The sequence below is a fragment of the Scyliorhinus torazame genome, chromosome 3 (assembly GCF_047496885.1).
Source record: "Scyliorhinus torazame isolate Kashiwa2021f chromosome 3, sScyTor2.1, whole genome shotgun sequence".
Classification (NCBI taxonomy): Eukaryota; Metazoa; Chordata; class Chondrichthyes; order Carcharhiniformes; family Scyliorhinidae; genus Scyliorhinus; species Scyliorhinus torazame.
The window spans coordinates 385,053,500-385,124,943 of NC_092709.1; the positions used below are offsets into that span (position 1 = coordinate 385,053,500).

The window sequence follows — 71,444 nt, forward strand, 5'->3', positions numbered from 1 at the left end:
CCGCCATTTCCTGTACCTTCTGGACTTCTTTATCTGCACTTTCCTGGGAGCTTGCTATCTCCACGTTGCTTTGCAAAGTCAGGCCAGTTACCCCCAGAAGTTTTCTTTGTGTGTTGGCATCACAGATACCACACGCAAATCTGTCTCGCAGCGATTCGCTAAGCGAGGCGCCAAGTTCGCAGGTTTCTGTTACTTTTCGGAGGCGAACCATGAAGTTGCCGGTCGGTTCTGACTGCGTCTGGGCGGCCATGTGAAATCGGACACCTTGGACAGTTAATGGCGGTTGCGGGTCTAGATGTGCCTTCACTAATGCCACACACGCGGCAAATGACCAGGTAACCGGCGGCTGTGGATGGGTGAGGCTCTTAATGAGGCTATATGTGGGCCATTCACAAGCCATAAGCAACACAATTGTCTGCCGCATGTCCCTGTCGATTCCATTTGCATTGCATTCTTTCAACACACTGTCCCCGGTCATCGACCTCTACCTGAAAAAGCTCGAGCTTATCAATGCGTGGCATGTCAGCAGATGGATGAGAGGCCTCTCTCGGCCGAGATGAAGTGGCTCTGATGCATTGTATCTGGCGGTGGCCACTTCATTCTCGTCACCAGTGTAGAATCTGCTAAAACAGCACACATGGATCCGCCAGATACAAAATAAAGATTCTATTTATTCACAATATTACATTCTCCACTCCCCGACCTCTTCCCAGGCCGGAGTTTTTAAACTGGAGAGCTGAGCTCTAAGTTAAGGGGGAAATCCTGTTCCTTTGTTACTGGGGGAATTCATTTTTAGAGGGGGGGTCACCGGGAATCTAATTGTCCTTATCTTGTGACCTCCCTGAGGGTTATAACACAAACCATTCATCACATCCTGCCAACAAGTGAAAAATCCTCCCTATCTGTTTTCTGTTAGCCAGCCAATCTTGTATCGATAAAAATATGTTATCCCTATACCATGAGCTTTTATTTAATGCAAAAACCTTTTATGTGGCACCTTATCAAATACCTTCTGGAAATCTAAATACAGTACATCCACCAGTTCCCCTCAACAATCTCTCCCTCAACGTCAGCAAAACTGACGGCACGGTAGCACAGTGGTTAGCATTAGTGCTTCACATGACCAGGGACCTGGGTTCGATTCCCGGCTTGGGGCTTCAAAGTAGGGTGCTCTTTCCAAGGGCCGGTGCAGACTCGATGGGCCGAATGGCCTCCTTCTGCGCTGTAAAGTAAGGAAATTCAGCATGTCCACATTAACTCTTACCAACTTTTACAGATGCACCATAGAAAGCATCCTATCGGGCTGCATTTGGGGGAGGGTCTGAACCAGGTGGTGAAAGATTGGGACCATGGGGTTGAAGGGTTACCAAAGGTTCAGGAGCAGCTCGCTCAGAGTATAACCTCACACAGCGTAATACACTCGGAACACAGACTCCTCGAGCAGCTGCTGAAAACACCCTCTCTGCCCAGATGAATCGGATGAGCAGGCAGGGCCAGTCTAGCGTCTACGGAGGGGAAAGGAAATACAAAACACACAAAATCTAAGATGACTGTGAGGGTGAAAGTTGGGGATGAGGCTGAGCGTTATCACAGATGAATGAAGAAGGTCAGAATGGGTGAAAGGCGTTGTGCACAAGGGAATCCTGCAAGGGAAAGATAAATCAGTCGGACATATTTCAAAACTTTGTACCAAAATGCAGGCAGTATTGGGAATTAGGTCAATGAGCGGTCAGGGTTACTGACACATGTTTACAGGAGTGCCAGGATTGAGAGAAGAATGTCCATAGGGATCACAGAGTCACAGAATACTCCAGTGCAGCAGAGACCCTTTGGCCAACTAAGTCTGTACCAACACACAAAGGTCCTGACCTGCCCACCTATTCCCAGGCTGTGCATTCCAGGCTGTCAGCACTCTCTGGGCAAAACGTTTTCCCTCAAATCCCCCCGAAAACTCCCACCCCTCACTTTGAACTTGTGTCCCCTCACAACTGACCCTTCAACTAAGAGGATCAGCTGCTCCCTGTCGACTCTATCCATGCCCTTCATAATCTTGTACACCTCAATCAGGTACTTAGTATTCAGAAAGGATAGACCGCATGCAGTTGCTTTATTGGTTGAAGATGACATCAAGGCTGTATTAAGAAATTATATTGGCACTAAATGTTGAATTAATCTGGGGGGGGGGGAATAAAAATAAGGGAACAAACTACTTGGTCGGAGTAATTTACAGCCCCCCAAGCAATACTTCCAAAGTGGGGCACAGTATAAAAGAAAGAAATAATGAGGGCACGTGAGAAGGGACAACAATAATAATGGGTGACTTTAACAAGCATTTGACTGGATTAATCAATTTGGCAAGGATAGCCTTGAGGGGGATTTGTATGAGGGGTTGTTTTGTGTTATGGAGCCAACCAGGAAGCAGGCTATTTTAGGTTTAGTATTTTGTAACGAAGAAGGGTTCATACACAGAACATACAGTGCAGGAGGAGGCCATTCGGCCCATCGGGCCAGCCCCGACTCACTTAAGCCCTCACCTCCACCCTATCCCCGTAATCCAATAACCCCTCCTAACCTTTTTTGGTCACGAAAGGCAATTTATCATGGCCAATCCACCTAACCTGCACGTCTTTGGACTCTGGGACGAAACCGGAGCACCCGGAGGAAACCCACGCAGACACGGGGAGAACGTGCAGACTCCGCGCAGACAGTGACCCAGCGGGGAATTGAACCTGGGACACTGGCGCTGTGAAGCCACAGTGCTATCCACTTGTGCTACCGTGCTGCCCACGGATAAAATAGTCTTGTTCTGAAGGATCCTCTTGGAAAGAGTGATCACAGCATTCTAGAATTTCAAATTCAGATTGAGCGAGAGAAGACAGTGTTTTTTTAAAATTCATTTCCGGGATGTCGCTGGTTCGGCCAGCATTTAATGCCCATCCCTAGTTGCCCTTCAGAAGGCGGTGGTGAGCTACCTTCTTGAACCGCTGCAGTCCCTGAGGTGTAATTACACCCACTGTGCTGTTAGGAGTTTCAGGACGTTGCCCCAACGACAGTGAAGGAACAGCGATATATTTCCAACTCTGGGTAATGAGTGACTTAGAGGGGAACCTCCAGGTGGTGGGGTTCCCAGGTATCTACTGCTCTTGTTATGGGTTTGGAAGGTGCTGCCAAAGGAACCTTGGTGAGTTACTGCAGTGCATCTTGTAGATGGTGCACATGGCTGCTACTGAGCGTCGGTGGTGGAGGGTTTGAATGCTTGTGGAAGGGGGAGCAATCAAGCGGGGCTGCTTTGTCCTGGATGGTGTTGAGCTTCTTGAGTGTTGTTGGAGCTGCACTCATCCAGGCAAGTGGAGAGTATTCTGTTACACTCCTGACTTGTGCCTTGTGGACGGGCTTTGGGGGGGGGTTCAGGAGGTGAGTTACTCGCTGCAGGATTCCTGGCCTTCGACCTGTCCTGGTAGCCACAGTATTAATGTGGCTAGTCCAGTTCAGTTTCTGATCAATGGCAACCCCCAGGATGTTGATTGTGATGGATTCAGCGATGGTAATGCCATTGAATGTCAAGGGGCGATGGTTAGATCCTCTTTTGTAGGATAGCGCTGAGGACTGCCAGAGGATACAGCAGGATTTAGATTGTTTGGAGACTTGGGCAGAGAGATGGCAGATGGAGTTTAATCCGGACAAATGTGAGGTAATGCATTTTGGAAGGTCTAATACAGGCAGGGAATATACAGTGAATGGTAGAACCCTCAAGAGCATTGAAAGTCAAAGAGATCTAGGAGTACAGGTCCACAGGTCACTGAAAGGGGCAACACAGGTGGAGAAGGTAGTCAAGAAGGCATACGGCATGCTTGCCTTCACTGGCCGGGGCATTGAGTATAAAATTTGGCAAGCCATGTTGCAGCTGTATAGAAACTTAGTTCGGCCACACTTGGAGTATAGTGTTCAATTCTGGTCGCCACACTACCAGAAGGATGTGGAGGCTTTAGAGAGGGTGCAGAAGAGATTTACCAGAATGTTGCCTGGTATGGAGGGCATTAGCTATGAGGAGCGGTGAATAAACTCGGTTTGTTCTCACTGGAATGAAGGAGGTTGAGGGGCGACCTGATAGAAGTCTACAAAATTATGAGGGGCATAGACAGAGTGGGTAGTCAGAGGCTTTTCCCCAGGGTAGAGGGGTCAATTACTAGGAGGCATAGGTTTAAGGTGAGAGGGGCAAGGTTTAGAGTAGATGTACGAGGCAAGTTTTTTACACAGAGGGTAGTGGGTGCCTGGAACTCGCTACCGGAGGAGGTGGTGGAAGCAGGGACGATAGTGACATTTAAGGGGCATCTTGACAAATACATGAATAGGATGGGAATAGAGGGATACGGACCCAGGAAGTGTAGAAGATTGTAGTTTAGTCGGGCAGCATGGTCGGCACGGGCTTGGAGGGCCGAAGGGCCTGTTCCTGTGCTGTACATTTCTTTGTTCTTTGTTCTTTGTTTGAGATGGTCATTGCCTGGCACTTGAGTGGCGTGAATGTAACTTGTCACTTGTCAGCCCAAGCCTGGATATTGTCCAGGTCTTGCTGCATTTGGACATGGACTGCTTCATTATCTGCGGAGTCGCGAATGGTGCTGAACATTGTGCGTCATCCACAAACACCCCCACTTCTGACCTTATGATGGAAGGGAGGTCATTGATGAAGCAGCTGAAGATGGCTGGGCCGAGGACACTACCCTGAGGAACTCCTGCAGTGATGTCCTGGAGCTGAGATAATTGACCTCCAACCACCACAACCATCTTCCTTTGTGCCGGGTATGACTCCAACCAGCGGAGAGTTTCCCCCCTGATTCCCATTGACTCCAGTTTAGCGAGGGCTCCTTGATGCCGCACTCGGTCAAATGCCGCCTTGGTGTCGAGGGCAGTCACTCTCACCTCACCTCTTGCATTCAGGGCTTTTGTCCATGTTTGAACCGAAGCTGTAATGAGGTCAGGAGCTGAGTGACCCTGGTGGAATCCAAACTGAGCGTCCGTGAGCAGGTTATTGCTGAGTCAGTGCTGCTTCATAGCACTGCTGATGACTCCTTCCATCGCTTTGCTGATGATGGAGAGCAGACTGATGGGACGATAAATGGCTGGGTTGAATTTATCCTGTTTCTTGTGTACAGGACACACGTGGACAATTTTCCTCATTGCCGGGTAGCTGCCAGTGTTGTAGCTGGGCAGGAACAGCTTGGCTAGGGGTGCGGCAAGTTCTGAAGCACAAGTCTTCAGTAGACGTCTGTCTTACTAACAGAGGTAAAAAAGCCAACATAAGTGTACTTTACCTGAATGCTCGTAGTATTCGGAAAAAGGTAAATGAGTTGATGGCGCAAATCATCGTGAATGACTATGATTTAGTGGCCATTACTGAAACATGGTTAAAGGAGGTCACGACTGGGAGTTAAATATCCGAGGGTATCAAACTATTCGGAAGGACAGAGTGGATGGTAAGGGGGGTGGTGTAGCTCTGTTATTTAAGGATGACATCCGGGCAACAGTAAGGGATGACATCAGTGCTATGGAGGATAAGGTTGAATCCATTTGGGTGGAAATCAGGAATAGTAAGGTGAAAAAGGTCACTGACGGAGTAATCTATAGGCCACCAAATAGTAACATTATGGTGGGGCAGGCAAAAAACAAAGAAATAACAGATGCATGTAGAAATGGTACAGCAGTTATCATGCAGTTAATCTACATGCTGATTGGTTTAACCAAGTCGGTCAAGGCAGCCTTGAGGAGGAGTTTATAGAATGTATCCGCAATAGTTTCCTAGAACAGTATGTAATGGAACCTACGAGGGAACAAGCGGTCCTAGATCTGGTCCTGTGTAATGAGACAGGATTGATTCAGGATCTCATAGTTAGGGATCCTCTCGGAAGGAGCGATCACAATATGGTGGAATTTAAAATACAGATGGAGGGTGTGAAGGTAAAATCAAGCACTAGTGTTTTGTGCTTAAACAAAGGAGATTACAATGGGATGAGAGAAGAACTAGCTAATGTAGACTGGGAGCAAAGACTTCGTAGTGAAACAGTTGAGGAACAGTGGAGAACCTTTCAAGTGATTTTTCACAGTGCTCAGCAAAGGTTTATACCAACAAAAAGGAAGGACGGTAAAAAGAGGGAAAATCGACCGTGCATATCTAAGGAAATAAGGGAGAGTATCAAATTGAAGGAAAAAACATACAAAGTAGCAAAGATCAGTGGGAGACTAGAGGACTGGGAAATCTTTAGGGGGCAACAGAAAGCTACTAAAAAAGCTATAAAGAAGAGTAAGATAGATTATGAGAGTAAACTTGCTCAGAATATAAAAACAGATAGTAAAAGTTTCTACAAATACATAAAACAAAAAAGAGTGGCCAAGGTAAATATTGGTCTTTAGAGGATGAGAAGGGAGATTTAATAATGGGAGATGAGGAAATGGCTGAGGAACTGAACAGGTTTTTTGGGTCGGTCTTCACAGTGGAAGACACAAATAACATGCCAGTGACTGATGGAAATGAGGCTATGATAGGTGAGGACCTTGAGAGGATTGTTATCACCAAGGAGGTAGTGATGGGCAAGCTAATGGGGCTAAAGGTAGACAAGTCTCCTGGACCTGATGGAATGCATCCCAGAGTGCGAAAAGAGATGGCTAGGGAAATTGCAAATGCACTAGTGATAATTTACCAAAATTCACTAGACTCTGGGGTGGTCCCGGAGATTGGAAATTAGCAAACGTGACACCACTGTTTAAAAAAGGAGGTAGGCAGAAAGCGGGTAATTATAGGCCAGTGAGCTTAACTTCGGTAGTAGGGAAGATGCTGGAATCTATCATCAAGGAAAAAATAGCGAGGCATCTGGATGGAAATTGTCCCATTGGGCAGACGCAGCATGGGTTCATAAAGGGCAGGTCGTGCCTAACTAATTTAGTGGAATTTTTTGAGGACATTAACAGTGCGGTAGATAACGGGGAGCCAATGGATGTGGTATATCTGGATTTCCAGAAAGCCTTTGACAAGGTGTCACACAAAAGGTTGTTGCATCAGATAAAGATGCATGGCATTAAGGGGAAAGTAGTAGCATGGATAGAGGATTGGTTAATTAATTGAAAGCAAAGAGTGGGGATTAATGGGTGTTTCTCTGGTTGGCAATCAGTAGCTAGTGGTGTCCCTCAGGGATCAGTGTTGGGCCCACAACTGTTCACAATTTACATAGATGATTTGGAGTTGGGGACCAAGGGCAATGTGTCCAAGTTTGCAGACGACACTAAGATAAGTGGAAAAGCAAAAAGTGCAGAGGATACTGGAAGTCTGCAGAGGGATTTGGATAGGCTTGTTGAATCCCAAATTTCTTTCCTCTGTCAGTCTGGCCTCAATAAATGTCGAGATGGATTTGCAAGTAAAAAGAAGTTATTTTATTCAGCTTGCAAGCTACCTAGTCCACAGTGATACAGATAACATGTTGCTGTCTGCAGCCCCGGGAACTAAGTGTAGGTCCCAGACAAAGAGATCAGTACTCATACGTTCAAATGGCATCAAGTTTCACATACTCGACACCCATAGGTCATCCTATGTCCCTCCTGACTTGTTTGATTTATTCTGATTGGCTCACTTCCAATTCCTTTCTCCGGCCCCTATCAATGCAGCATCACTCTCATAGACACACCTCTTCCTGCTTTTTCCATGCGGTCTAAAATCCTTTGTCTCTACCTGCCAGAATCAAAGTGGCTTATTTCTACATTACATTAACTAATATCTCTAAAGTAACTATTTTATATCACATTCGTCATTCCCTCCTTTTATCATTCCATGATAACCGAACTATCCAATCCATAGCTACGGTTCCTCATCTAAAAAGATCCGTCGCTGCATTTCCAATTCCTGTCTTAGCCCCCCTTCATCTGCTTCACCCTCATGGATTTTAACAGTTAAATATTTTGGGGCGGTGATTGGGGCGGTGATCTGATCCAGTGCACCCCGCATTCTACCCATCACACATTTAAGGATGGCCAGGCCCACAACGATGCAGCCGATAGCTACCACTAGATACATGGCCATATTTATCAACCAGTCCTTCCGTCCTCCAAATCCCCAGTTACCCCAAGAGCCAGGATCCTGCATCCCGTCCAAGTGATCCCGTATAAGATCCATAAATTTAGTGATGTTAGCGGTCAAGTCCTGAACTCCCATGATACACTTGCCCTGTACTATGGTGCATACCCCACCCTCACGGGCCAGAAGATAGTCAAGAGCATACCGGTTCTGCATTGCAAACAACCGTAGCTGAGACAATTCCTTGGTTATTGCCCCGAGGGCTCCCAAGGTTTACTAGCCGGGTTTTCCTCAGTTTGGCCTTTAACTAACTTAAGTGTATCTCCCGGTAACCTACGTTCTAGCTGTACTTCCCTTCATACACGCCCCATCCTCTCACTAGTCCCTTTCACTTCCTCATAGCCTCTTCCTACGCTCTTCTGACAGCCTGATTTTACCTTTATTGCACCACTCTTAACACATCCAAAATCGAATTTACATGTATTCCAAAAACAAGGCAATGTCCATATAAAGTTCCCTTCCCATCGCCGGGACCGGTGCAACTGCTTCATGACTCCTGCATTCTCCTTAACTTTGATGACCTTCCATGAGTCGATACCATGTCCTCGTATATGGGGGCAGCGAAGAACATCACCTTTGCAGAGGTGATGTAACCTTGTAGATTGGTTGGGGCTACACAGATACATAATATTCCCCTTTTCCATGTCCATCGGCAATAACACGCCAAGCGAAGTGAGGCCAAATATCACACAGACGGTGCGTAGCCACTCCATCATGCTCCACACCTGTAAGATAGCACTGGAGAAGGGAGGCAGGTTAGTATCCGACCTTTTACAGTAGTGGAGATGGACTCAATTTACAGTGATGTAGGTGGACCCAAGCACTTCGCCCCTCCACTCTAACTGCTGTGGGGGTGGTAAGGAGAACTTGGAAGGGCCCGTCCCATCGCGGCTCCGACCCCTTCCTAGTCCAATTTTTGACCATGACATAACTACCGTGCTGGACTGAAAGTGAGCTAGGTACTGGGGTCAATGGCTGGTGAGCCGCGCGGACCTGGCCATGGAGTTCCTTGAGCACTTGCGTGAGGGCTAGAACATAGGCGGTCATTTCTTCAGTCATCTGATGAAACTGAACCCGTCTGGGAACCTGCAGGCTCCAGGGAGTTCTAAGAGGCCTGCCATAAAGAATCTCGGCGGGAGAAAGCCAGGCCGGTCCCGCAGGTGTAACCCGCAGCTGGAAGAGGGCAACGGGGAGCAACTTAAGCCATGTCAGTCCCGTGTCTGCTCTTAATTTAGCCAATTTAGTTTTGAGGGTCTGATTGTGTCTCTCAACCACCCCGGCCGCCTGCGGTTTATAAGCACAGTGTAACTGCTGGCGTTTGCCCAACTGGGAGCAAAACTCCTTGTTAATCTGTCCACTAAAATGAGGCCCGTTATCAGAACTTAACTGAGCTGGTATACCGTACAGGGGAATGATTTCCCTCATCAAGACTTTAACCACAGTAGCAGCTTTATTATCGATAGTCGGATACGCCTCGACCCATCTGCTGAACACATCCACAATGACTAAAACATATTCATAACATTGACACCTTTCAACTCAATGTAATCCATTTGGAGCTTCTCAAAGGGACCACTGGGCAACGGGGTTTGCCCCATCCCACAAGGGATACCTTTTCCGGTGTTATATTGCTGACAAATCAAACACCGATTACTGATACTTTGGGCCAACCCCTGCATTTTAGGGTGCCCCCAAGTGTCCAGCAACAAATCACTAGTCCCCCGGGCCCCACAATGAGTTGCAAAGTGTACACATTCAGTGACCCATAAAGCCAGTACATCAGACATACAAGTCTGATGTGCAGGCGTGGTCCATAAAGAGGAAACAGAATCATATGTACAACCTAACCGTTTCCACATTTGTTTATCACTCTCAGGAGCGTCCTCCTGTAACCTTATGACGTCTTGGATGGTTGGCATTGACTTGTCAGAAGCAGACATATTTATAGCAGATCGTTTAGTCTGACTTAACATCTTAGGCACCATCACTTGCTGAATTTGTGCGGCTGTTCGCGCTGCACAATCTGCTCGTTCATTACCAACGTCAACTGGGGTTGTACCATTCGTGTGGGCAGCGCATTGAATAACGGAAATCTGCGCGGGCATAAGGAGGGCCTTCAGTAGGTCATTAACTAGAGCCCGGTGGGATATTTGACCACACATAATCATGTCAGGTTGTTCTGACGAAATGTCACTCAAATCGCCCCTTATTGTGGTAGTTTCCTGAATCAAGGCTAAACAGTCGTGGCCAGGTGCGTCTTCATGGACAGGGGGACCACTAAGAAAACAGGCTGGATTGATAGTGGTACAGTATTTAAATGTCAGACGTGGATTGTTCAAAGGGTATATCTCATACCTATTCTGACGAGCTGCGGTATGATGCTGAGTCTGCAGTTGCCTCAGTAGTGCGATGACCGAGTGGGAGCTATACACCGTAATCCTGTTGGAGGGTGAGAGCATGTAACGGCTATGCGATGGCATTGATTGAACGTAAATCCTGTACTAATCGGTACTGGTCTGGTTTGGCTGGTTTAGGCACAGCAAGTATGGGGGTGTTACATTCTGATTGGCAAGGGACCAAAATACCCTGTTTCAACAGCTCTTGAATTAATTTATCTATTGATGGAGCAGCTTGGGATTTCAGGGGGTATTGTCGAATGGAAGGTAGCTTTACATGATCCTTAATCATCACCTTAATAGGTGTAACATTTGTCTTTCCCACTTGTGATGGGTATTCCGCCCAGACCTGTGGATTGACATATTCCAACACATCATGTCCCCTGTGATGCTGCAGTCGAGTGTTAATCGTTTCAGGGACCTCAAAATATTTTATGGCAGTGCCGTCCGGCATAACTTGAAGTGCATACTCTGTTGGATCCGAATGATCCACTGCCCTCCTGACCATTCGCCCCATGTCCCTGGCATGGTACTGGCCATGGACGTGACGTGTAATATGAGGGCCTACAGAAGCTGACTGTGGCCATAAATGTGGTGATATTGTAACAAAATCGGCTGTACCTTCTTTTCCCGTGACTGTGGCTGGAACCTTGACTGGCCATTCGGTCTCAAGTAATGGCCGGTATTTGTCCTCCAACTCCCTGTTTTGTCCGGTTCTGTCATAGGCCAGGGTAACGTGATGCAGTGACTGTTCAACGTCTAACGTCCACCACTGGGGGTGATAGAAATATAGCACTGTTGTCTCATCCTCCATGATGTAACCGTTACCCCCTCATCTCCGCATTCCAGCTGTAGCTGGAAGATACACAGTAAATCTCGGGCCAACAAGTTACAGTCCAATCCCGTAGTCACTACAAACTGATGATCTGCAGACTTATTCTCGTAAGTGACTGTCACAGGTTCAGAAATAGGATACTCACACACCTGTCCTTGGAACCCTGACAATTGCTGCGTGTGGTCGGATAATGGTAATTTAAGTGCTGATTGCACAGAAGACATGGCTGCCCCGTTCTCTTCTTCCAGTCGACCAATGGCCCCTCAGAGGGGGCTGCGGTTGTAGAGCTGTTGATTCGTTTGGTGGGCCATAAAAAGGGGGTGAGGGTCCCTTTGGGTGGGTTTGGTATCCTCCTCTTCGCTGATCCACTCACCCAGAGTCACTATATTGGGGCTCCTGCTGGTAAACTACCATTTCTGCCGCTTGTTGGGGTCGCAGATCATCCTTTTTCATTACATACTCAGTCTTAACCTTTGTAACTGAGCCTCCTTCTTGGCCTACACCCTCCTTCCAGTAAAATCTGACTGCCCTTGCCATCTGGGAAGGGTCGTTCTCTGTCCAATTCATGTTATTACATTTCACAGCAGTAACCACAGAAGGTGGTAGGCAATGCATTAACATAGCACAGTATTGAGGGGAATTCTGACCATTTTGATACAGCAAATCGCCTGACTGCCCCACGGTAGATTTCATTAAAACGCTCCAGAAATTCCTCTGGCTCTTCAGTCTTCTTAGGTTTTCGGTCTAAGATAACAGAAAGATTTATGGGCCTTTGAAATGTGCTATTCAACGCATTCAAGATCTGTGTCCTTCTATCGTCGTCTAACGCATAGGCCTGCTGGAGTGCGGCATGACTAGCATAATTCAGGCGGTTAAGATAATTGCGGTACTCTGCTGGGGTTAAAATCTGCTGGACTAGGGCCCAGAGGTCCCTTGAATCAGCTTGATAAATTGAGATGGTAGTTCTCAAGGAATCCACGAAAGCAGCAGGAGATTTTTTTCTATCTGGGATTGTAGCCATAATAGCCATCATCTCACTGGGTGTCCATGGGAAGTAAACGTCTATCGTGGGGTTCGCTGCCGCAGTCACTGCGTCGGGGTTTCGCATCTTCCTAATCGGTAACTGTCTCCGAATATCACCAGGGGGCACTCTAGCTATTTCCCCTGGTTGTTCCAAGACTTCAACGTCTCTCCCTGTCACTAGGGGGAGTTCTTTCTCTTCAAAATAAGTTGTTTCAGCTTCCTTTGTTCCCGAATCTTGTGGTTTCTCCTTAGTTTGGGGAGACTTAGGTGATATGCTTAATTGTTTCTGGTGAGCGTCAAGCCCCTCTCTCGCTGTCCGAGATCTTGTCCTAGAGCTAACTGGGCTTGTGGGACAGAGTTCCTTTTGCTCTTCCGGTTGTGAAGTTGGTAAATCAGGACCCACACTATCACCCAAAAGGGCTTGAGTTTCTGGCATATTTGAAATCTGGTGAGCAATGACTGGGTATATATTATTGTACTCTGGTGGTTCTGGAATGAGCGCAGACCATGCTATGGGTGCAGACGGAACTTTTACTGACTTTTCCAAATTATTGAATTTTTCTTCTTCTGTCAATTCAAAGCCAGCCATTGAACTACGTAGCTCATCTCTTGTTTGACCCGTGTCTTTCCTGTCTCTACTTGCGCTTTTTTTTTAAACTTAAAAATGTTTGAAAATTCAAATTGAATTACTGCAACTTGCAAGCTTAGCTCTGATCTCAACTCAGAACTAAATTTACAATTTGCTTAACACAAACTTGTACAACATTTACAACTTAATTATTTCTTTATCTTAACAATTTTTCTTTTAACAAGTTTTTTTTCTTTTACATACACATAAGTATTAGCAAAATCAACTATCATTTCCAAATTTACACTTTTTAAAATGGTGTCCATGATCTTCTTTAAGTTTCTATTAATCTCCAGATAAAATGAGATAAACCTTATTTCAAGTAAGTAAAACTTAAGATTCTGGCAATTTCAATCAATTGCTTTCGAAAATAATAACTTTTATCAAAGAGGTGGAGAAACCCACTGGTTTCTTTTAATTAATTCAAAACGTAACTTTGCTGGTGTTCACTGACTCAAAGGAAAGGTATCCGATTACACTACAGACTGGTGCTGTTATCTCAAGGCCTGAGTGAGAAGCACTGTCTGTCTTTTACTTTGCCTGCTGCTATTAACCCTTTGAGAGACTTCTGCTTCAACCAATATGCAGCATTCCCCACAATCTCAACTAGTCCTCGGAACTGCGTTTTTCGCCAATACAGTCCAAGGAGACAATTTTAGCTTAATCAACTATATTTTTAACACACACACACATAGAGGTGAACCATTTTCAATTTCAAATGTTGCATCGACCTCCCATAACGTAACACAACCGAATTAACTCACAAATGAAGTTGAACCATTTATATTTTAAATGTCACATCAACAATACAGCCTACCCCAGCCGAATTAACGCACAAATGAAGTTGAACCATTTATATTTTAAATGTCACATCAACAATACAGCCTACCCCAGCCGAATTAACTCACAAATGAAGTTGAACCATTTATATTTTAAATGTCACATCAACCCAAAACCCTAACCCAAGCCGAAACAACAATATGAAATCCCATCAATTAAATTGCTAATCCCCAGACTGACCTGTAATTTCGTCGAGGCGGTCTTTCTGTGCCAACCGCGAGTGACCAGACTAATCAGACGATAAGAAGAGGGGAACAATCAATGCGCGGTCATTTTCCAGTTCTACATTGAGGGCCCTCGTTCCCCATCCTCCTGTTCATAATCAGTCTAATTCTGATTTCGCAGTTGGACCAGGATCGCCCTGAGAAATCCCAGTTTTCGGCACCAAATGTTGAATCCCAAATTTCTTTCCTCTGTCAGCCTGGCCTCAATAAAAGTCGAGATGGATTTGCAAGTAAAAAGAAGTTATTTTATTCAGCTTGCAAGCTACCTAGTCCACAGTGATACAGATAATATGTTGCTGTCTGCAGCCCCGGGAACTAAGTGTAGGTCCCAGACAAAGAGATCAGTACTCATACATTCAAATGGCATCACGTTTCACATACTCGACACCCATAGGTCATCCTATGTCCCTCCTGACTTGTTTGATCTATTCTGATTGGCTCACTTCCAATCCCTTTCTCCGGCCCCTATCAATGCAGCATCACTCTCATAGACACACCTCTTCCTGCTCTTTCCATGCGGTCTAAAATCCTTTGTCTCTACCTGCCAGAATCAAAGTGGCTTATTTCTACATTACATTAACTAATATCACTAAAGTAACTATTTTATATCACATTCGTCAGGCTAAGTGAATGGGCTAGGGTCTGGCAGATGGAATACAATGTTGACAAATGTGAGGTTATCCATTTTGGTAGGAATAACAGCAAAAGGGATTATTATTTAAATGATAAAATATTAAAACATGCTGCTGTGCAGAGAGACCTGGGTGTGCTAGTGCATGAGTCGCAAAAAGTTGGTTTACAGGTGCAACAGGTGATTAAGAAGGCAAATGGAATTTTGTCCTTCATTGCTAGAGGGATGGAGTTTAAGACTAGGGAGATTCTGCTGCAATTGTATAAGGTGTTAGTGAGGCCACACCTGGAGTATTGTGTTCAGTTTTGATCTCCTTACTTTAGAAAGGACGTACTGGCACTGGAGGGTGTGCAGAGGAGATTCACTAGGTTAATCCAGAGCTGAAGGGGTTGGATTACGAGGAGAGGTTGAGTAGACTGGGACTGTACTCGTTGGAGTTTAGAAGGACGAGGGGGGATCTTCTAGAAACATATAAGATTATGAAGGGAATAGATAGGATAGATGTGGGCAGGTTGTTTCCACTGGCGGGTGAAAGCAGAACTAGGGGGCATAGCCTCAAAATAAGGGGAAGTAGATTTAGGACTGAGTTTAGGAGGAACTTCTTCACCCAAAGGGTTGTGAATCTATGGAATTCCTTGCCCAGTGAAGCAGTAGAGGCTCCTTCATTAAATGTTTTTAAGATAAAGATAGATAGTTTTTTGAAAAATAAAGGGATTAAGGGTTATGGTGTTCGGGCCGGAAAGTGGAGCTGAGTCCACAAAAGATCAGCCATGATCTCATTGAATGGCGGGGCAGGCTCGAAGGGACAGATGGCCTCCTCCTGCTCCTAGTTATTATGTTCTTATACTAGAGTTTCAGAGTTGGGCAGAGGTAATTATACAGGCTTGAGGAAAGAGTTAGCCGGAGTAGACTACAACAATGGTGGATGTTCATGGAGATATTAAATACCTGTCAATTAAAGCATATTCCTGAGAGGGAGAGGAATTACAAAAGGGAGAAAAACGTTCCAGGGCTAAACAAGGAAGTCAAAGAGGACAGACAGGCAAATAGCAGACTGCAAAACTTGTGGTAAACTGGAGGATTGAGAGAACTTTAAGGTTCATCAAAATACTTTTAAATGTAAAGTCAAAAGAGTTAAGATGAGCTGTGAAAGGAAACTAGCAGAAAACATAAACATTGATAGCAAAAGCTTCTGTAAGTATATTGTTATGGGCGAGGCGTTTTCAGAACCCCAGAATGTATCATGGAGTTCAACCAACCTCTCCCTTTAATGTATTTGTTGCTTTTCCGAGCACACGGCTTTTCCCTAGGTGTGGGATTACAATTATGGACACGTGGGTTTTTAAACACAAAACACTGCTTATTCCATGAACTCAACTTAACCTCTTAAATAAACATTGGATCTCTGAACACCCCTTACTTCAAAGATAACTCTGAAAATATTGCAACAGTAAATAATTCCGTAAAATGTTCCTTCAAACTCTGGCAGCACGGTAGCATTGTGGATAGCACAATTGCTTCAGAGCTCCAGGGTCCCAGGTTCGATTCCGGCTTGGGTCATTGTCTGTGCGGAGTCTGCGCGTCCTCCCCGTGTCTGCGTGGGTTTCCTCCAGGTGCTCCGGTTTCCTCCCACAGTCCAAAGATGTGCGGGTGAGGTGAATTGGCTAATGATAAATTGCCCTTAGTGTCCAAATTGCCCTTGGTGTTGGGTGGAGGTGTTGAGTTTGGGTAGGGTGCTCTTTCCAAGAGCCGGTGCAGACTCGATGGGCCGAATGGCCTCCTTCTGCACTGTAAATTCGATGTAAACTTCCAAAAGACTTAACACCTTTAAACAAAATCACATCAGGATAAAGGCTTTACTTTAAATCACCCAAATGATCCAGAGATGGTCTTTCATGGCAGACAAACACAGACACTCACAAGCTCTTTTCAAAACTGCAAAACACAGACACACACCAGCTCTTTTCAAAACTGAAACTAAAAACCTGCAAAACTAAACTGCAAAATGGCTGATCAGAGCTGAGCTCCACCCACTCTATGACATCACTGTTTTCTTAAAGGTACATTGCTTAAACATCCAGTTCTTAAAGGTACTCTCACATGACAATATAAAGAGGAAAGAATAGCGAAAGTAAATGTTGGCCCTTTAGAGGACGATACTGGTGAGGTAATAATGGGGAGCACAGAGCTGGCGGAGGCACTGGATCAATATTTTGCCTCTGTCTTCACAATAGAGAATAATTTAAAACATTCAAAAATTACAGTTAATGCAGAGGAACTTGGTGCAATAACCATCACTGGGGAGAAGGTATTGAGTAAACTAATGGGATTAAAGGCGGATATGTCTCCAGGACCTGATGGCCTGCACTGTCGGGTATTAAAGGAGGCGGCTGCAGAGATAGTGGATGTATTGTTTATGATATTTCAAAATTCCCTGGCTTCTGGAAAGGTCCTGGTGGATTGGAAACACGCTAATGTGATGCCGCTCTTTAAAAAGGGAGAGGGGCAAAAAGTAGGTAACGATAGACTGGTCAGCTTGACCCCTGTGGTGGGGAAGTTGCTGGAATCAATAATTAAGGAGGAGATGACTGAACATTTGGAAAGACAATGCTCAATCCACCATTGTCAGCGTGGTTTTAAGAAAGGCAAGTCATGCTTGTCAAACTTGCTTGAGTTCTTTGAGGATGTAACCAGCAAGGTGAATAATGGGGAACCTGTGGATGTGGTATATCTAGACTTCCAGAAGGCATTTGACATGGTGCTGCACAAAAGACTAATCCAGAAGGTGTGATCACAGGGGATTGGGGGTAGAGTACTAGATTGGATTAAGGATTGGCTGACTGACAGAAAGCAGAGGGTCGGGATAAATGGGTCCTTCTCTGGCAGGCGAAATGTAACTTATGGAGTTCTGCAGGGTTCAGTCCTCGGACCCCAACTGTTTACAATCTATATAAATGATCTGCAAGCAGGGACAGAGTGTAACATAGCAACATTTGCGGATGACACTAAAATAGATGGGAAAGCAGGCCGAGAGAGGAGATAAAGAGTTTACAGATGGATACAGTTAGGCTAGACAATGGGCCAAAATTTGGCAGATAAAGTTTAATGTGGGCAATGAGAGTGGATCCATTTTGGCTGAAAAAATTCAAAGGCAAATTATTATCTCAATGGAAAGCAGATTCAAGATGTGTCTGGGCAGAGGGATCTGGGTGTCTTTGTTCATGACTCAGAGGACGTTGGTATGCAGGTACAGCACGTAATAAAAAAGGCAAATGGAAAGTTGGCATTTGTTGCAAAAGGACTGGAGTATAAAAGTAGAGAAGTGTTGTTGCAAATGTATAGAGTGTTGGTGAGACCACATCTGGAGTAGTGTGCCCAGTTTTGGTCTCCTTATTTGAGGAAAGAAGTAGTAGAAGAAATAGGAGGCAGTTCAGAGGAGGTTCATCAGATTGATTCCGGGGATGAAAGGGTTGTCGTTGAGGAGAGAGTAAACAGTCTGGGTCTATACTCGCTGGAGTTTAGAAGGATGAGAGGGTGTATAAGATACTATAATTGAACGATAAAGTAAACGTAGACTAAATGTTCCCCCTTCTGGGGCATTCGAGAACGAGAGGTCACAGGTATAGAGTTGAGAGGAGGAACTACTTCTCAATGGTTTCAAGTAGAGATGGATGTCTTTCTGATTTAAAAAAATGGTTGAAGAGATATGGGGACATGTAGCGAGGTGGATTTGGGACCAGGAAGAGATCAGCCAGGATCTGACTGGATGGTGGAGCATGATCGAGGGACTGTATTGCCTCCTTCTGCTGCTAATTCCTAGGTTCCTCGGAAATGCCAATAAATTGCTCTGTATCTTTCACGCAGGTTCTCACTTTCACCAGAAAAAGCTACTTGAAGAACTGAAGGATTACAAGTTTGTATTCCCACACGTCCTATCTGGGAAAACGAAACGGAGTATAGCTATACTGCCTCAGGTAATTAATCTCACAGGGGTATACAGAGTGAGTGCATCAACTCAACCAAACCTGCTGCTTCCCCAAAGAATATATTCTGGGCACGAAAATATCTCAGGAAAGAGGGTCAAATACAGAATAGAAGGGATATTTGTGAGCGAACGAGGTGACCTAAGATTGTCCTCAATGAATATGTTCACCAGATTTCACAAAATACGGGAATTAAACATACAGGGATGAATGTTTTGGGGGTGGGTGCATATTCCACAAGCATCACCCCTCCCCGCCCCTATCCACAGTACAACAGTCATTCTTAAGCCTGTTAATTTGAAAAGCGCCTCCCGGCACTGGGAATGCACCCGGGGAGGCCTTAACAAGGGGAAAGGAAATCCCGTCCTGGACAGCTGTCGGCCAATCACCTCCTTACTCCCCAAGGTCTGTCCACCATCTACAAGGCACAAGTCAGGAGTGTGATGGAATACTCTCCACTTGCCTGGAGCTCCAACAACACTCAAGATGCTCAACACCATCCAGGACGAAGTAGCCCATTTGATTGGTTCCCCATCCACAAACAATCAATCACCGACGAACAGTAACAGCCGTGTGTGCCATCTACAAGATGCACTGCAGTAACTTGCCAAGGTTCCTTCGACAGCACCTTCCAAACCCACAACCATCGCCATCTAGAAGGACAACCCTGACTTGTAATTAGATCGCCGTTCCTCCACTGTCACTGGACTCCCTTCTGAGGAACACAGTGGGTGGATCTACTAGTCAGTACATCAACACCCTGGGCAAGTGCACAGTCAATTCCAGTCCCACAGACCCCTGAGTCCCAACATAAGTGAATTAACCAATAATTTGTATATTTTCCTGAGATCTTTGCAAATTGACTTCTCCAATGGCTTACATATAATAGATATGTAAGTAAAGCGTTTAAAAAAAAATGTTTATTCATAATAAGAGACTGGTCGGCACAATGGTTAGCACTGCCGCCTCACGGCGCCGAGTACGCGGGTTCAATCCCAGCCCCAGCTCACTGTCTGTGTGGAGTTTGCACATTCTCCCCATGTCTGCGTGGGCCTCACCCCCACAACCTAAAGAGGTGCCTGGTAGGTGAATTGGCCACCTTAAATTGCCCCTTAACTGGAAAAAAAAGAATGAGGTACTCTAAATTTAAAAAAATATATATTTATAATAAGAGAAGAGATAAACATGTAGTGGAAATAATAGAACAATGGTCTACCAATCAAATTATTTTTCAAACCCCGTCCCACCCTCCACCCAGACAGACACAAGACAGACACGTGATTGGGGGGGTGGGGTAGGTAAAGTTCAGAATAACAGTGATTAAAAGAGTGGGAGATTAATCTTTGCTGCTGAGGTGCTTGTCTTTGTAGTGAGTGATCATCTAAGGACACAAAGTGTTTAAAGCATTGATTGGTTTGGATCTTCTAATATCTTTCTCCAACTAGACGTCTCAGGCCAAAGCCTTCCAGTGACTTGGTCTGCTCCCTGTAAGAACACTATTCACAACGCCCGATGCTGCTCTTGGTCATGTATTGTTTGTTTAGCCTTGTTCCGTGCTGTAACCAATCACTGTTTGGCGATGTACTATTTGTCAATGGGCTCTGTCGATTATTCGTTTGTCGACTATGTACGTACTGGGCAGCACGGTGACGCAGTGGTAGCACTGCAATCTCACGGCGCTGAGGTCCCAGGCTCGATCCCGGCTCTGGGTCACTGTCCGTGTGGAGTTTGCACATTCTCCCCGTGTCTGCGTGGGTTTCGCCCCCACAACCCAAAAGATGTGCAGAGTAGGTTGATTGGTTAAACTGCCCCTTAATTGGAAAAAATGAATTGGGTACTCTAAATTTATAAAAACAAATTCTACCTTATGTCCACCAGATAGACCATCAGCTTCACTGAGTCAAACTGAGGTTCTCACCATGAGAATTTACGAGAGGGTTTTCTGTCCACTCTGTCTCTGGAACACTTGTCTGCTTTTTCCGCAGATCAAGATTAAATGTAGTGAAGGGAAAGTAAAAGGCCCTTTCTTCCAGATCTTTGGAGGTCTCGGGAGAAAGCTACCAGCACTGTGCCTCCCCCAGCCTCCCAAACAGAGTTAAGGTTTTCACAAGCCTGGCTGGACGCTGTCTCAAGCCTGTTGGTCAGAGGTTAAACCTCACAAGCTTGGCTGGGTGGAATACTGACAGCGTTGAATTAAACCTTCCTAGGCCTGGCTGGAGAGTGTGTTCAAATCGCCAGCCTTAGTTGGCAAAGAGAGGGCTGGATTCTCCCAAAATGGGACAATGTCCCCACGCCGGGGTAAAAATGCTGGCGTTTTACTCTGGAGATTCTTGGAAAAAAGATCAGTTGATTCAGTGACCTGCAGGGAGGCAGCAGGGACCCAGATTAATTCACCAGCTCTAGCTGCGGATACGGGCCCCCGCATGTCCGGTTTAGAGTTCACGCGTGCGCACAGCGGCGAGCGCCATGGCAGACTTGGACCGTGGAGCCACACATAAAAACTAGACTCCCCCTGATTGGCCGCGTGCCCAATGATCTGACCATATGGATCTGTCACCCGGCCGCCTCTCAGGCACCCCCTCCCCCCCCCCCCCCCCCCGGAGTCCGACCCCCCCTGTCCCCACCAGGATGGCCATGGACTGAGTCCGCAGCCGCCACGCCAGCACCCCGACCGGCAATAGGTGGTTAGCTCCACGCCGTCGGGAACTCGGCCAGTCGGGAGCGGAGGATCGCTGGCCGGGCCTCTGGCAATGGTCGCCCAGCCGTGCGGCGTACTCCGCGATCACGCCGACTCTCAGGTCCCGGAGAATCGCCGGACCGACGCCGGGCCAGATTTTGGCGTGAAAATGGCTTCTCCGGCCCCCGCCCCGAACGCGATCGCGGAGCAGGGCAGCGGACAATCCAGCCCTGAGTGTTTATATCAGCTCCTGCTGGTTCTGACCTTTCCAAAGGATTGAGATTAAAATGGAGGCTGCCTTCTGTTCCAGAATCTCCTGAAGGGCTCTGCCCATCAAGATCAAGAATGGACTAACTCCGGTTAACACTGCTGCCTTAGGGCGCTGGGGACTCGGGTCGATCCCGGCTCTGGGTCACTGTCCATTGTGGAGTTTGCATATTCTCTCCATGTCTGCGTGGGTTTCGCCCCCACAACCCAAAGATGCGCAGGGTAGGAGGATTGGCCACGCTAAATTCCCCCTTGATTGCACAAATTTTATAAAAAGAATGGAATAACTCCCAGATTCGAGTCAAGTCCATCAAGATTACATCACGTGACTATGCCACACGGTACACTACATAGAGGGGTGTGGCTGGGCCAGTTCAAATAGCAGCTTGCGGGGGTGGGGTGGGGGTTCCGCTCAAAACCAAAAGTCTGTAGTCTAAACTTAAAATCGGCAATGTTCCTTACATCAGGGACTCCAGTGGTTCAAGAAGGCAGCTCACCACCACCCTCTGAAGGCATGGGAACAAAGCGCTGGCCTACCCAGCAACGCCCACATCCTGTAAATTGTGACGCCACTGTTGCAAAACCATTGCCTGTTCCGTGTTTCCCTCTTAATGTCTGCCCTCTCTTCTGGTTTGCTGCTGCAACATTGCTGCACCATTTGGTAGTTCTGTTTAAATTACAGACTTGGGACAAACTGAAACGCCTCTGGTTGGATGGACTGTTCAGGTCTCCCCCTTTAGGTTATGTGGCAGAGCTCATTACGCCAGTTTGAGAGGCTTGGCAAGCAGCCAATTGGTGAATGTAGATTTCTCAGCCATCTCCTATTGTCATCTGCCAGTGGTGGAACTATTCAGAACTTCAGAGAAAGCCGGATCATCTGGAGAGCTCCATTTTGGCCTCAGTTCGAACAAGGAGCCAGCGAGAAAGCAGTGAGGTTCCTCTCTCTCTCAGGTGTTTTTAAGAGGCATTCCAGCTAGATCTGTGGAGGCTCTCCTGTTTAAAAGACAGACAGTAGTCAGAACTGGGAAATCAGCTTCTGGAGTAGGAAAACAAGCAGTCATACCAGAAATCCCGTAATAGCCTCCCCGGACATGCGCCGGAATGTGGCAACTAGGGGCTTTTCACAGTAACTTCATTTGAAGCCTACTTGTGACAATAAGCAATTTTCATTTCATTTTCATTTTCAAGATCAGAATTGCATCAACTGAAAACCTGAGTAAAGCTCCACCTGGTGGTGGGAGATTAGAATTGCATCGACCTGGATTTCTGATGTCAACCTCCATCCAGTGGTGGAAGGACGGAACTGCGGCCATTTGAATCTCTTGAATAAATCTATTTCCCAAAGGCCACAATCGCAGCAGTGAAGATTAATCTCAAACATTTCCTTGTAATCCCTGTTTTTTAAAATCCTTTCTTACCCTTACCGTGTGTCTGTCTTGTGTGTGTCTGGGTGGAGGGTGGGACGGAGTTATGGGAATAGGCAGACTGGCAGACTATTGTTCTGTTATTTCTTCATATATTCATATTTTTCTCTTATTATTAAGAAACAATTTGTTTATGTTTGCCATGTACATTTGGTGGCTGTAACTCATTGGGGCAGTTGAGGGTTAAAGATCTCAGGAAAACACACATGTTAGGACATCGGGGTATGTGGGGCTCATCCAGGGTGTTATAACAAATAGAATAAAAAAACATAGTGCATCTGTAGGCTTGCTAGCTAGTTCCCTCACATGTAAATCTATTTTTCTTTTGAAATCATTCATCCTAAAATGAGGTTTAGGTCATTACCATTCACTTTGTTGAAAAGTTATTCCTCAGATTCCTCCTGCATCATTTGCCCAAACGTTTAAAGCCATGGCCCTCGTCCTTGTATCATTAGCAAATGTGAACAACTTTGCTGTATGTAACCTCTGTAATTTCCTCCACCTCGTTAATTTCTCTAGTGATAAGTGATTGTTTTTGTCGATACCTCCCTCCCATTTGCCTCTTGATTTTCTTGGAATGTTCCTTTGGGTCTGTTTTAACATTCAGTTGGGGAGCAACTCGGCAGCAGGTTCATCCAAGTGGAAAAAACATCCTTCCCAGCAAGCCTGCTTCTGTTGGAAGATTTCATACCACCGCCTACTTCATCTTGTGCTATTAGCCCCGACTGAAGAGGGAATCTTACAATTGCGGTCTTCCACCAGCTCACCTTGAAATACCGACACAAAATAATTCTCACTGCAGCGACTCTGGAGTCTGGAACTCTTGTTGACTCACATTCATTTCTTCCTGCCTCTTGTACTGGAAAACCCCCTCCTCACCCCACCCGCGACTGTGCTTCCATGCAGAGTGGGACTTAGGAAAACACCCCTTCCTCAGGCTTTGACTGTGGAAAGTGCTGTGCATGATTAGTAAAATTGGATCATAGAAGAAATGTGGAATTCGGAAAATACACACTGTATGTTATTATAAAATAACTCAAAGACAGGTGGTAAGAGGAAATCAGTAGTGTTTGACTGTCTCACTCCTGTCTGTAACATGAGCCTAGTATCCAGGTAACGTTCCCCATCCCTGTTACATCAATGTCCAAAACTCAGGCTCCAATTCATCAACTCGGAGCTCACATTGATCCACCTGCCGACACTTATTGCGGATATGGCTGCTGTGAATCACACAGTTGGAAACAAATTCAGCGCTAACTCTCAAAAAGGAATTCAATAAATAACTAAGAGAGATTTATTTTTGCTTTCTATTCATTTATGCAATGTGGATGTTACAGATAAGACCAGCATTTATTGCCCAAGCCTACTTGCCCCTGAGACGGTGAGCGAGGTCAGCCAATGAATAGAATAGTTCAGAGTCCCGGCTTGGGTCACTGCCTGTGCGGAGTCTGCACGTTCTCACCGTGTCTGCGTGGGTTTCCTCCGGGTGCTCCGGTTTCCTCCCACAGTCCAAAGGTGCACAGGGGTAGGTGGATTGGCTATACTAAATTGCCCTTAGTGTCCAAAAAAGGTAAGGTAGGGTTATGGGGATAGGGTGGAAGTGTGGGGATAGGGTGAAGGTGTGGGCTTAGGTAGGGTGTTCTTTCCACAGGTCGGTGCAGACTCAATGGGCTGAATGGCCTCCTTCTGCACTGTCAATTCTGTGACTCTGTGACTGTGGGTCTGGAGTCACATAAAGCCGGACTGCGTAACGATGGCAGGTTGGGTGGGAGCAACTTGAACGTCGTTGGAAAGAGCGTCAACAGACTGCAAGGGCCGAATAGTAGCCTTCTGGTCATTCCAGGAGGTAACTGGTCCTTCTGTAAAACTCTGCAGAGGTCCTAAAGGTGGAGGGAGCCATGTATTCATGCAGATATTGGCTGGGGTACTCCATTCCGAGTTTGCCCCGTTACTGTGGCTGCTCCCAGCGAGAACAGAGAATTGGCGTCACAGCCAGCACTCCATTCACTGCAGCGGCAACGGAGAATCCTGCAGGAGTGGTGGACGGAGAATCCCGCCCAATATTAACTCTTCAAATAAATTACAACCTTGTGAGAAATATGGGAGCTTCAGTGAGTACGTCATGGTTTAATAACAGATAATTGTTTGTTCTGAACACAGAGGGTCTATCCAAACCACATCAGCATCTCAATGGAGCTGGAGGGAGAGGACATAACACTGGAACTCAGCAGAAACACGTGAGTGAACCTCACTTTGTAGAAGGGCCAATAAGGTTCTTTCAGTAATCCACTGGGCTTGTGTTAGTGCTGTTATGAGAGAGGTGTTGTCAGAACCCCAAAATGTATCATGGAGTTCCACCAACCTCCCCCTTTAATGGATTGCTAGCTTTTGAAGCACACGGCTTGTTCCCCAGGTGTGATATTTCAATGATGGACATGTGGGTTTTTAAACAAAACAATGTTTATTCCATGAACTCAAATTAACCTTTTAAATAAACCTTGGATCTCTTAACACCCCTTACTTCAAAGATAACCCTGAAAATAATACAACACTAAATAATCCCTCAAAATGTTCCTTCAAACATTCAAAACATTTCCCCTTTAACAACAGACATGAGGTTACATTCAATGTACTTATAGTCTTTGGATTTGCAGACATCAACAGACCAGTTCTGTGTTTTCCTTCCTGCAACTCTTTTCAAAACACACAAACACTCCGAGCTTTCTCCTCAAACTGGCTTTCTCCTTTCATGCAGCTCTCAGCAAAACCAGCCAGGCACTTTTCAGCTGCTCTCCTCAAACCAGCCAGGCACTTTTCAGCTGCTCTCAGAAAACCAGCCAGGCACTTTTCAGCTGCTCTCAGCAAACCAGCCAGGCACTTTCTAGCTGCTCTCAGCAAACCAGCCAGGCACTTTTCAGCTGCTCTCAGAAAACCAGCCAGGCACTTTTCAGCTGCTCTCAGCAAACCAGCCAGGCACTTTCTAGCTGCTCTCCTCAAACCAGCCAGGCACTTTTCAGCTGCTCTCAGCAAACCAGCCAGGCACTTTTCAGCTGCTCTCAGCAAACTGGCCAGGCACTTTTCAGCTGCTCTCAGCAAACCAGCCAGGCACTTTTCAGCTGCTCTCAGCAAACTGGCCAGGCACTTTTCAGCTGCTCTCAGCAAACCAGCCAGGCACTTTTCAGCTGCTCTCAGCAAACCAGCCAGGCACTTTTCAGCTGCTCTCAGCAAACCGGCCAGGCACTTTTCAGCTGCTCTCAGCAAACCAGCCAGGCACTTTTCAGCTGCTCTCCTCAAACCAGCCAGGCACTTTCCAGCTGCTCTCCTCAAACCAGCCAGGCACTTTCCAGCTGCTCTCCTCAAACCAGCCAGGCACTTTTCAGCTGCTCTCAGCAAACCAGCCAGGCACTTTTCAGCTGCTCTCAGCAAACTGGCCAGGCACTTTTCAGCTGCTCTCAGCAAACCAGCCAGGCACTTTTCAGCTGCTCTCCTCAAACCAGCCAGGCACTTTCCAGCTGCTCCTAGCAAACCAGCCAGGCACTTTTCAGCTGCTCTCAGCAAACCAGCCAGGCACTTTTCAGCTGCTCTCAGCAAACTGGCCAGGCACTTTTCAGCTGCTCTCAGCAAACCAGCCAGGCACTTTTCAGCTGCTCTCAGCAAACTGGCCAGGCACTTTTCAGCTGCTCTCAGCAAACCAGCCAGGCACTTTTCAGCTGCTCTCAGCAAACCAGCCAGGCACTTTTCAGCTGCTCTCAGCAAACCGGCCAGGCACTTTTCAGCTGCTCTCAGCAAACCAGCCAGGCACTTTTCAGCTGCTCTCCTCAAACCAGCCAGGCACTTTCCAGCTGCTCTCCTCAAACCAGCCAGGCACTTTCCAGCTGCTCTCCTCAAACCAGCCAGGCACTTTTCAGCTGCTCTCAGCAAACCAGCCAGGCACTTTTCAGCTGCTCTCAGCAAACTGGCCAGGCACTTTTCAGCTGCTCTCAGCAAACCAGCCAGGCACTTTTCAGCTGCTCTCAGCAAACCAGCCAGGCACTTTTCAGCTGCTCTCAGCAAACCAGCCAGGCACTTTTCAGCTGCTCTCAGCAAACCAGCCAGGCACTTTTCAGCTGCTCTCAGCAAACCAGCCAGGCACTTTTCAGCTGCTCTCAGCAAACCAGCCAGGCACTTTTCAGCTGCTCTCAGCAAACCAGCCAGGCACTTTTCAGCTGCTCTCAGCAAACCAGCCAGGCACTTTTCAGCTGCTCTCAGCAAACCAGCCAGGCACTTTTCAGCTGCTCTCAGCAAACCAGCCAGGCACTTTTCAGCTGCTCTCAGCAAACCAGCCAGGCACTTTTCAGCTGATCTCAGCAAAACCAGCCAGGCACCTTTCAGCTGCTCTCCTCAAACCAGCCAGGCACTTTTCAGCTGCTCTCAGCAAACCAGCCAGGCACTTTTCAGCTGCTATCAGCACCGGCCAGGCACTTTCCAGCTGTTCTCAGCAAACCAGCCAGGCACTTTTCAGCTGCTCTCAGCAAACTGGCCAGGCACTTTTCAGCTGCTCTCAGCAAACCAGGCAGGCACTTTCCAGCTGCTCTCAGCAAACCAGCCAGGCACTTTTCAGCTGATCTCAGCAAAACCAGCCAGGCACCTTTCAGCTGCTCTCCTCAAACCAGCCAGGCACTTTTCAGCTGCTCTCAGCAAACCAGCCAGGCACTTTTCAGCTGCTATCAGCAAACCAGCCAGGCACTTTTCAGCTGCTCTCAGCAAACCAGCCAGGCACTTTTCAGCTGCTCTCCTCAAACCAGCCAGGCACTTTTCAGCTGCTCTCAGCAAACCAGCCAGGCACTTTTCAGCTGCTCTCAGCAAACCAGCCAGGCACTTTTCAGCTGCTCTCAGCAAACCAGCCAGGCACTTTCCAGCTGCTCTCCTCAAACCAGCCAGGCACTTTCCAGCTGCTCTCCTCAAACCAGCCAGGCACTTTTCAGCTGCTCTCAGCAAACCAGCCAGGCACTTTTCAGCTGCTCTCAGCAAACCAGCCAGGCACTTTTCAGCTGCTCTCAGCAAACCAGCCAGGCACTTTTCAGCTGCTCCCAGCAAACCAGCCAGGCACTTTTCAACTGCTCTCAGCAAACTGGCCAGACACTTTTCAGCTGCTCTCAGCAAACCGGACAGGCACTTTTCAGCTGCTCTCAGCAAAACCAGCCAGGCACTTTCCAGCTGCTCTCAGCAAACCAGCCAGGCACTTTCCAGCTGCTCTCAGCAAACCAGCCAGGCACTTTTCAGCTGCTCTCAGCAAACCGGCCAGGCACTTTTCAGCTGCTCTCAGCAAAACCAGCCAGGCACTTTTCAACTGCTCTCAGCAAACTGGCCAGGCACTTTTCAGCAACTCTCAGCAAACCGGCCAGGCACTTTTCAGCTGCTCTCAGCAAACCGGCCAGGCACTTTTCAGCTGCTCTCAGCAAACCAGTCAGGCACTTTTCAGCTGCTCTCCTCAAACCAGCCAGGCACTTTTCAGCAACTCTCAGCAAACCGGCCAGGCACTTTTCAGCTGCTCTCAGCAAACCGGCCAGGCACTTTTCAGCTGCTCTCAGCAAACCGGCCAGGCACTTTTCAGCTGCTCTCAGCAAACCAGCCAGGCACTTTTCAGCTGCTCTCAGCAAACCAGCCAGGCACTTTTCAGCTGCTCTCAGCAAACCAGCCAGGCACTTTCCAGCTGCTCTCAGCAAACCGGCCAGGCACTTTTCAGCTGCTCTCCTCAAACCAGCCAGGCACTTTTCAGCTGCTCTCCTCAAACCAGCCAGGCACTTTCCAGCTGCTCCTAGCAAACCAGCCAGGCACTTTTCAGCTGCTCTCAGCAAACCAGCCAGGCACTTTTCAGCTGCTCTCAGCAAACTGGACAGGCACTTTTCGGCTGCTCTCCTCAAACCAGCCAGGCACTTTTCAGCTGCTCTCAGCAAACTGGCCAGGCACTTTTCAGCAGCTCTCAGCAAACCAGCCAGGCACTTTTCAGCTGCTCTCCTCAAACCAGCCAGGCACTTTTCAGCAACTCTCAGCAAACCGGCCAGGCACTTTTCAGCTGCTCTCAGCAAACCGGCCAGGCACTTTTCAGCTGCTCTCAGCAAACCAGCCAGGCACTTTTCAGCTGCTCTCAGCAAACCAGCCAGGCACTTTTCAGCTGCTCTCAGCAAACCAGCCAGGCACTTTCCAGCTGCTCTCAGCAAACCGGCCAGGCACTTTTCAGCTGCTCTCCTCAAACCAGCCAGGCACTTTTCAGCTGCTCTCCTCAAACCAGCCAGGCACTTTCCAGCTGCTCCTAGCAAACCAGCCAGGCACTTTTCAGCTGCTCTCAGCAAACCAGCCAGGAACTTTTCAGCAGCTCTCAGCAAACCAGCCAGGCACTTTCCAGCTGCTCTCAGCAAACCGGCCAGGCACTTTTCAGCTGCTCTCAGCAAACTGGCCAGGCACTTTTCAGCAGCTCTCAGCAAACCAGCCAGGCACTTTTCAGCTGCTCTCCTCAAACCAGCCAGGCACTTTTCAGCAACTCTCAGCAAACCGGCCAGGCACTTTTCAGCTGCTCTCAGCAAACCGGCCAGGCACTTTTCAGCTGCTCTCAGCAAACCAGCCAGGCACTTTTCAGCTGCTCTCAGCAAACCAGCCAGGCACTTTTCAGCTGCTCTCAGCAAACCAGCCAGGCACTTTCCAGCTGCTCTCAGCAAACCGGCCAGGCACTTTTCAGCTGCTCTCCTCAAACCAGCCAGGCACTTTTCAGCTGCTCTCCTCAAACCAGCCAGGCACTTTCCAGCTGCTCCTAGCAAACCAGCCAGGCACTTTTCAGCTGCTCTCAGCAAACCAGCCAGGCACTTTTCAGCAGCTCTCAGCAAACCAGCCAGGCACTTTCCAGCTGCTCTCAGCAAACCGGCCAGGCACTTTTCAGCTGCTCTCCTCAAACCAGCCAGGCACTTTTCAGCTGCTCTCCTCAAACCAGCCAGGCACTTTCCAGCTGCTCCTAGCAAACCAGCCAGGCACTTTTCAGCTGCTCTCAGCAAACCAGCCAGGCACTTTTCAGCTGCTCTCCTCAAACCGGCCAGGCACTTTTCAGCAGCTCTCAGCAAACCAGCCAGGCACTTTTCAGCTGCTCTCAGCAAACCAGCCAGGCACTTTTCAGCTGCTCTCAGCAAACTGGCCAGGCACTTTTCAGCTGCTCTCCTCAAACCAGCCAGGCACTTTTCAGCTGCTCTCAGCAAACTGGCCAGGCACTTTTCAGCTGCTCTCAGCAAACCAGCCAGGCACTTTTCAGCTGCTCTCAGCAAACCAGCCAGGCACTTTTCAGCTGCTCTCAGCAAACCAGCCAGGCACTTTTCAGCTGCTCTCCTCAAACCAGCCAGGCACTTTCCAGCTGCTCTCTTCAAACCAGCCAGGCACTTTTCAGCTGCTCTCAGCAAACTGGCCAGGCACTTTTCAGCTGCTCTCAGCAAACCAGCCAGGCACTTTTCAGCTGCTCTCAGCAAACCAGCCAGGCACTTTTCAGCTGCTCTCAGCAAACCAGCCAGGCACTTTTCAGCTGCTCTCAGCAAACCAGTCAGGCACTTTTCAGCTGCTCTCCTCAAACCAGCCAGGCACTTTTCAGCAACTCTCAGCAAACCGGCCAGGCACTTTTCAGCTGCTCTCAGCAAACCGGCCAGGCACTTTTCAGCTGCTCTCAGCAAACCGGCCAGGCACTTTTCAGCTGCTCTCAGCAAACCAGCCAGGCACTTTTCAGCTGCTCTCAGCAAACCAGCCAGGCACTTTTCAGCTGCTCTCAGCAAACCAGCCAGGCACTTTCCAGCTGCTCTCAGCAAACCGGCCAGGCACTTTTCAGCTGCTCTCCTCAAACCAGCCAGGCACTTTTCAGCTGCTCTCCTCAAACCAGCCAGGCACTTTCCAGCTGCTCCTAGCAAACCAGCCAGGCACTTTTCAGCTGCTCTCAGCAAACCAGCCAGGCACTTTTCAGCTGCTCTCAGCAAACTGGACAGGCACTTTTCGGCTGCTCTCCTCAAACCAGCCAGGCACTTTTCAGCTGCTCTCAGCAAACTGGCCAGGCACTTTTCAGCAGCTCTCAGCAAACCAGCCAGGCACTTTTCAGCTGCTCTCCTCAAACCAGCCAGGCACTTTTCAGCAACTCTCAGCAAACCGGCCAGGCACTTTTCAGCTGCTCTCAGCAAACCGGCCAGGCACTTTTCAGCTGCTCTCAGCAAACCAGCCAGGCACTTTTCAGCTGCTCTCAGCAAACCAGCCAGGCACTTTTCAGCTGCTCTCAGCAAACCAGCCAGGCACTTTCCAGCTGCTCTCAGCAAACCGGCCAGGCACTTTTCAGCTGCTCTCCTCAAACCAGCCAGGCACTTTTCAGCTGCTCTCCTCAAACCAGCCAGGCACTTTCCAGCTGCTCCTAGCAAACCAGCCAGGCACTTTTCAGCTGCTCTCAGCAAACCAGCCAGGCACTTTTCAGCAGCTCTCAGCAAACCAGCCAGGCACTTTCCAGCTGCTCTCAGCAAACCGGCCAGGCACTTTTCAGCTGCTCTCCTCAAACCAGCCAGGCACTTTTCAGCTGCTCTCCTCAAACCAGCCAGGCACTTTCCAGCTGCTCCTAGCAAACCAGCCAGGCACTTTTCAGCTGCTCTCAGCAAACCAGCCAGGCACTTTTCAGCTGCTCTCCTCAAACCGGCCAGGCACTTTTCAGCAGCTCTCAGCAAACCAGCCAGGCACTTTTCAGCTGCTCTCAGCAAACCAGCCAGGCACTTTTCAGCTGCTCTCAGCAAACTGGCCAGGCACTTTTCAGCTGCTCTCCTCAAACCAGCCAGGCACTTTTCAGCTGCTCTCAGCAAACTGGCCAGGCACTTTTCAGCTGCTCTCAGCAAACCAGCCAGGCACTTTTCAGCTGCTCTCAGCAAACCAGCCAGGCACTTTTCAGCTGCTCTCAGCAAACCAGCCAGGCACTTTTCAGCTGCTCTCCTCAAACCAGCCAGGCACTTTCCAGCTGCTCTCTTCAAACCAGCCAGGCACTTTTCAGCTGCTCTCAGCAAACTGGCCAGGCACTTTTCAGCTGCTCTCAGCAAACCAGCCAGGCACTTTTCAGCTGCTCTCAGCAAACCAGCCAGGCACTTTTCAGCTGCTCTCAGCAAACCAGCCAGGCACTTTTCAGCTACTCTCAGCAAACCAGCCAGGCACTTTTCAGCTGCTCTCAGCAAACTGGCCAGGCACTTTTCAGCTGCTCTCCTCAAACCAGCCAGGCACTTTTCAGCTGCTCTCAGCAAACTGGCCAGGCACTTTTCAGCTGCTCTCAGCAAACCAGCCAGGCACTTTTCAGCTGCTCTCCTCAAACCAGCCAGGCACTTTCCAGCTGCTCCTAGCAAACCAGCCAGGCACTTTTCAGCTGCTCTCAGCAAACCAGCCAGGCACTTTTCAGCAGCTCTCAGCAAACCAGCCAGGCACTTTCCAGCTGCTCTCAGCAAACCGGCCAGGCACTTTTCAGCTGCTCTCCTCAAACCAGCCAGGCACTTTTCAGCTGCTCTCAGAAAACCAGCCAGGCACTTTTCAGCTGCTCTCAGCAAACCAGCCAGGCACTTTCTAGCTGCTCTCCTCAAACCAGCCAGGCACTTTTCAGCTGCTCTCAGCAAACCAGCCAGGCACTTTTCAGCTGCTCTCAGCAAACTGGCCAGGCACTTTTCAGCTGCTCTCAGCAAACCAGCCAGGCACTTTTCAGCTGCTCTCAGCAAACTGGCCAGGCACTTTTCAGCTGCTCTCAGCAAACCAGCCAGGCACTTTTCAGCTGCTCTCAGCAAACCAGCCATGCACTTTTCAGCTGCTCTCAGCAAACCGGCCAGGCACTTTTCAGCTGCTCTCAGCAAACCAGCCAGGCACTTTTCAGCTGCTCTCCTCAAACCAGCCAGGCACTTTCCAGCTGCTCTCCTCAAACTAGCCAGGCACTTTCCAGCTGCTCTCCTCAAACCAGCCAGGCACTTTTCAGCTGCTCTCAGCAAACCAGCCAGGCACTTTTCAGCTGCTCTCAGCAAACTGGCCAGGCACTTTTCAGCTGCTCTCAGCAAACCAGCCAGGCACTTTTCAGCTGCTCTCAGCAAACCAGCCAGGCACTTTTCAGCTGCTCTCAGCAAACCAGCCAGGCACTTTTCAGCTGCTCTCAGCAAACCAGCCAGGCACTTTTCAGCTGCTCTCAGCAAACCAGCCAGGCACTTTTCAGCTGCTCTCAGCAAACCAGCCAGGCACTTTTCAGCTGCTCTCAGCAAACCAGCCAGGCACTTTTCAGCTGCTCTCAGCAAACCAGCCAGGCACTTTTCAGCTGCTCTCAGCAAACCAGCCAGGCACTTTTCAGCTGCTCTCAGCAAACCAGCCAGGCACTTTTCAGCTGCTCTCAGCAAACCAGCCAGGCACTTTTCAGCTGATCTCAGCAAAACCAGCCAGGCACCTTTCAGCTGCTCTCCTCAAACCAGCCAGGCACTTTTCAGCTGCTCTCAGCAAACCAGCCAGGCACTTTTCAGCTGCTATCAGCACCGGCCAGGCACTTTCCAGCTGTTCTCAGCAAACCAGCCAGGCACTTTTCAGCTGCTCTCAGCAAACTGGCCAGGCACTTTTCAGCTGCTCTCAGCAAACCAGGCAGGCACTTTCCAGCTGCTCTCAGCAAACCAGCCAGGCACTTTTCAGCTGATCTCAGCAAAACCAGCCAGGCACCTTTCAGCTGCTCTCCTCAAACCAGCCAGGCACTTTTCAGCTGCTCTCAGCAAACCAGCCAGGCACTTTTCAGCTGCTATCAGCAAACCAGCCAGGCACTTTTCAGCTGCTCTCAGCAAACCAGCCAGGCACTTTTCAGCTGCTCTCCTCAAACCAGCCAGGCACTTTTCAGCTGCTCTCAGCAAACCAGCCAGGCACTTTTCAGCTGCTCTCAGCAAACCAGCCAGGCACTTTTCAGCTGCTCTCAGCAAACCAGCCAGGCACTTTCCAGCTGCTCTCCTCAAACCAGCCAGGCACTTTCCAGCTGCTCTCCTCAAACCAGCCAGGCACTTTTCAGCTGCTCTCAGCAAACCAGCCAGGCACTTTTCAGCTGCTCTCAGCAAACCAGCCAGGCACTTTTCAGCTGCTCTCAGCAAACCAGCCAGGCACTTTTCAGCTGCTCCCAGCAAACCAGCCAGGCACTTTTCAACTGCTCTCAGCAAACTGGCCAGACACTTTTCAGCTGCTCTCAGCAAACCGGACAGGCACTTTTCAGCTGCTCTCAGCAAAACCAGCCAGGCACTTTCCAGCTGCTCTCAGCAAACCAGCCAGGCACTTTCCAGCTGCTCTCAGCAAACCAGCCAGGCACTTTTCAGCTGCTCTCAGCAAACCGGCCAGGCACTTTTCAGCTGCTCTCAGCAAAACCAGCCAGGCACTTTTCAACTGCTCTCAGCAAACTGGCCAGACACTTTTCAGCTGCTCTCAGCAAACTGGCCAGACACTTTTCAGCTGCTCTCAGCAAACCGGACAGGCACTTTTCAGCTGCTCTCAGCAAAACCAGCCAGGCACTTTTCAGCTGCTCTCAGCAAACCAGCCAGGCACTTTTCAGCTGCTATCAGCACCAGCCAGGCACTTTTCAACTGCTCTCAGCAAACTGGCCAGGCACTTTTCAGCTGCTCTCAGCAAACCAGCCAGGCACTTTTCAGCTGCTCTCAGCAAACCAGCCAGGCACTTTTCAGCTGCTCTCAGCAAACTGGCCAGGCACTTTTCAGCTGCTCTCAGCAAACCGGCCAGGCACTTTTCAGCTGCTCTCAGCAAACCGGCCAGGCACTTTTCAGCTGCTCTCCTCAAACCGGCCAGGCATCTTTCAGCTGCTCACAGCAAACCAGCCAGGCACCTTTCAGCTGCTCTCCTCAAACCAGCCAGGCACTTTTCAGCTGCTCTCAGCAAACCAGCCAGGCACTTTTCAGCTGCTCTCAGCAAACCAGCCAGGCACTTTTCAGCTGCTCTCAGCAAACCAGCCAGGCACTTTTCAGCTGCTCTCAGCAAACCAGCCAGGCACTTTTCAGCTGCTCTCCTCAAACCAGCCAGGCACTTTTCAGCTGCTCTCAGCAAACCAGCCAGGCACTTTTCAGCTGCTCTCAGCAAACCAGCCAGGCACTTTTCAGCTGCTCTCCTCAAACCAGCCAGGCACTTTTCAGCTGCTCTCCTCAAACCAGCCAGGCACTTTTCAGCTGCTCTCAGCAAACCAGCCAGGGACTTTCCAGCTGCTCTCAGCAAACCAGCCAGGCACCTTTCAGCTGCTCTCGGCAAACCAGCCAGGCACTTTTCAGCTGCTCTCCTCAAACCAGCCAGGCACTTTTCAGCTGCTCTCAGCAAACCAGCCAGGGACTTTCCAGCTGCTCTCAGCAAACCAGCCAGGCACCTTTCAGCTGCTCTCGGCAAACCAGCCAGGCACTTTTCAGCTGCTCTCCTCAAACCAGCCAGGCACTTTTCAGCTGCTCTCAGCAAACCAGCCAGGCACTTTTCAGCTGCTCTCAGCAAACCAGCCAGGCACTTTTCAGCTGCTCTCCTCAAACCAGCCAGGCACTTTTCAGCTGCTCTCAGCAAACCAGCCAGGCACTTTTCAGCTGCTCTCAGCAAACCAGCCAGGCACTTTTCAGCTGCTCTCAGCAAACCAGCCAGGCACTTTTCAGCTGCTCTCCTCAAACCAGCCAGGCACTTTTCAGCTGCTCTCAGCAAACCGGCCAGGCACTTTTCAGCTGCTCTCAGCAAACCAGCCAGGCACTTTTCAGCTGCTCTCAGCAAACCAGCCAGGCACTTTCCAGCTGCTCTCAGCAAACCGGCCAGGCACTTTTCAGCTGCTCTCAGCAAACCAGCCAGGCACTTTTCAGCTGCTCTCCTCAAACCAGCCAGGCACTTTCCAGCTGCTCCTAGCAAACCAGCCAGGCACTTTTCAGCTGCTCTCCTCAAACCGGCCAGGCACTTTTCAGCTGCTCTCAGCAAACCAGCCAGGCACTTTTCAGCTGCTCTCAGCAAACTGGCCAGGCACTTTTCAGCTGCTCTCAGCAAACTGGCCAGGCACTTTTCAGCTGCTCTCAGCAAACCAGCCAGGCACTTTTCAGCTGCTCACAGCAAACCAGCCAGGCACCTTTCAGCTGCTCTCCTCAAACCAGCCAGGCACTTTTCAGCAGCTCTCAGCAAACCGGCCAGGCACTTTTCAGCAGCTCTCAGCAAAACCAGCCAGGCACTTTTCAGCTGCTCTCAGCAAACCGGCCAGGCACTTTTCAGCTGCTCTCAGCAAACCGGCCAGGCACTTTTCAGCTGCTCTCAGCAAACTGGCCAGTCACTTTTCAGCTGCTCTCAGCAAACCAGCCAGGCACTTTCCAGCTGCTCTCCTCAAACCAGCCAGGCACTTTTCAGCTGCTCTCCTCAAACCAGCCAGGCACTTTTCAGCTGCTCTCAGCAAACCAGCCAGGCACCTTTCAGCTGCTATCCTCAAACCAGCCAGGCACTTTTCAGCGGCTCTCAGCAAACTGGCCAGTCACTTTTCAGCTGCTCTCAGCAAACCAGCCAGGCACTTTCCAGCTGCTCTCCTCAAACCAGCCAGGCACTTTTCAGCTGCTCTCCTCAAACCAGCCAGGCACTTTTCAGCTGCTCTCAGCAAACCAGCCAGGCACCTTTCAGCTGCTCTCCTCAAACCAGCCAGGCACTTTTCAGCAGCTCTCAGCAAACTGGCCAGGCACTTTTCAGCTGCTCTCAGCAAACCAGCCAGGCACTTTCCAGCTGCTCTCCTCAAACTAGCCAGGCACTTTCCAGCTGCTCTCAGCAAACCAGCCAGGCACTTTTCAGCTGCTCTCAGCAAACCAGCCAGGCACTTTTCAGCTGCTCTCAGCAAACTGGACAGGCACTTTTCGGCTGCTCTCCTCAAACCAGACAGGCACTTTCCAGCTGCTCTCAGCAAACCGGCCAGGCACTTTTCAGCTGCTCTCAGCAAACTGGCCAGGCACTTTTCAGCAGCTCTCAGCAAACCAGCCAGGCACTTTTCAGCTGCTCTCCTCAAACCAGCCAGGCACTTTTCAGCTGCTCTCCTCAAACCGGCCAGGCACTTTTCAGCTGCTCTCAGCAAACCAGCCAGGCACTTTTCAGCTGCTCTCAGCAAACCAGCCAGGCACTTTTCAGCTGCTCTCAGCAAACCGGCCAGGCACTTTTCAGCAACTCTCAGCAAACCGGCCAGGCACTTTTCAGCTGCTCTCAGCAAACCGGCCAGGCACTTTTCAGCTGCTCTCAGCAAACCAGTCAGGCACTTTTCAGCTGCTCTCCTCAAACCAGCCAGGCACTTTTCAGCAGCTCTCAGCAAACCGGCCAGGCACTTTTCAGCTGCTCTCAGCAAACCGGCCAGGCACTTTTCAGCTGCTCTCAGCAAACCGGCCAGGCACTTTTCAGCTGCTCTCAGCAAACCAGCCAGGCACTTTTCAGCTGCTCTCAGCAAACCAGCCAGGCACTTTCCAGCTGCTCTCAGCAAACCGGCCAGGCACTTTTCAGCTGCTCTCCTCAAACCAGCCAGGCACTTTTCAGCTGCTCTCCTCAAACCAGCCAGGCACTTTCCAGCTGCTCCTAGCAAACCAGCCAGGCACTTTTCAGCTGCTCTCAGCAAACCAGCCAGGCACTTTTCAGCTGCTCTCAGCAAACTGGACAGGCACTTTTCGGCTGCTCTCCTCAAACCAGCCAGGCACTTTTCAGCTGCTCTCAGCAAACTGGCCAGGCACTTTTCAGCAGCTCTCAGCAAACCAGCCAGGCACTTTTCAGCTGCTCTCCTCAAACCAGCCAGGCACTTTTCAGCAACTCTCAGCAAACCGGCCAGGCACTTTTCAGCTGCTCTCAGCAAACCGGCCAGGCACTTTTCAGCTGCTCTCAGCAAACCAGCCAGGCACTTTTCAGCTGCTCTCAGCAAACCAGCCAGGCACTTTTCAGCTGCTCTCAGCAAACCAGCCAGGCACTTTCCAGCTGCTCTCAGCAAACCGGCCAGGCACTTTTCAGCTGCTCTCCTCAAACCAGCCAGGCACTTTTCAGCTGCTCTCCTCAAACCAGCCAGGCACTTTCCAGCTGCTCCTAGCAAACCAGCCAGGCACTTTTCAGCTGCTCTCAGCAAACCAGCCAGGCACTTTTCAGCAGCTCTCAGCAAACCAGCCAGGCACTTTCCAGCTGCTCTCAGCAAACCGGCCAGGCACTTTTCAGCTGCTCTCCTCAAACCAGCCAGGCACTTTTCAGCTGCTCTCCTCAAACCAGCCAGGCACTTTCCAGCTGCTCCTAGCAAACCAGCCAGGCACTTTTCAGCTGCTCTCAGCAAACCAGCCAGGCACTTTTCAGCTGCTCTCCTCAAACCGGCCAGGCACTTTTCAGCAGCTCTCAGCAAACCAGCCAGGCACTTTTCAGCTGCTCTCAGCAAACCAGCCAGGCACTTTTCAGCTGCTCTCAGCAAACTGGCCAGGCACTTTTCAGCTGCTCTCCTCAAACCAGCCAGGCACTTTTCAGCTGCTCTCAGCAAACTGGCCAGGCACTTTTCAGCTGCTCTCAGCAAACCAGCCAGGCACTTTTCAGCTGCTCTCAGCAAACCAGCCAGGCACTTTTCAGCTGCTCTCAGCAAACCAGCCAGGCATTTTTCAGCTGCTCTCCTCAAACCAGCCAGGCACTTTCCAGCTGCTCTCTTCAAACCAGCCAGGCACTTTTCAGCTGCTCTCAGCAAACTGGCCAGGCACTTTTCAGCTGCTCTCAGCAAACCAGCCAGGCACTTTTCAGCTGCTCTCAGCAAACCAGCCAGGCACTTTTCAGCTGCTCTCAGCAAACCAGCCAGGCACTTTTCATCTACTCTCAGCAAACCAGCCAGGCACTTTTCAGCTGCTCTCAGCAAACTGGCCAGGCACTTTTCAGCTGCTCTCCTCAAACCAGCCAGGCACTTTTCAGCTGCTCTCAGCAAACTGGCCAGGCACTTTTCAGCTGCTCTCAGCAAACCAGCCAGGCACTTTTCAGCTGCTCTCAGCAAACCAGCCAGGCACTTTTCAGCTGCTCTCAGCAAACCGGCCAGGCACTTTTCAGCTGCTCTCAGCAAACTGGCCAGTCACTTTTCAGCTGCTCTCAGCAAACCAGCCAGGCACTTTTCAGCTGCTCACAGCAAACCAGCCAGGCACCTTTCAGCTGCTCTCCTCAAACCAGCCAGGCACTTTTCAGCAGCTCTCAGCAAACCGGCCAGGCACTTTTCAGCTGCTCTCAGCAAACCGGCCAGGCAATTTTCAGCTGCTCTCAGCAAACTGGCCAGGCACTTTTCAGCTGCTCTCCTCAAACCAGCCAGGCACTTTTCAGCTGCTCTCAGCAAACTGGCCAGGCACTTTCCAGCTGCTCTCCTCAAACCAGCCAGGCACTTTCCAGCTGCTCTCAGCAAACCAGCCAGGCACTTTTCAGCTGCTCTCAGCAAACCAGCCAGGCACTTTTCAGCTGCTCTCAGCAAACTGGCCAGGCACTTTCCAGCTGCTCTCCTCAAACCAGCCAGGCACTTTTCAGCTGCTCTCAGCAAACCGGCCAGGCACTTTTCAGCTGCTCTCAGCAAACCGGCCAGGCACTTTTCAGCTGCTCTCAGCAAACTGGCCAGGCACTTTTCAGCTGCTCTCAGCAAACTGGCCAGTCACTTTTCAGCTGCTCTCAGCAAACCAGCCAGGCACTTTTCAGCTGCTCACAGCAAACCAGCCAGGCACCTTTCAGCTGCTCTCCTCAAACCAGCCAGGCACTTTTCAGCAGCTCTCAGCAAACTGGCCAGGCACTTTCCAGCTGCTCTCCTCAAACCAGCCAGGCACTTTCCAGCTGCTCTCAGCAAACCAGCCAGGCACTTTTCAGCTGCTCTCAGCAAACCAGCCAGGCACTTTTCAGCTGCTCTCAGCAAACTGGCCAGGCACTTTTCAGCTGCTCTCAGCAAACCAGCCAGGCACTTTTCAGCTGCCCTCAGCAAACCAGCCAGGCACTTTTCAGTTGATCTCAGCAAAACCAGCCAGGCACCTTTCAGCTGCTCTCAGCAAACCGGCCAGGCACTTTCCAGCTGTTCTCAGCAAACCAGCCAGGCACTTTTCAGCTGCTCTCAGCAAACTGGCCAGGCACTTTTCAGCTGCCCTCAGCAAACCAGCCAGGCACGTTTCAGCTGATCTCAGCAAAACCAGCCAGGCACCTTTCAGCTGCTCTCCTCAAACCAGCCAGGCACTCTCAGCAAACCAGCCGGGCACTTTCCAGCTGCTCTCAGCAAACCAGCCAGGCACTTTTCAGCTGCTCTCAGCAAACCAGCCAGGCACTTTCCAGCTGCTCTCCACAAACCAGCCAGGCACTTTTCAGCTGCTATCAGCACCAGCCAGGCACTTTTCAACTGCTCTCAGCAAACTGGCCAGACACTTTTCAGCTGCTCTCAGCAAACCAGACAGGCACTTTTCAGCTGCTCTCAGCAAAACCAGCCAGGCACTTTTCAGCTGCTCTCAGCAAACCAGCCAGGCACTTTTCAGCTGCTCTCAGCAAACCGGCCAGGCACTTTTCAGCTGCTCTCAGCAAAACCAGCCAGGCACTTTTCAGCTGCTCTCCTCAAACCAGCCAGGCACTTTTCAGCTGCTAACAACACCAGCCAGGCACTTTTCAACTGCTCTCAGCAAACTGGCCAGGCACTTTTCAGCTGCTCTCAGCAAACCAGCCAGGCACTTTTCAGCTGCTCTCAGCAAACCAGCCAGGCACTTTTCAGCTGCTCTCAGCAAACCAGCCAGGCACTTTTCAGCTGCTCTCAGCAAACCGGCCAGGCACTTTTCAGCTGCTCTCAGCAAACTGGCCAGGCACTTTTCAGCTGCTCTCAGTAAACCAGCCAGGCACTTTTCAGCTGCTCTCAGCAAACCGGCCAGGCACTTTTCAGCTGCTCTCAGCAAACCAGCCAGGCACTTTTCAGCTGCTCTCAGCAAACCAGCCAGGCACTTTTCAGCTGCTCTCAGCAAACCGGCCAGGCACTTTTCAGCTGCTCTCCTCAAACCGGCCAGGCACTTTTCAGCTGCTCTCCTCAAACCAGCCAGGTACTTTTCAGCTGCTCTCAGCAAACCAGCCAGGCACTTTTCAGCTGCTCTCAGCAAACCAGCCAGGCACTTTTCAGCTGCTCTCAGCAAACCAGCCAGGCACTTTTCAGCTGCTCTCAGCAAACCGGCCAGGCACTTTTCAGCTGCTCTCAGAAAACCAGCCAGGCACTTTTCAGCTGCTCTCAGCAAACCAGCCAGGCACTTTTCAGCTGCTCTCAGCAAACCGGACAGGCACTTTTCAGCTGCTCTCAGCAAACCAGCCAGGCACTTTTCAGCTGCTCTCAGCAAACCAGCCAGGCACTTTTCAGCTGCTCTCAGCAAACCGGCCAGGCACTTTTCAGCTGCTCTCAGCAAACCAGCCAGGCACTTTTCAGCTGCTCTCCTCAAACCAGCCAGGCACTTTTCAGCTGCTCTCCTCAAACCAGCCAGGCACTTTTCAGCTGCTCTCCTCAAACCAGCCAGGCACATTTCAGCTGCTCTCAGCAAACCAGCCAGGCACTTTTCAGCTGCTCTCCTCAAACCAGCCAGGCACTTTTCAGCTGCTCTCCTCAAACCAGCCAGGCACTTTTCAGCTGCTCTCAGCAAACCAGCCAGGCACTTTTCAGCTGCTCTCCGCAAACCGGCCAGGCACTTTTCAGCTACTCTCAGCAAACCAGCCAGGCACTTTTCAGCTGCTCTTTGCAAACCAGCCAGGCACTTTTCAGCTGCTCTCAGCAAACCGGCCAGGCACTTTTCAGCTGCTCTCCTCAAACCAGCCAGGCACTTTTCAGCTGCTCTCCTCAAACCGGCCAGGCACTTTTCAGCAGCTCTCAGCAAACCAGCCAGGCACTTTTCAGCTGCTCTCCTCAAACCGGCCAGGCACTTTCCAGCTGCTCTCAGCAAAACCAGCCAGGCACTTTTCAGCTGCTCTCAGCAAACCGGCCAGGCACTTTTCAGCTGCTCTCAGCAAACTGGCCAGGCACTTTTCAGCTGCTCTCAGCAAACTGGCCAGTCACTTTTCAGCTGCTCTCAGCAAACCAGCCAGGCACTTTTCAGCTGCTCTCCTCAAACCAGCCAGGCACTTTTCAGCTGCTCTCAGCAAACCAGCCAGGCACTTTTCAGCTGCTCTCAGCAAACCAGCCAGGCACTTTTCAGCTGCTCTCCTCAAACCAGCCAGGCACTTTCCAGCTGCTCTCCTCAAACCAGCCAGGCACTTTTCAGCTGCTCTCCTCAAACCAGCCAGGCACTTTCCAGCTGCTCTCCTCAAACCAGCCAGGCACTTTTCAGCTGCTCTCAGCAAACCGGCCAGGCACTTTCCAGCTGCTCTCAGCAAACCAGCCAGGCACTTTTCAGCTGCTCTCCTCAAACCAGCCAGGCACTTTTCAGCTGCTCTCAGCAAACCAGCCAGGCACTTTCCAGCTGCTCTCAGCAAACCAGCCAGGCACTTTTCAGCTGCTCTCAGCAAACCAGCCAGGCACTTTTCAGCTGCTCTCCTCAAACCAGCCAGGCACTTTCCAGCTGCTCTCCTCAAACCAGCCAGGCACTTTTCAGCTGCTCTCAGCAAACCAGCCAGGCACTTTTCAGCTGCTCTCCGCAAACCGGCCAGGCACTTTTCAGCTGCTCTCAGCAAACCAGCCAGGCACTTTTCAGCTGCTCTCTGCAAACCAGCCAGGCACTTTTCAGCTGCTCTCAGCAAACCGGCCAGGCACTTTTCAGCTGCTCTCCTCAAACCAGCCAGGCACTTTTCAGCTGCTCTCAGCAAACCAGCCAGGCACTTTTCAGCTGCTCTCAGCAAACCAGCCAGGCACTTTCCAGCTGCTCTCAGCAAACCAGCCAGGCACTTTTCAGCTGCTCTCAGCAAACCGGCCAGGCACTTTCCAGCTGCTCTCAGCAAACCAGCCAGGCACTTTCCAGCTGCTCTCAGCAAACCAGCCAGGCACTTTCCAGCTGCTCTCAGCAAACCAGCCAGGCACTTTCCAGCTGCTCTCCTCAAACCAGCCAGGCACTTTTCAGCTGCTCTCAGCAAACCAGCCGGGCACTTTTCAGCTGATCTCCTCAAACCAGCCAGGCACTTTCCAGCTGCTCCTAGCAAACCAGCCAGGCACTTTTCAGCTGCTCTCAGCAAACCAGCCAGGCACTTTTCAGCTGCTCTCCTCAAACCAGCCAGGCACTTTCCAGCTGCTCTCAGCAAACCAGCCAGGCACTTTTCAGCTGCTCTCAGCAAACCAGCCAGGCACTTTCCAGCTGCTCTCAGCAAACCAGCCAGGCACTTTCCAGCTGCTCTCAGCAAACCAGCCAGGCACTTTCCAGCTGCTCTCAGCAAACCAGCCAGGCACTTTTCAGCTGCTCTCAGCAAACCAGCCAGGCACTTTCCAGCTGCTCTCCTCAAACCAGCCAGGCACTTTTCAGCTGCTCTCAGCAAACCAGCCAGGCACTTTTCAGCTGCTCTCAGCAAACCAGCCAGGCACTTTCCAGCTGCTCTCCTCAAACCGGCCAGGCACTTTTCAGCTGCTCTCAGCAAACCAGCCAGGCACTTTCCAGCTGCTCCTAGCAAACCAGCCAGGCACTTTTCAGCTGCTCTCAGCAAACCAGCCAGGCACTTTCCAGCTGCTCTCCTCAAACCAGCCAGGCACTTTCCAGCTGCTCTCCTCAAACCAGCCAGGCACTTTTCAGCTGCTCTCAGCAAACCAGCCAGGCACTTTTCAGCTGCTCTCAGCAAACCAGCCAGGCACTTTTCAGCTGCTCTCAGCAAACCAGCCAGGCACTTTTCAGCTGCTCTCCTCAAACCAGCCAGGCACTTTTCAGCTGCTCTCAGCAAAACCAGCCAGGCACTTTTCAGCTGCTCTCCTCAAACCGGCCAGGCACTTTTCAGCTGCTCTCCTCAAACCAGCCAGGCACTTTTCAGCTGCTCTCAGCAAACTGGCCAGGCACTTTTCAGCTGCTCTCCTCAAACCAGCCAGGCACTTTTCAGCTGCTCTCAGCGAACTGGCCAGGCACTTTTCAGCTGCTCTCAGCAAACCGGCCAGGCACTTTTCAGCTGCTCTCAGCAAACTGGCCAGGCACTATTCAGCTGCTCTCAGCAAAACCAGCCAGGCACTATTCAGCTGCTCTCAGCAAAACCAGCCATGCATTTTTCAGCTGCTCTCAGCAAACCGGCCAGGCACTTTTCAGCTGCTCTCAGCAAACTGGCCAGGCACTTTTCAGCTGCTCTCAGCAAACTAGCCAGGCACTTTTCAGCTGCTCTCCTCAAACCGGCCAGGCACTTTTCAGCTGCTCTCAGTTAACCGGCCAGGCACTATTCAGCTGCTCTCAGCAAACCGGACAGGCACTTTTCAGCTGCTCTCCGCAAACCGGCCACGCACTATTCAGCTGCTCTCAGCAAAACCAGCCAGGCACTTTTCAGCTGCTCTCAGCAAAACTCACAGACACACCCAAGCTGCTCTCTCAAACTGAAACCAAAGCAGAAGTGAGCTCAACTCAGCTCCCCCCACCCTGTGACATCGCTTCTGTAATATGATCAGCTCCATTTCTTAAAGGTACATTTCTTCAACATCCAATTCTTAAAGGCACTCTCGCATGACAGTGCTCACTCTGTCTTGAATGTGCACATTGGTGAGCAGTTTCTATTTAATATTAAACAGGAGTATTGTGTCCAAAATGTTCATTATAGAAAATTGTATCGGCAATTTTACTCAGTTTGAAAATGACGGAGTAGCTGATCTGCAGCTGATTTAGAATCTTTCCCGCCATGGACAGTTTCTCCCTATTTACTCTGTCGAGACCCCTCGTGTAGCAATGACTTCTTCATTCTCACCACTCTCTGGGCAGAGTAATTTATCCTGAACTATGTTTGGCATTACTTGGAACCACCTTGTATGTCCCGAACTCCCCAGTTTCCTGATGGGCTTGTTGCATACTGGCTAAGAAATTCCTCCTGAATAAACGTGCAGAGTTCTGCATCCTCTGTACCTTTACACTGAATTTATCACAATTAATATTGGAGTGGAGGAAATTCCCAAGAATTATTGTCCTACATTTTTCAGCAATTTGTCCTGATCTCTCCCTCAGAGAATTCTGTGGAACTATTACAGAATCTGAACTGTATGATTGCCTATTTCTGATATCTCAGTCCAACCACAAGGCTTAAATTCCTGTTTCCGACGTACACATTTCCAGCAAAACAAAATTCACTTTGGTTGCTTTTAGTACATGGAGCTGAATTTTATAGAATGGGACAGGAACGGGTTGCTGCTTGTGTTTGGACTCTATGTGGATGGTCATATGCAATCAGGTGATTGGCCTACTACCTCAGAGACGGTATGAGCATTGTCCAATTCATAAACAGAGCAAGGGAACTGAGGTAGAAGAACGTTCTCAGACAGGTGCTGGGGCCAGATTTCAAGCACTGTGAACAGTAAATGCTACTGTGGCCTTGTTAGAAAGGACAGCTGGAACAACACTGAAGACCCCCTCCTGCTGGTCACAGTGAAGACCCCCTCCTGCTGGTCACAGTGAAGACCCCATCCTGCTGGTCACAGTGAAATCCGCCTCCTGCTGGTCACAGTGAAGACCCCCTCCTGCTGATCATAGTGAAGACCCCCTCCTGTTGATCATAGTGAAGACCCCCTCCTGCTGGTCACAGTGAAGACCCCCTCCTGCTGGTCACAGTGAAATCCTCCTCCTGCTGGTCACAGTGAAGACCCCCTCCTGCTGATCATAGTGAAGACCCCCTCCTGCTGATCATAGTGAAGACCCTCTCCTGCTGGTCACAGTGAAGACCCCATCCTGCTGGTCACAGTGAAATCCGCCTCCTGCTGGTCACAGTGAAGACCCCCTCCTGCTGATCATAGTGAAGACCCCCTCCTGCTGATCACAGTGAAGACCCCCTCCTGCTGGTCACAGTGAAGACCCCCTCCTGCTGGTCACAGTGAAGACCCCATCCTGCTGGTCACAGTGAAATCCGCCTCCTGCTGGTCACAGTGAAGACCCCCTCCTGCTGATCACAGTGAAGACCCCCTCCTGCTGGTCACAGTGAAGACCACCTCCTGCTGATCACAGTGAAGACCCCCTCCTGCTGATCACAGTGAAGACCCCCTCCTGCTGATCACAGTGAAGACCCCCTCCTGCTGCTCACAGTGAAGACCCCCTCCTGCTGGTCACAGTGAAGACCCCCTCCTGCTGGTCACAGTGAAGACCACCTCCTGCTGATCACAGTGAAGACCCCCTCCTGCTGATCACAGTGAAGACTCCCTCCTGCTGATCACAGTGAAGACCCCCTCCTGCTGGTCACAGTGAAGATACCCTCCTGCTGATCACAGTGAAGACCCCCTCCTGCTGATCATAGTGAAGACCCCCTCTTGATGATCACAGTGAAGACCCCCTCCTGCTGGACACAGTGAATACCCCCTCCTGCTGATCACAGTGAAGACCCCTTCCTGCTGATCATAGTGAAGACTCCCTCCTGCTGATCACAGTGAAGACCCCCTCCTGCTGATCACAGTGAAGACCCCTTCCTGCTGATCATAGTGAAGACTCCCTCCTGCTGGTCACAGTGAAGACCCCCTCCTGCTGGTCACAGTGAAGACCACCTCCTGCTGATCACAGTGAAGACCCCCTCCTGCTGATCACAGTGAAGACTCCCTCCTGCTGATCACAGTGAAGACCCCCTCCTGCTGGACACAGTGAAGATACCCTCCTGCTGATCACAGTGAAGACCCCCTCCTGCTGATCATAGTGAATACCCCCTCTTGATGATCACAGTGAAGACCCCCTCCTGCTGGACACAGTGAAGACCCCCTCCTGCTGATCACAGTGAAGACCCCTTCCTGCTGATCATAGTGAAGACTCCCTCCTGCTGGTCACACTGAAGACCCCCTCCTGCTGATCACAGTGAAGACCCCCTCCTGCTGATCATAGTGAAGACTCCCTCCTGCAGGTCACAGTGAAGACCCCCTCCTGCTGATCACAGCGAAGACCCCCTCCTGATGATCACTGTGAAGACCCCCTCCTGCTGATCATAGTGAAGACCCCCTCCTGCTGGTCACAGTGAAGACCCCCTCCTGATGATCACTGTGAAGACCCTGTCCTGATGATTACAGTGAAGACCCCGTCCTGCTGATCACAGTGAAGACCCCCTACTGATGATCACAGTGAAGACCCCCTCCTCCTGATCACTGTGAAGACCCTGTCCTGATGATCACAGTGAAGACCCCATCCTGCTGATCACAGTGAAGACCCCCTCCTGCTGGTCACAGTGAAGACCCCCTCCTGTTGATCATAGTGAAGACCCCCTCCTGCTGGTCACAGGGAAGACCCCCTCCTGCTGATCACAGTGAAGACCCCCCTCCTGCTGATCACAGTGAAGACCCCCTCCTGCTGATCACAGTGAAGACCCCCTCCTGCTGATCACAGCGAAGACCCCCTCCTGATGATCACTGTGAAGACCCTGTCCTGATGATCACAGTGAAGACCCCGTCCTGCTGGTCATAGTGAAGACCCCCTACTGATGATCACAGTGAAGACCCCCTCCTGCTGATCACAGTGAAGACCCCCTCCTGCTGATCACAGCGAAGACCCCCTCCTGATGATCACTGTGAAGACCCTGTCCTGATGATCACAGTGAAGACCCCGTCCTGCTGGTCATAGTGAAGACCCCCTACTGATGATCACAGTGAAGACCCCCTCCTCCTGATCACTGTGAAGACCCCGTCCTGATGATCACAGTGAAGACCCCATCCTGCTGATCACAGTGAAGACCCCATCCTGCTAGTCACAGTGAAGACCCCATCCTGCTGGTCACAGTGAAGACCCCCTCCTGCTGATCACAGTGAAGACCCCCCTCCTGCTGATCACAGTGAAGACCCCCTCCTGCTGGTCACAGTGAAGACCCCCCTCCTGCCAATCATCTTTCAGCAGGGAGTGTCACAGCGCAGAAGCGTAATAGTCACAGAATCACAAAATCACAGAATCCGACAGTGTAAAAGAAGCCCTTCGGCAAATCGGGTCTCTGCATGGAAAGCCCTGACCTGCCCACCTAATCCCTCCAGCACTTTGCCCACAGGGTTGAATGTTATGGCATGTCAAAAACTCATTTAGGTTCTTTGTAAAGGATGTTAGGCATCCCGCGTCGAGCCCCTTCCCAGGCAGTGCGTTCCAGACCCTCACCCCCCTCTAGGTAAATAGGTTTTCCTCAATTCGTAACTGACCCTTCAACTAAGGGGAACAGTTACTCCCTGTGCACCCTGTCCATGCCCCTCATAACCTTGTCCACCTCGATCAGGTCACCCCTCAGTCTTCTCTGCTCCAGTGAAAACAACCCAAGCCTATCCAACCTCTCTTATACTGAAATGTTCCATCCCAGCAACATCCTGGTGAATCTCCTCTGCACCACCTCCAGTGCAATCACATCCTTCCTATAATGTAGCGAAAAGAACTGCACACAGTGCTCCCGCTGTGGCCTCGCCAATGTTCTCCACAACTCCAACATGACCTCCCTGCTTTTGTAATCACTGCCTCGATTGATAAAGGCAAGAGTACTTTAGATGGGTCCGTATTTGTCCATGGTGTGCAGGAGGGTTTCCTGACACAGTATGTAGATAGGCCAATGAGAGGCGAGGCCGTATTGGATTTGGTACTGGGTAATGAACCAGGACAGGTATTAGATTTGGAGGTAGGTGATCACTTTGGTGATAGTGACCACAATTCGATTACGTTTACTTTAGTGATGGAAAGGGATAGGTGTATACCGCAGGGCAAGAGTTATATCTGGGGGAAAGGCAATTATGATGCGATGAGGCAAGACATAGGATGCATCGGATGGAGAGGAAAACTCCAGGGGATGGGCACAATGGAAATGTGGAGCTTGTTCAAGGAACAGCTGCTGCGTGTCCTTGATAAGTATGTACCTGTCAGGCAGGGAGGAAGTGGTCGAGCGAGGGAACCGTGGTTTACTAAAGCAGTCGAAACACTTGTCAAGAGGAAGAAGGAGGCTTATGTAAGAAGAGCCAGGAGGGGACATGAGAAGTCTTTAGCACGTAGGATCAAGGATAACCCTAAAGGTTTCTATAGATATACCAGGAATAAACAAATGACTCGGGTAAGAGTAGGGCCAGTCAAGGACAGTAGCGGGAAATTGTGCTTGGAGTCCGAGGAGATAGGAGATAACAACAAAGAAGAAAGAAATGTACAGCACAGGAACAAGCCCTTCGGCCCTCCAAGCCCGTGCCGACCATGCTGCCCGACTAAACTACAATCTTCTACACTTCCTGGGTCCGTATCCCTCTATTCCCATCCTATTCATGTATTTGTCAAGATGCCCCTTAAATGTCACTATCGTCGCTGCTTCCACCACCTCCTCCGGTAGCGAGTTCCTGGCACCCACTACCCTCTGTGTAAAAACTTGCCTCGTACATCTACTCTAAACCTTGCCCCTCTCACCTTAAACCTATGCCCCCTAGTAATTGACCCCTCTACCCTGGGGAAAAGCCTCTGACTATCCACTCTGTCTATGCCCCTCATAATTTTGTAGACCTCTATCAGGTGGCCCCTCAACCTTCGTCGTTCCAGTGAGAACAAACCGAGTTTATTCAACCTCTCCTCATAGCTCATGCCCTCCATACCAGGCACCATTCTGGTAAATCTCTTCTGCACCCTCTCTAAAGCCTCCACATCCTTCTGGTAGTGTGGCAACCAGTATTGAACACTATACTCCAAGTGTGGCCTAACTAAGGTTCTATACAAATATGTCAGGAATAAACAAATGACTAGGGTAAGAGTAGGGCCAGTCAAGGACAGTAATGGGAAGTTGTGCTTGGAGTCCGAGGAGATAGGAGAGGTGCTAAATGAATATTTTTCGGCAGTATTCACACAGGAAAAAGACAATGTTGTCGAGGAGAATACGGAGATTCAGGCTACTAGACTAGAAGGGCTTGAGGTTCATAAGGAGGAGGTGTTAGCAATTCTGGAAAGTGTGAAAATAGATAAGTCACCTGGGCCAGATGGGATCTATCCTAGGATTCTCTGGGAAGCTAGGGAGGAGATTGCTGAGCCTTTGGCTTCAATCTTTAAGTCATCTTTGTTTACAGGAATAGTGCCAGAAGATTGGAGGATAGCAAATGTTGTCCCCTTGTTCAAGAAGGGGAGTAGAGACAACCTCGGTAACTATAGACCAGTGAGCCTTACTTCTGTTGTGGGCAAAATCTTGGAAAGGTTTATAAGAGATAGGATGTATAATCATCTGGAAAGGAATAATTTGATTTGACATAGTCAACACGGTTCTGTGAAAGGTAGGTCGTGCCTCACAAACCTTATTGAGTTCTTTGAGTAGGTGACCAAACAGGTGGATGAAGGTAAAGCAGTGATGTGGTGAATATGGATTTCAGTAAAACGTTTGATAAGGTTCCCCACGGTAGAAAATACGGAGGCATGGGATTCAGGGTGATTTAGCAGTTTGGATCAGAAATTGGCCAGCTGGAAGAAGACAAAGGGTGGTGGTTGATGGGAAGTGTTCAGACTGGGGTCCAGTTACTAGTGGTGTACCACAAGGATCTGTTTTTGGGCCACTGCTGTTTGTCATTTTTATAAATGACCTGGAGGAGGGCGTAGAAGGATGGGTGAGTAAATTTGCAGATGACACTAAAGTCGGTGGAGTTATGGACAGTGCGGAAGGATGTTACAAGTTACAGAGGGACATAGATAAGCTGCAGTGCTGGGCTGAGAGGTGGCAAATGGAGTTTAATGTAGAAAAGTGTGAGGTGATTCATTTTGGAAGGAATAACAGGAAGACAGAGTACTGGGCTAATGGTAAGATTCTTGGCAGTGTGGATGAGCAGAGAGAACTCGGTGTCCATGTACATAGATCCCTGAAAGTTGCCACCCAGGTTGAGAGGGCTGTTAAGAAGGCGTACGGTGTGTTAGCTTTTATTGGTAGAGGGATTGAGTTTCGGAGCCATGAGGTCATGTTGCAGCTGAACAAACCTCTGGTGCGGCCGCATTTGGAGTATTGCGTGCAATTCTGGTCGCCGCATTATAGGAAGGATGTGGAAGCATTGGAAAGGGTGCAGAGGAGATTTACCAGAATGTTGCCTGGTATGGAGGGAAGATCTTCTGAGGAAAGGCTGAAGGGCTTGAGGCTGTTTTCGTTAGAGAGAAGAAGGTTAAGAGGTGACTTAATTGAGGCATACAAGATGATCAGAGGGTTGGATAGGGTGGACAGTGGGAGCTTTTTTCCTCGGATGGTGATGTCTAGCATGAGGGGACATAGCTTTAAATTGAGGGGAGATAGATATAGGACAGATGTCAGAGATAGGTTCTTTACTCAGAGAGTAGTAAGGGCGTGGAATGCCCTGCCTGCAACAGTAGTGGACTCGCCAACACTAAGGGTATTCAAATGGTCATTGGATAAACATATGGACGATAAGGGAATAGTGTAGATGGGCTTTAGAGTGGTTTCACAGGTCGGCGCAACATCGAGGGCCGAAGGGCCCGGACTGCGCTGTAATGTTCTATGTCCCGTATGCCTTTTTCACCACCCTATTAACCAGCCCTTCTGCCTTCAGAGATCGATGGACAAACACGCCAAGGTCTCTGTTCTTTGGAATTCCCAATGTCAGACCTTTCCTTGTTATATTACTCCTTCCAAAGAGTAACGCCTCACACATTTCAGGGTTAAATTCCATCTGCCACTTGTCCACCCATTGACCATTCATCTCGATCTTGCTGGAACCCAAGACACGCAAGCTCACTGTTAACACACACCCATCAGGAGAGGAGGCGGGGAAACTGCTGGGGAGGGAGGCTGGGGGGAAAATGGTGGGGAAGGTGGTGGGTAAATAACGGGGACGCTGTGGGGTAACTGGAGGGTGTGGGGGAATGAGGGGGAGGGTTTGCGGGGAATGACGGGAGGGTGTGGGGGAATGAGGGGGAGGGTTTGCAGCGAATGAGGGGGAGGGTGTGGGGGAATGAGGGGGACGGTGTGGGGGGATGAGGGGGAGGGTGTGAGGGGAATGAGGGGGAGGGTGTGGGGGGAATGAGTGGGATGGTGTGGGGGAAGGAGTGGGAGGGTGTGGGGGGAAGGAGTGGGAGGGTTTGCGGGGAATGACGGGAGTGTGTGGGGGAATGAGGGGGAGGGTGTGGGGGGAATGAGGGGGATGGTGTGGGGGAAGGAGTGGGAGGGTGTGGGGGGAAGGAGTGGGAGGGTTTGCGGGGAATGACGGGAGTGTGTGGGAGGAATGAGTGGGCGATGTGGGGGAGGAGGGGGAGGGTTTGCGGGGAATGAGGGGGAGGGTGTGGGGCGGAGGAGGGGGAGGGTTTGCAGGGAATGAGGGGGAGGGTGTGGGAGGAATGAGGGGGAGGGTGTGGGGGGAATGAGGGGGACGGTGTGGGGGGAATGAGGGGGAGGGTGTGGGGGGAATGAGGGGGAGGGTTTGCGGGGAATGAGGGGTAGGGTGTGGGGGAATGAGGGGGAGGGTTTGCGGGGAAGGAGGGGGAGGGTGTCGGGGGAATTAGGGGGAGGTTTTGGGGGGGATGTGGGGGGAGGGTTTGGGGAGGATGAGGGGGAGGGTGTGGGGGGAATTAGGGGGAGGGTTTGCGGGGAATGAGGGGGAGGGTGTGGGGGAATGAGGGGGAGGGTTTGCAGGGAAGGAGGGGGAGGGTGTGCGGGAATGAGGGGGAGGGTTTGCGGGGAAGGAGGGGGAGGGTGTGGGGGGAATAAGGGGGAGGGTGTGGGGGGAATTAGGGGGAGTTTTTGGGGGGGATGAGGGGGAAGGTTTGGGGAGGATGAGGGGGAGGGTGTGGGGGGAATTAGGGGGAGGTTTTGGGGGGATGAGGGGGAGGGTGTGGGGGAATGAGGGTGAGGGTGTGGGGGGAATTGGGGGGAGGTTTTGGGGGGATGAGGGGGAGGGTTTGGGGAGGATGAGGGGGAGGGTGTGGGGGGAATTAGGGGGAGGTTTTGGTGGGGATGAGGGGGAGGGTGTAGGGGGAATTAGGGGGAGTTTTGGGGGGGATGAGGGGGAGGGTGTGGGGGGAATTAGGGGGAGGGTGTGGGGGGAATTAGGGGGAGGTTTTGGGGGGGATGAGGGGGAGGGTGTAGGGGGAATTAGGGGGAGTTTTGCGGGGGATGAGGGGGAGGGTGTGGGGGGAATTAGGGGGAGGGTGTGGGGGGAATTAGGGGGAGGTTAGGGGGGATGAGGGGGAGGGTGTGGGGGGAATTAGGGGGAGGTTTTTTTTTGGGGGGGTGAATCTTCTTCAGGACCTGCAGCAATGTGTGAAGGAAGACTGTGGCTGTTGTGTCCTGTGTGATCTGCATGGTAAAAGTGGTGTGTTTATCAAGAGAACCCTGACCTTCGAGAAATCTTATTGCTCCATGAGAAAGGATTAGGGCAAGCTGATAAAAGTCTGATTTTATTTGTTCCCGAGAGCAACATAACAAAAGGTGAACCTTTCGTTCTCAGTCAGACCTTTAATTCTAAAATGGGAGCTTGTCCCACATCAGGACACTCGAGTTGGTATCAAGTGAAATGAAGTAGAAGGGACTGTAGTTGGCGGATTAGTTACCTTAATACCCTGTATTCCTTCTTAACTGGCTGCTTGACTATATTTCATGGCAGTAGGCACTTGGCAAAGCATGATGGATATATTAGCTTTATTTCAGTCAAGACGTTCTGCATGTAATAGTCAGAAGGTCAGACTATGTAAACAAGTGCACAGCTGCACATTTTGCTGAGAGTAGACAATTATTATTGTTCTTAGGCTGGGAATTCAAGGCCTGTTGTTTAACACTGCTCACTTTTCAGTCTCTGGGCTTATCAAAGGAATGCCTCGCTTTTCTAAATATTGCTTCTGGAACCATATAAAGTACTGCTATACTCTTGTAAGGTGGGGACAATTAGAAGGACTTTGGTCACTCTAACTCGCTCCACGAACTTCGTGTTAAATGAAAGACCTTTGCGAAACCTCGAAGTGCTGGCTATTTTTTTTCCACAACAGTTTGACACTAGAAGTATCAGACAGGATGTGTTGTATGTGGACAGAGCAGTGCTGAGAGACTCGACCATTCACTCTCATTCTGCTGAATCTTAATCCCTTCTGTTTCTTCCCCAGACTCCTCTTGCCAAAAGGGTTTCAGGTGTCATACTATGATTCAAATGGGACTCTGGTCACAGAGAAGGAGACTGAACTGGTGAGAAATCTCTTGCAAAGTGAAACCTGATTGAGATCCATTGACTCTTCAATGCAATTATTGTACACTGATTTTGATATTTCATTTCCTCTCCGCCACTCCCCTTCTATAGATCCCAGAGCCTTCTATAGGCACACACAGAGTAAAAGGGGAGGTAACAGGGTCGATGATGGAATTACGGGGAATTTACACCTTGGGGCTGAGGTATTAAATAAATACTTTGGATCCGTCTTTAAGAAGGACCCAGGACATGTCACGGTACTCAGGACATGGTGACAGATGAGGTAATTCTGTCCTGGAAATGGTTCAAAGTTAATCAGGTGGATGGTGTTGAATCGAACCCGGGTGAGAAGTGTCCAAAGATATTGAAGGCAGTGAGAATGGAACTTGCAGAGTGTTGGCCATAATCCTCCGGCATTCCCTGGGCCCATGGAAGGTTCCATTGGACGGGAGAATTCCAAATGTAATGTCCTTGCTCAATAAAGGTTGTAAGGAAAAGCCCAAGCAATCACAGGCCAGTAAGTTTAACTTCAGTGGTAGCAAGCTTCTAGAATTATTCAGAATATAATTAATAATCACACAGAACAATGTGGCTTGACCAGGAAGAGCCATGGATTTGTGATGACAAGGCCTCGTTGCACGCTCCCCTCTCCTAAATTATGACCATTCAGATAATAGTCTGCCTTCCCACTTTTGTTACCAAAGTGGAGAACCTCACTTCTATCCAAATTATACCGCATCTGCCATTCATTTGCCCACTCACTCACCTTGTTCAAATCACACTGAAGGACCTATGTATCCTCCACACAGCTCACCCTTCCACTCAACTTGGTGTCATCTGCACGTTTGAAGATATTACATTTTGTTCCTTCATCCAGATCACAGTAATTTCATTGTGGTGCTAATGCAAGCCTACTTGTGACACCAATAAAAATTATTACTATCATGAACATATATTGTGAAAGCTGGAGTCTCCGCACCAATTCCTGTGGTACCCCACTCGTCACTGGAAGAAGACCCTTAATTCTTGCTCTCTGTCTGCCAATCAGTTTTCTATTCATCTCAATACACTACCCCCAATCCCATGCGCTTTGATTTTACACGTTAACCTCTTACGGGGAACTTTGTCGGAAGCCACCTGAAAGTCCAAATATACCACATCGACTGGCTCCCCCTCATCAACCCTACTAGTTACATCCTCGAAGAATTCCAGTAGACTTGTCAAGCATGATTTGTACTTTCATAAATCCAAGCTGACTGTCCGATGCTGCCACTGTTTTCGAAATCCTCTGCGATAAAATCTTTTATCATGATTCTAGAATATTCCTCACTACCGACATCAGGTTTACTGGTCTATGATTCCTTATTTCCTCTCTACCTGCATTTTTAAATGGTTGCGTTACATTCGCTACCCTCCAATCTGCAGGAACTGCTCCAGGGTCTATAGAATCCTGGAAGATGACCACCAATGTATCCACTATTTCTCGAGCCACTTCCTTAAATATTCTGAGATGTAGATTATCAGGCCCTGGGGATTTATCAGCCTCCAATCCCATCAATTTCCCCAACACCATTTCATTATTAATGTTTATCTCCTTCAGTTCCGCCCTCTCACTAAACCCTTTGTTCCCCAAAATTTCTGTATCTTACTTGTGTCCGCATTTGTGAAGAAAGAACCAAGCACTGTGGCCGGGATTCTCCGAGCCCGCGCCGGGTCGGAGAATCGCCGGTGACACGGTAAACCCCGCCACGCCGCTCCGACCGGAGAATCGGCGCCAGTCGCGCCCAGGCGGATGACGCGCTTTCGGTCGGGTGCCGCTGAAAGAGGCCCCCGCGGCGATTCTCCGCGGTCGACCGGCCAAATTCCCGCCGGGTCCCGCTGGCCAGGTTCCAACCTGGTGCCACTCAGCGGGAGCTCGGACCCGCGGCCGCGGTAGCCGCCCTGGTGGGGGGAGGGGGGATCTGACTCCGGGGGCAGCCTCCATGGTGTCCAGGCCCGCGACCTGGAGGGGGCCCACCTCCTTCCACGTGGGCCCGCTGTATGGCTCCGCCATGTGCCGACGCTGAAATGGCCACCTCGGCTGCTCCGGCTTGGTGACGGCTGTCTCTCATATGTGCGGAACCGTGCCGGCAGTGTAGGGCCGCGTATCGGCACCAGAGCCGCGTGGAGCACTCCGTCATTTATACCGGCGTCAACACTTGACCGGGACTTCGGAGAATCCTGGCCCATGTGTTTAGTTGCTCAGGCATTTCTTTGTTCCCCCCATAAAACATTCCCCTGTTTCTGACTATGACATTTGTCTTCACCAATCTTTTTCTCTTCACGTACTTATAGAAACAACATTTATGTTTCCTGCAAGCCTACTCTCGTACGCTATTTTCCCCTTCTTATTGGGATTGGATTTGTTTTCATTTAATTTCATTTATTGTCACGTGTACTGAGGTACAGTGAAAAGTATTTTTTTGCGAGCAGCTCAACAGATCATTTAGCACATGAAAATAAAATTAAATAAAAAGAAAATACATAATAGGGCAACACAACATATACAATGTAACTACATAAGCACTGGCATCGGATGAAGCATACAGGGTGTAGTGTCAATGAGGTCAGTCCATAAGAGGGTCATTTACGAGTCTGGTAACAGCGGGGAAGAAGCTGTTTTTGAGTCTGTTCGTGCGTGTTCTCAGACTTCTGTATCTCCTGCCCAATGGAAGAAGTTGGAAGAGTGAGTAAGCCGGGTGGGAGGGATCTTTGATTATGTCGCCTGCTTCCTTCTTTGCTGAATTCTAAACAGCTCCAAATCCTCAGACCTGTTGTTTGTCTTGGCCAATATGGATGCTTCTTTCTTGGATCTAATACTATCTCTAATTTCCCTTGTAAGTCTTGGATTGTCCACCCTTCCCGTTTTACCTTTGTGCCACGCAGGAATAAACAATTGTTGCAGTTCCCCCTTGAACTCCGAAAAGTTTGCCATTTCATTTCCACTGTCATCCATGCTCCCCAACCGATCAAAGCCAACTCAAGATTCGTATCATCATAGTTTGTTTTATTAAGATTCTGAAACCTAGTCTCAGAATTAACTACTTCACTCGCCATCCTGATGAAAAATCCTAACACATTATGTGTTATTCTAACACAAGAGGTCTTGCACAACTAGATTGCCAATGATTCAGTTTACACAGTACCCAGTCTTGCATGGCCTGACCTTTAATTGGCTCCTCAACATATTGGTCCAGAAAACCATCCCGTATACACTCCAGGAATTCCTCTTCTATTGTGTCTGATTTTTTTTTCCCAATCAATAGGCAAATTAAAACCACCCATAATTATAAATGTTCCTTTATTGCACGCGTCTCGAATTTCCTGTTTAACGCCATTCCCAACATCAGCACTGCAGTTTGGGAATCTATATACGACTCCCAGGAATATTTTTTGCCTCTTGGTGTTCCTCAGTACAACCCATACAGATTGCACATTGTTAGAGTATCCTGCCTCACTATTGCAACAATTTCCTCTTTAACCAGCACTGCAACTTCATCACATTTTACTTTTTGTCTGTCCTTCCTAAATATTGAATATCTCTCGACATTCAGTTCCCATCCCTGGTCACCTTGCAGCCTTCGCTCAGCGATCCCAATTATATTATACGTGTTTACGCGTTAGTTCCTCCATTTTATTGCGAATGCTCCGCGCATTAAGGCACAGAGCCCTTCAGCTTATCTTTTTAACATTACCTGTCTCACTCCCAGTGTATTTCACTGTGACCCTGTTTGAAACTGGCCTTGGTTTCACTGACTATCTTCTTGTTCCTCTTTTTTTCTTTTGTTTTTGTCCTTGTTTGCTCCTCCTCTAACTCTTCGCATAGGATCCCATCCCCCTGTCATTTTAGTTTAAATCCTCCCAGCCTCTACCAATTACTCCCCTTAGGACATCAATCCCAGTGCGGCGCAGGGGTAACCCGTCCAGTTTGTACTGCGGGGGATCTTATAGAAACATATAAAATTATGAAGGGAATAGATAGGATAGATGCGGGCAGGTTGTTTCCACTGGTCGGGGAAAGCAGAACTAGGGGGCAGAGCCTCAGCATAAGGGGAAGTAAATTTAGGACTGAGTTTAGGAGGAACTTCTTCACCCAAAGGGTTGTCAATCTATGGAATTCACTGCCCAGTGAAGCAGTTGAGGCTCCTTCGTTCAATGTTTTTAAGATAAAGATAGATAGTTTTTTGAAGAATAAAGGAATAAAGGGTTATGGTGTTCGGGCCGGAAAGTGGAGCTTGAGTCCACATAAGATCAGCCATGATCTCATTGAATGGCGGAGCTCCTAGTTCTTATGTACTGGTCCCACCTCCTCTAGAACTGGTCCCGAATGCCCCAGTAAACTGAAATCCTCCCCACCACACCAACTCTTCAGCCATGTATTTATCCGATACATCCTGCTATGTCTACTCTGACTAGCTCGTGGCACTGGGAGTAATCCTGACATCACTACCTTTGAGGTCCAACTTCTCAAATTTCTTCCTAATTCCCTATATTCTGCATTTAGGACCTCATCCCTTTTTTTTAACCTATGTCGTTGGTACCGATGTGTACAACCACAGACAGACTAGCAGTGTCATTCAGTACAGTTCCATTCAAGATCTGTCTGTAGACAGACGAGCAGTGTCATTCAGTACAGTTCCATTCAAGATCTATCTGTGGACAGACTAGCAGTGTAATTCAGTACAGTTCCATTAAAGATCTGTCTGTAGACGGACTAGCAGTCTCTTTCCAAAGGGAAAATTCTGGAAAATCTCAGCAGGTCCAGAATTGGCATCGCTGCCAGACCTGCTGAGATTTTGCAGCATTTTCTCCTTGGTTTCAGACTCCAGCATCCGCAGTAATCTGCTTTTACTTGGAGCAGTCTCTTTCAAGACAGTTCTGTGAAAGTCCTGTCTGTAGACAGATTTGCAGTCTTTTTCAATGCAGTTCATTTGATTTGATTCTGATATGATTTGATTTGATTTGATTTGTTGTCACATGTACCGAAGTACAGTGAAAAGTATTTTTCTGCGGCCGAGGGAACGTACACAGCACGTACACAGTAGACACGAGAATAATCAACAGAGAACATTGACAAACGGTACATCGACAAACAGCGATTGGTTACAGTGCGGAACAAGGGGCCAAACAAAGCAAATACATGAGCACGAGCAGCATAGGGCGTCGTGAATAGTGTTCTTACAGGGAACAGATCAGTCCGAGGGGGAGTCGTTGAGGAGTCTAGTAGCTGTGGGGAAGAAGCTGTTCCTATGTCTGGATGTGCGGGTCTTCAGACTTCTGTACCTTCTGCCTGATGGAAGAAGGCAATGCCTGGGTGGGAGGGGTTTCTGATAATGCTGCCTGCCTTCCTGAAGCAGCGGGAGGTGTATACAGAATCAATGTGGGGGTGGCAAGTTTGTGTGATGCATTGAGCTGAGCTCACCACACTCTGCAGATTCTTGCGATCTTGGACCGAGCAGTTGCCATACCAGCTGTGATGCAGCCGGACAGGATGCTCTCTCTGGCACATCTTGTGAGAGTTGATGCAGACATGCCGAATTTCTTTAGCTCCCGTAGGAAGTAGAGACGTTGTTGGGCTTTCTTGACTATTGCATCAACGTGAGTGGACCAGGACAGACTGTTGGTGATGGTGACCCCCAGAAACTTAAAGCTATCGATCATCTCCACTTCGGAGCCATTGATGCAGACGGGAGTGTGTGTCGTGCTGAGCTTCCTGAAGTCGATGATCAGTTCCTTGGTCTTTCCGACATTTAGAGAGAGATTGTTTTCGGTACACCATGCAACCAAGATGTCGATCCCCTTCCTGTCGTCTGATTCGTCGTCGTTTGAGATACGCCCCACCACAGTCGTATCATCCGCAAACTTATCGATCGAATTGGAGTTAAATCTTGCCACACAGTCGTGTGTATAGGGAGTACAGTAGAGGACTGAGCACACATCCTTGCAAGGCCCCGGTGTTGAGGACTATTGTGGAGGAGGTGCTGTTGCCTATCCTGACAGATTGCGGTCTGTTGGTGAGGAAGTCGAGGATCCAGCTGCACAGGGAGGGGTCAATCCAAGATTGCAGAGTTTGGTTATTAGTCTTGTTGGGATAATGGTGTTGAAGGCGGAGCTGTAGTCTATGAACAGCAGTCTGACGTAGGTGTCCTTGTTGTCGAGGTGTTCGAGTGTTGATTGTAGAGCCAGTGAGATAGCGTCTGCTGTGGGCCGGTTGCAGTGATAGGCAAACTGCAATGGATCGAGACTGTCTGGGAGGCTGGCAGTGATCCGTCTCATGACGAGCCGCTCGAATCATTTCATGACAACAGAGATCAGGGCCACCGGGCGGCAGTCATTGAGACAGGCTACCTTGTACTTCTTTGGTACTGGTATTATGGTGGTCTTCTTGAAGGGGGTGGGGACCTCGGAGCGGAGGAGTGAGGTGGTGAAGATATCTGCGAATACACTCGCCAGCTGGTCTGCGCAGGCTCTGAGTGCTCGCCCAGGGACTCCGTCGGGGCTCGTCGCTTTCCGTGGATTCATTTTCAAGAAGGCAGCTCTCACCTCTGAGGCTGTAATAGTGGGTATGGGTGTGCCCAGGGCTGTTGGCGTGGGTGGCACTGATACATTGGCTGACTGCTCAAAGCGGGCATAGAACCTGTTCAGATCATCGGGGAGGGATGCCCCAGCCCCAGATATTCCGCCTGGCCCTGCTTTATAGCCTGTGATCTTGTGTAGGCCCTGCCATAGTCGCCGTGGGTTAGTGCCGTTGGCCTGGGGTCTCTCGTGTGCTGCGGTTTTGTCTTTTTGCATCCCCGATGGCTTTCCGTACGTCGTACCTGGATTACCGACAGAGGTCAGGGTGGTCAGACTTGAACGCCTCCGTCCGGAACTTCAGCAGGGAGTGAACCTTTTGGTTGAGCCAGGGTTTCCGATTGGGGAACACCCGGATTGTCTTCTTCGGTACCCAGCCCTCGACACACATACTGATGTAGCCGGTGATGGTGGTTGCGTACTCGTCCAGGTTAGCTGTCGCTGCCTCGAATATGGACCAGTCCACAGGCTCCAAGCAGTCGGTTTTCTTGACTGGCTCAGCACCTGGAGTTGCTGTTTGTAAGCCGGATGTAGGAATACCGACTTGTGGTCGGATTGGCCAAAGTGATGTCGGGGAATGGAGCGGTAGCCTCGTTTGATGCTCGTGTTTCCTCCCACAGTCCAAAGATGTGCAGGTTAGGTGGATTGGCCGTGATAAATTGCCCTTTGTGTCCAAAATTGCCCTTGGTGTTGGGTGTTGAGTTTGGGTAGGGTGCTCTTTCCAAGAGCCGGTGCAGACTCAAAGGGCCGAATGGCCTCCTTCTGCACTGTAAATTCAATGATAATCTATGATTAATCTAGGACAAAGGTTCGGCACAACATCGTGGGCCGAAGGGCCTGCTCTGTGCTGTATTTTCTATGTTCTATGTTCTATGTGTAGCAGTGGTTCAGGGTGTTTGCACATCTGGTGGGGCAGGAGATATGTTGATGGAGTTTGGGTAGGACCTTCCTGAGGTTGGCCTGGTTGAAGTCTCCAGCCACGATGGTCAGGACTTCGAGGTGATTTGTTTCTTGGTTGTTGATGGTGGAATGTAGTTCATAGATCTCTCTGTGGACAGATGATCAGTCCAATTCTATGCAGATCAGTTATAGATCTGTACCTCCCTGTGCCAGTGAGACTGGAAATAGGGGGACAGTGCAGCTAAATACGTGGCTAAACTGATGGTGTAGGAGGGAGGGTTTCACATTTCTGGACCAATGGGATCTCTTCCGGGCAGGTGTGACCGGTACAAGAAGGACGGGTCATATCTAAACTGGAGGGGCAACAATATCCTGGCTGGGAGATTTGCGAGAGTCACTCGGGAGGATTTAAACTAATATGGCAGGGGCGTGGGAACCAGAATGTGAGCTTAGAAGGTGTAACAACTGAAGGGGAAATAGAGAACAAAAATAAGAGAACAACATCACCCTCAGGCAGTGGACAAGAGGTGACACGTGTGAAAGGGGAGGTGGTCAATGCAGGATTGAGGGTGTTGTACCTAAATGCGCGCAGTGTACGGAACAAGGTAAATGAGCTTGTTGCGCACATTGAAATTGGCCGGTACGATGTTGTGACCATCACAGAGACGTGGCTGCAAGGGGATCAGGGCTGGGATCTAAATATCCAAGCTTATGTGTCCTATCGAAAGGACAGGCAAATGGGCCAAGGGGGCGGGATTGCATTGTTAGCAAAGAATGATCGATAGCAAGGAGCGATGTAGGATCAGAAGGCATAGCATCTCTGTGGGTAGAGTTGAGGAATCGCAAAGGTAAAAAGACCCCGATGGGAGTTATGTACAGGCCCCCTAGCAGTAGTCAGGATGTGGGGCAGAAAATACATCAGGAGATAGAAAAGGCATGTAAAAAAGGCAATATTACAATAATCATGGGGGACTTCAATATGCAGGTGGACTGGGAAAATCAGGTTAGTAGTCGATCCCAAGAAATGGAATTTGTGGAATGTCTTAGAGATGTTTTTTTGGAGCAGCTTGTGACAGAACCTACTAGGGATCAGGCAATTCTGGAGTTGGTGATGTGTAATGAGGCAGACTTGATTAGGGACCTTAAGGTGAAGGAACACTTAGGGAGCAGTGACCACAATATGATAGAATTTACCCTGCAGTTTGAGAGGGAGAAGCTGCAATCAGATGTAAGGGTATTACAATTAAATATGGGTCACTACAAAGACATGAGGGAGGAGCTGGCCAGAGCTGATTGGAAAAGGAGCCTCGCAGGGAAAACAATGGAACAGCAATGGCAGGAATTTTGGGGAGTTATTCGGGAGACACAACAGAAATTCATCCCAAGGAAGGGGAAACATGCTAAGGGGAGGACAAGGCATCCATGGCTGATGAGGGAAGTCAACGACAGCATAAAAGCAAAGTAGCAAGAATTAGTGGGAAGCCAGAGGATTGAAGCCTTTAAAAGAGAGCAGAGGACAACTAAAAAAGCAATAAGCGAGGAGAAGATGAAGTATGAGTGCAAGCTAGCTTGTAATATAAAGGAAGACAGGAAGAGTTTTTTTTCAATATATAAAAGGTAAGAGAGAGGCAGAAATAGACATTGGACCACTGGAAAACGTGGCTGGAGAAGTAATAACAGAAAACAAAGAAATGGCAGAGGAACTGAATAGTTACTTTGCATCAGTCTTCACGGTGGAAGACACCAGTGGGATGCCAGAGCTCCAGGAGAACCAGGGGGCAGAGGTGAGTGCAGTGACCATTACTAAAGAGAAGATTCTGGGGTAACTGAAAGGTCTGAAGGTGGATAAGTCACCTGGACCGGATGGACTTCACCCCAGGGTCCTAAAAGAAATAGCTGAGGAGATTGTGGCGGTATTAGTGATGATCTTTCAGGAATTACTGGAGGCAGGAAGGGTCCCAGAGGACTGGAAAGTGGCTAATGTAACACCGCTGTTTAAGAAGGGAGGAAGGCAGAAGACGGGAAATTATAGGCCGGTTAGCCTGACTTCGGTCATTGGTAAGATTTTAGAAACTGTTATTAAAGATGAGATAGCAAAGTACTTGGAAGTGCATGGTAAAATAGGACTGAGTCAGCACGGCTTTGTCAAAGGGAGGTCATGTCTGCTAAACCTGTTAGAGTTCTTTGAGGAAGTAACAAGGAAGTTAGACAAAGGAGAACCAGTGGATGTGATTTATTTAGATTTCCAGAGGCCATTGACAAGGTGCCGCAGAGGAGACTGTTAAATAAGTTAAGAGCACATGGTGTTAAGGGTAAGATCCTCGCCTGGATAGAGGATTGGCTGACTGGCAGAAGGCAGAGAATGGGGATAAAGGGGTCTTTTTCAGGATGGCAGCCGGTGACTAGTGGTGTGCCTCAGGGGTCTGTGCTGGGACCACAATATTTCACAGTATATATTAATGATCTGGAAGAAGGAATTGAAGGCACTGTTGCTAAGTTTGCAGATGATACAAAGATCTGTAGAGGGACAGGTAGTATTGGGGAAGCAGGCGGTCAGAGTCAGCATGGATTGATGAAGGGAAAATCATGCTTGACAAATCTGTTGGAATTCTTTGAAGGTGTAACCAGTACAGTCGACAAGGGGGAGCCAGTCGATGTGGTATATTTGGACTTTCAGAAGGCGTTTGACAAAGTTCCGCATAAGAGATTATTGTGCAAAATTATAGCGCATGGGATAGGTGGAAATGTATTGAGGTGGATAGAAAACTGGTTGGCGGAGAGGAAACAAAGAGTAGGGATTAATGTGTCCTTTTCAAATTGGCAGGCAGTAACTAGTGGGGTACCACAGGGATCGGTGCTGGGACCCCAGCTATTCACAATATATATTAATGATTTGGATGAGGGAACAAAATATAACATCACAAAGCTTGCAGATGGTACCAAGTTGGGTGGGAGGGTGAACTGTGACGAGGATGCAGGGATCCTACAGCAAGTTCTGGACAGGTTGGGCGAGTGGGAAATCAATGGCAGCTGCAGTATAATTTGGATAAGTGTGAGGTTGTTCACTTTGGAAGCAAAAACAGGAAGGCAGATTACGACCTGAATGGTTGTAAATTAGGAGAGGGGAGTGGGTAGTAGGACCTGGGTGTCCTTGTGCACCAGTCGCTGAAGGTAAGCATGCAGGTGCAGCAGGCGGTAAAGAAGGCTGTGGTGAACCACTGTATTCGGAGATGTAAGGTAGGACCTGCACTACAGGTTCGCCGGTAGCTCCTGCCGGCTGGCTCCGCCCACAGAGAACTGCATAAATATGCATGACCTCCAGTGCCCTGCCATTTCGCCAGCTGCAGCAGGAGGCCACGCATCTGACTGTAATAAAGCCACAGTTGTACCCAATCTGCGTCTTTGTGCAATTGATCGTGCATCAATTTATTACAGTCAGACTTTCCACAGAATGATATCAGAATCAAACCCCATCGCCTGCAGCTGGATCCGCACTCGCCCGACGCCAGGAAAGACTTTACTCACTGGCTAGCATGTTTCGAGGCCTACATCAAGGCTGCGGACTCCGAGCCAACGGAGGCTCAGAAGATAAACGTCCTGTACTCCAGACTGAGCTCCAGCGTGTTCCCGTTGATCCAAGATGCCACGAATTACACAAAAGCAATGGAACTCCTTAAGGAACACTACACACAGAAGGCGAACACGCTCTTCACCAGGCATGTACTCGCCACCCGCTCGCAACTACCTGGTGAGTCCATCGAAGACTTCTGGCGCGCCCTAATCCCACTCGTCCGGGACTGTGACTGTCAGGCCGTTACGGCCGCTGAACACGCGAATCTCCTCATGCGCGATGCCTTCGTGACGGGGATTGCGTCGGACCGCGTCCGAGAACGATTACTGGAAGGGGCCACGCTTGAACTGTCAGAGATGAAAACCTTGGCGCTCTCCATGACGGTCGCATCCCGTAAAGTACAATCGTACCTCTCCCGCCGCGCTGCCCAACCTTCTACTCCTTCCTACCCCTCCTGGACCCCGCCGACAACCTCCTCAGCCGGGGCCCTGCCTTTGCCATACGCCTGCGCCGCACGCCGATCCGTGCACCCCGGGGTCCCCGCTGCTACTTCTGTGGTCAGCAGAAGCACCCCCGCCAACACTGCCCGGCCCGCACTGCAGTTTGTGAAGCCTGCAGTAAAAAGGGCTACTTCGTGGCTGTGTGCCATGCCCGCACAGTCGCTGCGATCGCGCCCGCTATCGCCCCCTCCCCCATGCCAGACGCACAATGGGCGCCGCCATCTTGTCCTGACCCCGCAATGTGCGCACCATGGGCGCCGCCATCTTGTTCCCCACAGGGTCCCCGGACATCCCGACATCGGAACCGCACAGGCTCGCCACCCGAAGCATCCGACGACTACCCACAGCTCACTTTGATGACGCTGGACCAATCTTGCCCGCACAACCTGGCCACCGTGTCGACGACGGTTAAAATCAACAGCCACGCGACCTCGTGCCTGCTGGACTCCGGGAGCACCGATAGCTTTGTTCACCCAGATACGGTAACGCGCTGCTCCCTCGCGGTCCATCCTGCCAGTCAAAGGATCTCCCCAACCTCCGGATCCCACTCCGTCCCGATCCGAGGCTTCTGTACAGTCACCCTCACGGTCCAGGGTGTAGAATTTAGTAACTTCCGCCTCTATGTCCTTCCTAATCTCTGCGCTGCACTCCTTTTGGGCCTGGACTTCCAGTGCAATCTCCAGAGCCTCACCCTCAAATTCGGCGGGCCCTTACCCCCCCTTACCGTTTGCGGCCTCGCGACCCTCAAGGTCGATCCCCCCTCCCTTTTTGCCAATCTAACTGCGGATTGCAAGTCCGTTGCCGCTAGGAGCAGACGGTACAGCACCCAGGACAAGACCTTCATCAGGTCTGAAGTCCAGCGGCTGCTTAAGGAGGGTATTATCGAGGCCAGCAACAGCCCCTGGAGAGCCCAAGTGGTAGTGGTTAAAACTGGGGAGAAACACAGGATGATCGTGGTCTACAGCCAGACCATCAATCGGTACACGCAGCTCGACGCATACCCCCTCCCACGCATATCTGATATGGTCAATCAGATTGCGCAGTACTGGGTCTTCTCAACAATTGACCTGAAATCCGCCGACCACCAGCTCCCCATCCGGAAGTTGGACCGGCCATACACTGCCTTCAAGGCGGACGGTCACCTCTACCACTTTCTTGGTGTCCCTTTCGTCGTCACAAACGGGGTCTCGGTCTTCCAAAGAGAGATGGACCGAATGGTCGACCAGTACGGTTTGCGGGCCACCTTTCCGTACTTAGATAATGTCACCATCTGCGGTCATGACCAGCAGGACCACGATGCCAACCTCGATAAATTCCTCCGCATTGCCACTCTTCTCAACCTGACCTACAACAAAGAGAAGTGTGTGTTCAGCACGATCCGGTTAGCCATTCTCGGCTATGTGGTCCAAAACGGACTTCTCGGGCCCGACCCCGAGCGCATGCGCCCCCTCATGGAACTTCCCCTGCCCCACTGCCCCAAGGCCCTCAAACTCTGCCTGGGGTTCTTTTCCTACTACGCTCAGTGGGCCCCAAACTATGCGGACAAGGCCCGCCCACTCATCCAGTCCACCCAATTCCCTCTCGCGGCCGAGGCACAACACGCTTTCGCCCGCATCAGAGCAGACATCGCCAAGGCCAGGATGCGCGCAGTGGATGAGTCACTGCCTTTCCAAGTAGAAAGCGACACTTCAGACGTCGCCCTTGCCGTCACTCTAAACCAGGCAGGCAGACCCGTGGCATTCTTTTCCCGCACCCTTCATGCCTCGGAAATTCGGCACTCATCCGTCGAAAAGGAGGCCCAAGCTATCGTTGAAGCTGTGCGGCATTGGAGGCATTACCTGGCCGGTAAGAGACTCACTCTCCTTACGGACCAACGGTCAGTAGCCTTCATGTTCATGTTGTTTGCACTGAGTGCTGAATTTGGTGCTTTTTGAGTGCGATAGTGAGAGTTTGGTGACCGAGGGAGTGCTGAATTTGGTGCTTTTTGAGTGCGATAGTGAGAGTTTGGTGACCGAGGGAGTGAGGTGAGGAGGGAGTAAGGTGCTCCTTTCATTTTGTTTCCGACATTTCCGCAAAGAGTGCGAAGAGAGCCAGGAGTTTACAGGAAGTGTAGCTGACTGGGAGCAGGGTCGGAGGGCGGAGATCTAGTTAGTCCACAGGGCAGCTATATTCTGTAAGGTAAGAGGGGATGGAGGCTAGGCCAGTTACATGCTCCTCCTGTAGGATGTGGGTGGTGAGGGATACCACCGGTGTCCCCACTGACTATACCTGCGGGAAGTGCACCCAACTTCAGCTCCTCAAAGACCGTGTTAGGGAACTGGAGCTGAAGCTGGATGAACTTCGGATCATCCGGGAGGCAGAGGGGGTGATTGAGAAGAGTTACAGGGAGGTAACCACACCCAAGGTACAGGACAAGAATAGCTGGGTTACAGTCAGGGGGAAAAAAACAAACAGGCAGACAGTGCAGGGATCCCTCGTGGCCGTTCCCCTTCAAAACAAGTATACCGTTTTGGATGCTGTTGGGGGGGGATGACCTACCGGGGGAAGGCCCTAGCGGCCAGGTCTCTGGCACTGAGTCTTGCTCTGGGGCTCAGAAGGGAAGGGGGAGAATAGAAAAGCAATAGTTGTAGGAGATTCAATGGTTAGGGGAATAGATAGGAGATTCTGTGGTCGCGAGCGAGACTCCCGGAAGGTATGTTGCCTCCCGGGTGCCAGGGCCAGGGATGTCTTGGATCGTGTCTTCAGGATCCTTAAGGGGGAGGGGGAGCAGCCAGAAGTCGTGGTGCACATTGGTACCAACGACATAGGTAGGAAAAGGGGTGTGGAGGTAATAAACAAGTTTAGGGAGTTAGGCTGGAAGTTGAAAGCCAGGACAGACAGAGTTGTCATCTCTGGTTTGTTGCCGGTGCCACGTGATAGCGAGGCTAGGAATAGGGAGAGAGTGCAGTTGAACACGTGGCTGCAGGAATGGTGTAGGAGGGAGGGCTTCAGGTATTTGGATAATTGGAGCGCATTCTGGGGAAGGTGGGACCTGTACAAGCAGGACGGGTTGCATCTGAACCAGAGGGGCACCAATATCCTGGGAGGGAGGTTTGCTAGTACTCTTCGGGAGGGTTTAAACTAATTTGGCTGGGGAATGGGAACCGGATTTGTAGTCCAGCAACTAAGGTAGCCGATATTCAGGACGCCAAAGCATGTAATGAGGCAGTGGGGAAGGGAACACTGACGTGTATTTGCAGGCACGGAGATGGGTTGAAGTGTGTATACTTCAACGCAAGAAGCATCAGGAATAAGGTGGGTGAACTTAAGGCATGGATCGGTACTTGGGACTACGATGTGGTGGCCATCACGGAAACGTGGATAGAAGAGGGGCAGAAATGGTTGTTGGAGGTCCCTGGTTATAGATGTTTCAATAAGATTAGGGAGGGTGGTAAAAGAGGTGGGGGGGTGGCATTATTAATTAGAGATAGTATAACAGCTGCAGAAAGGCAGTTCGAGGAGTATCACCCTATTGAGGTAGTATGGGTTGAAGTCAGAAATAGGAAAGGAGCAGTCACCTTGTTAGGAGTTTTCTATAGGCCCCCCAATAGTAGCAGAGATGTGGAGGAACAGATTGGGAAACAGATTTTGGAAAGGTGCAGAAGTCATAGGGTAGTAGTCATGGGCGACTTTAACTTCCCAAATATTGAGTGGAAACTCTTTAGATCAAATAGTTTGGATGGGGTGGTGTTTGTGCAGTGTGTCCAGGAAGCTTTTCTAACACAGTATGTAGGTTGTCCGACCAGAGGAGGGGCAATATTGGATTTAGTACTGGGTAATGAACCAGGGCAAGTGGTAGATTTGTTAGTGGGGGAGCATTTTGGAGATAGTGACCAAAATTCTGTGACTTTCACTTTAGTAATGGAGAGGGATAGGTACGTGCAACAGGGCAAGGTTTACAATTGGGGGAAGGGTAAATACGATGTTGTCAGACAAGAATTGAAGTGCATAAGTTGGGAACATAGGCTGGCAGGGAAGGACACAAGTGAAATGTGGAACTTGTTCAAGGAACAGGTGCTACGTGTCCTTGATATGTATGTCCCTGTCAGGCAGGGAAGAGATGGTCGAGTGAGGGAACCATGGTTGACAAGAGAGGTTGAATGTCTTGTTAAGAGGAAAAAGGTGACTTATGTAAGGCTGAGGAGACAAGGTTCAGACAGGGCATTGGAGGGATACAAGATAGCCCGGAGGGAACTGAAGAAAGGGATTAGGAGAGCTAAGAGAGGGCATGAACAATCTTTGGCAGGTAGGATCAAGGAAAACCCCAAGGCCTTTTACACATATGTGAGAAATATGAGAATGACTAGAGCGAGGGTAGGTCCGATCAAGGACAGTAGCGGGAGATTGTGTATTGAGTCTGAAGAGATAGGAGAGGTCTTGAATGAGTACTTTTCTTCTGTATTTACAAATGAGAGGGGCGATATTGTTGGAGAGGACAGTGTGAAACAGATTGGTAAGCTCGAGGAAATACTTGTTAGGAAGGAAGATGTGTTGGGCATTTTGAAAAACTTGAGGATAGACAAGTCCCCCGGGCCTGACGGGATATATCCAAGGATTCTATGGGAAGCAAGAGATGAAATTGCAGAGCCGTTGGCAATTATCTTTTCGTCCTCACTGTCAACAGGGGTGGTACCAGGGGATTGGAGAGTGGCGAATGTCGTGCCCCTGTTCAAAAAAGGAACTAGGGATAACCCTGGGAATTACAGGCCAGTTAGTCTTACTTCGGTGGTCGGCAAAGTAATGGAAAGGGTACTGAAGGATAGGATTTCTGAGCATCTGGAAAGACACTGCTTGATTAGGGATAATCAGCACGGATTTGTGAGGGGTAGGTCTTGCCTTACAAATCTTATTGAATTCTTTGAGGAGGTGACCAAGCATGTGGATGAAGGTAAAGCAGTGGATGTAGTGTACATGGATTTTAGTAAGGCATTTGATAAAGTTCCCCATGGTAGGCTTCTGCACAAAGTAAGGAGGCATGGGATAGTGGGAAATTTGGCCAGTTGGATAACGAACTGGCTAACCGATAGAAGTCAGAGAGTGGTGGTGGATGGCAAATATTCAGCCTGGATCCCAGTTACCAGTGGTGTACCGCAGGGATCAGTTCTGGGTCCTCTGCTGTTTGTGATTTTCATTAATGACTTGGATGAGGGAGTTGAAGGGTGGGTCAGTAAATTTGCAGACGATACGAAGATTGGTGGAGTTGTGGATAGTAAGGAGGGCTGTTGTCGGCTGCAAAGAGACATAGATAGGATGCAGAGCTGGGCTGAGAAGTGGCAGATGGAGTTTAACCCTGAAAAGTGTGAGGTTGTCCATTTTGGAAGGACAAATATGAATGCGGAATACAGGGTTAACGGTAGAGTTCTTGGCATTGTGGAGGAGCAGAGAGACCTTGGGGTCTATGTTCATACATCTTTGAAAGTTGCCACTCAAGTGGATAGAGCTGTGAAGAAGGCCTATGGTGTGCTCGCGTTCATTAACAGAGGGATTGAATTTAAGAGCCGTGAGGTGATGATGCAGCTGTACAAAACTTTGGTAAGGCCACATTTGGAGTACTGTGTACAGTTCTGGTCG

At 49.8% G+C, this 71,444-nt stretch overlaps 1 long non-coding RNA gene across 1 annotated transcript; it reads left to right on the plus strand.

Moving 5' to 3' along the window:
* The first annotated feature begins 18,576 nt into the window (after positions 1-18,576).
* Positions 18,577-54,222, plus strand: LOC140409655 (uncharacterized). Its single transcript, XR_011940458.1, has 3 exons — positions 18,577-18,670; positions 25,208-25,284; positions 54,172-54,222. It is a non-coding gene; the product is annotated as an uncharacterized lncRNA (long non-coding RNA).
* The last annotated feature ends 17,222 nt before the right edge of the window (positions 54,223-71,444 follow it).